Source organism: Nicotiana tabacum, chromosome 15 (assembly GCF_000715075.1).
Source record: "Nicotiana tabacum cultivar K326 chromosome 15, ASM71507v2, whole genome shotgun sequence".
Classification (NCBI taxonomy): domain Eukaryota; kingdom Viridiplantae; phylum Streptophyta; class Magnoliopsida; order Solanales; family Solanaceae; genus Nicotiana; species Nicotiana tabacum.
In genome coordinates, this window is record NC_134094.1 from 56,813,189 (window position 1) to 56,885,277 (window position 72,089).

The 72,089-nt window shown below is 40.4% G+C and overlaps 1 protein-coding gene and 2 long non-coding RNA genes across 4 annotated transcripts; 1 reads left to right on the forward strand and 2 right to left on the reverse strand.

Annotated features, from left to right (window-relative positions):
- Positions 1-36,939: 36,939 nt before the first annotated feature.
- On the forward strand, positions 36,940-42,064 carry LOC107771630 (uncharacterized). 2 transcript variants are annotated; one of them, XR_012699270.1, is made up of 4 exons: positions 36,940-37,079; positions 39,346-39,621; positions 41,293-41,368; positions 41,659-42,064. It is a non-coding gene; the product is annotated as an uncharacterized LOC107771630 (long non-coding RNA). The 2 variants fall into 2 exon arrangements; XR_001644853.2 differs by having other exon boundaries at positions 39,346-39,452.
- LOC107771611 (putative WRKY transcription factor 75) lies at positions 39,172-54,649 on the reverse strand. Its single transcript, XM_016591028.2, has 2 exons — positions 54,186-54,649; positions 39,172-39,543 (listed from the first exon to the last, which is right to left on the reverse strand). The coding sequence occupies exons 1-2, from the start codon at positions 54,563-54,565 to the stop codon at positions 39,366-39,368; spliced, it is 558 nt and encodes a 185-aa protein (XP_016446514.1). The 5' UTR covers positions 54,566-54,649; the 3' UTR covers positions 39,172-39,365.
- LOC107771615 (uncharacterized) lies at positions 50,444-54,179 on the reverse strand. Its single transcript, XR_012699271.1, has 4 exons — positions 52,371-54,179; positions 51,444-52,288; positions 51,175-51,366; positions 50,444-51,108 (listed from the first exon to the last, which is right to left on the reverse strand). It is a non-coding gene; the product is annotated as an uncharacterized LOC107771615 (long non-coding RNA).
- Positions 54,650-72,089: the final 17,440 nt, after the last annotated feature.

The following is a 72,089-nucleotide window of genomic DNA, read 5'->3' on the forward strand; positions in this document are numbered from 1 at the left end:
TGAGTGGGACAGCCTTGGAATGGTACACCCGCCGAGATGCTAGCAGGTGGTATACATGGGACGATATGGCTCAGGCCTTTTCCCGGCACTTTTAGTACAATATAGACATTGTCCCAGATCACCTATCACTGACCAAGATAGAAAAGAAGCCTAATGAAAGCTTTAGGGAATACGGGTTCCGATGGATAGAACAAGCTTCCTGGGTCAATCCTCCAATGGAAGAAGACGAGATGGTCGAGTACTTTCTTGAAGCCCTAGAGCCTACTTACTTTGGCCATTTGATCTCTGCCATAGGTAAGCCTTTTAACGATGTGGTAAAGATGAGAGAAATGGTGGAAGAGGGGCTCAAGTAAAGCAAGATCATGAGCTACTCCGCTATAAAAGCAACCACGCAGGCAATCCAGAACGGTACAGGAAGTTTTTTAGGCAAGAAAAAGAAGGATGATGTTGCTATGGTTGTTTGTGAACCATGGCGTGGCCCAAGGGGTCTGCCTCACCAGTACACTCAGCCTCGGCCCCAACCTCGAGCCTACACCCAAGATCCATATAATCCATCCTAGCATTATTTCCCACCATAAGACCCTCAATATTCAGTCAGACCACCCCCAATACCATGTTCACCATGCACAATCATATACTCAACCCCCTCCTTACCCGCAATGGCATGCACTAGCTCCACAAAACTCTTATCCCCACCCACAACCCTACCGAAACCCTATTGGTCCGAACTTTCAACCTGGGCCTGAGTATAAAAGAGAAAGGCAACAACGGGAAGAGGCCTTCACCCCTCTGGGAGAGTCCTATGCCAGTTTGTTTCAAATGTTGAGGCAATTGGACTTGTTGAGGCCGATTGAGGCAAAGATATGAAATCCACCCCCAAAGCACCTTGATTATTCTTTGAGGTGCGCATATTATTCTGATGCCCCGGGGCACAATATAGAGTAATGTTGGCATTTGAAAAGAGCAATACAAGAGCTTATTGATACAAATCAAATTGTAGTCCAGAGCCCGAATGCACCAAACATCAACCAAAATCCTTTGTCAGCCCATGCAGAGACACACATGATTGAAATAGTTCATAAGGATGGGGAGTCCGGGAATTTTTCCATGTCCTTCATGATGATTCGTGGTAGTGAAGGTAATTCGGTTAAGGCTCTAGACTCTACAAAAGCAATTCCCTTGACAGTTGAAGGGGTGACAGAGAAACTAAGCATGCTCAATTTGAAGCCACCTGTATTGGTCGTGAAAGGGCCTTCGAAGGATATTGGGGGAAGTCAGGATAAGCCAAAAGTGGTTGTGCAAGGGATCCCGAGCAAGCCTGTCATAGTCGTGAAAGGGGCTCTTATCACCCCTGTTGTTATTAAGCCAGTGACCCATATTCCAGTGGTTAATACAAAGGTTGTCCTGTGGAATTACAAACAAGTGATAGTGATATATAAAGGGAAAGAAGTGGAGGAAGAAGTCAATGAAACCGGAGGACTAACTCGTTCTACGAGGTGTTTTACCCCAGAAGAATTGAGGAAGACCAAGCCATTCAAGGATAGCCAAATGCCAGTAAAGAAGCCGGTCACCGAAGAAGAGGCTGAAGAGTTCCTGAAAAAGATGAAAGTGCAAGACTATTCCATTGTGGATCAATTAAGGAAAACACCGGCTCAGATTTCTCTTTTGTCTTTACTAAATCATTCATATGAACACCGCAAAGCCCTGATGAAGATTTTGAATGAGGCATATGTTCCTGACAAGATATAGTGAATCACTTGGAAAATATTGCTAACAAGATCTTCGAAGCAAATAGGATCACTTTCTCAGATAATGAACTTCCTATGGAGGGTACAGAACACAATCGAGCTCTTTATCTCACGGTGAAGTGCTAGTATTCTGTTGTCTCAAGGGTACTGGTTAATAACGGCTCTAGTGAAAATATTTTCCCTTTGTCTACTTTACAAAAGTTGAAGATTGGCACTAAAAGAATCTACATGAACAGTGCATGTGTTCGAGGCTTTGATGGGGGAGGGAAAGATTTTGTTGGTGATATAACGCTCGAATTGTCGATATGGCCAGTTGAGTTAACTATGGAATTTCAAGTGTTAGATGTGGCAGTCTCCTACAATCTGTTGTTGGGCAGGCCTTGGATACACGTGGCTAAGGCAGTCCCGTCATCTCTGCATCAAATGGTAAAGTTTGAATGGGACAGGCAGGAAATAATTGTGCACGGTGATGAGGACATATCTACTTATAATGACCCGTCTATTCCATTTATTGAAGCTGAAGATGATAAAGGACCTTGGGTTTACCAAACTTTTAAAACAGTGTCTGTTGAGAAAATTCCTGAGGGAGAATGCATTCCAGGTCCGAGGCTACCCTCCGCGTCCGTCATGGTAGAAAATGAAATATTAAAGAATGGTTTTGTGCCGGGTAAAGGTCTGGGTTCAACTCTACAAGGTATTGTGCATCCTGTATGCCCATGTGAAAATTTAGGTACATTTTGTTTGGGATTCACGTCCACAGAGAAGGACGTAAAAAGGGCTAAAAGGCAGAAACATAAGGTATGGTCGCTTCCCAAGATTGTTCCACACATCTCCAAGTCTTTTGTCAAGCCAGGGGTCGCAAAGCGTCCAATATCATCAGTCCCGAAACCTGTAGTCGATGTTGATGAAGAGCTGATCAAGAGGTTCCAGAGTCTATTTGATGAAGTTAATATGGTGGAAATTGGAGAACATTCTAGTAACGCAGATGTGCAACTCGTTGGGTCAAATGTGAAGCTTAGCAATTGGTAAGTTACTCATCTCCCCACCCAGAAGGAGTTTTGGTAATTTGCTTCGTTTTCCTTTTTGTTATCTGGGTTATTCCAGGGTTGTAATCTAGATTTTTATTTTTGCTTGTTTTGATGTTCAGACCCTTCTATCCTTTTATTTTCAATGAAATGCAATATTCCATTTTCCGTTATTCCTAATAGTGCTTCATTTTGTGTTTCTTTTATACAGTTCTTTTTATGCTGGTTCTAATGACATGACATATATGAGGAATTTTCAGCCAAGTCTTAAAAGGCAGTCTAATCTCGAAATAATGATCCAAGAAGTAGAATATGATGAAGAAGCAGAATATGATGAAGAAGCGGCATTTGAGGAAATAAGTAAAGAGCTAAAACATTTTGAAGAGAAACCAAAGCCTAATTTGAATGAAACTGAAGCAATCAATTTAGGAGATTAAGACAATGTCAGGGAGACTAAGATAAGTGTGCATCTGGAAATGCAAGTTAAGGAAGAAATAATCAAAATATTGTTTGAGTACAAAGATGTCTTTGCATGGTCGTATGACGATATGCCAGGATTAAGTACTGATTTGGTAGTTCATAAATTGCCAACTGATCCTGCATTCCCTCCTGTCAAGCAAAAGTTAAGAAAGTTCAAGACTAATATGAGTGTGAAGATCAAAGAAGAAATCACAAATCAACTTGGGGCAAAGGTCGTTCGGGTCACTCAATATCCCACTTGGTTAGCTAACGTTGTGCCAGTACCAAAGAAAAATGGTAAGACCAGAGTATGTGTTGATTATCGTGATCTTAACAAGGTAAGCCCAAAGGATGATTTTCTATTGCCGAACATCCACATTCTGATTGATAATTATGCCAAGCATGAGATCGAGTCTTTTGTGGATTGCTACGCAGGATACCACCAGATCCTGATGGATAAGGAAGACGCAGAAAAGACAGCATTCATCACACCATGGGGGACATATTGCTACCGGGTAATGCCATTTGGTTTGAAGAATACTGGTATAAGGCCCCGTAAAATTGTTTTTCCTAAGAACTCGGGTTCCATGATGCCAAAGTAGGCGTAGAGGTTAATAATAGAAGAAATTGCTCGCCGCGGTTCGGACTTTTTGGATTGATCCGTCAACGAGAGGATCGGTCTAGTGGCATACAAACTTGAGCTACCACCCAAGATATCATTAGTGCATCCGGTATTCCATGTGTCCATGTTGAAAAAGGTAGTTGGAGAACCATCAGCTATTGTGCCGGTTGAGACCATTGAGGTTAATGAAGAATTGTCATATGAAGCGATTCCAGTTGCAATTCTAGATAGGAAAGTCCGAAAGTTGAGGAATAAAGAAATTGCCTCCGTGAAAGTGTTATAGCAAAACCAGCAGGTTGAAGAGGCCACGTGGGAGGCCGAGGAAGAGATGAAGAAAACGTATCCTCACTTGTTTGAATAGTTGTGTAATCCTTTCTTTTATGAACCTGTCGCCTAAGAATTTTGTATCACTTGTTCAGTTAATGTAAAGATGCTCTTTTTGATTATATGTTGTTTCAATGAGGCCACGGTTGGTGTGGTTATGAATTATGCTATGTCGTTGGGTTCTATACATGTTTGTAAGATGTGTTTCTGGGGCTCTCTCACAGGTGGATAGACCTAGTTAAAAATGATACTCTGGCAAAATTTTTGAGAATTTAGAGAGTTAGTTAATTCGGGGTTGCTAGTGTAGGATATGTTAACTGAGTTTCACAATGTGCTAATAATGGACTCTAATCCTCATTCGAGGACGAATGATCTTATGTGGGGGAGGTTGTAAGGCCCAGCAAAAAAAAATTTCCTAAAAACCCGAGTTCAGACTTTTTGGATTGATCAGTGCGCTAGGAGTTGAAGGAAAATGTTGGGAAGAAGTATGCATTTCTGCGGCCATTCTGCGGCCGCAGAACTGCTCTACAGACCGCAGAGTGGGGCAGATTTCTGGGACATTTTGATGCCCAATTTCGCGGCCATTATGCGATGCATAACCGTTTTGCAGGACGCATTCTTGTCGCATATCCCTCCTTGGGATTTTTCGGAGGGAAATTGTGCGGTGCACTATGCGGCCGCAGAACCATTCTGCGGTGTATTATGCGACCGCGGAACAGGTCTGCGGGCCGCATAGTGACTACATACTAGATCAGTTCTTTTCCAATTCTGGCCCCCCATTTTCGCGGTCATTATGCGGTCGCATATACGATCGCAGAAACCCGTTCCAGAGCTTCATTTTTGGGGTTTTTAAACCCAACCCTATTCCGTTAAAACATACCCCATAGACCATTTTGAGCATATTTTCTGATATGTTTAGAGTAAGAGAGAGGGTCCTAGAGGGAGAAGTGATCTTCATCAAATTGTTCTTCAATTCTCACTTAAATCTTGAAGATTATCAAGAGAGGCACATAGGTCTTCTTCCTAAGAGGTAAGATTCTATCACCCAAACTCTTAATTTAAAAATGTAACTAGAATGGACCATTAGTAAGGTAATTCATGGGGATGGCAGTGCTTACCTTGCATGCATGTATCCTTGTAGTATGTGGGAAGATTGTGAGCTAATAATGGTAGAGAGTGGGTTGGGAAATGATGGAATCTTCCACAAAAGAGCCTTAAAATATTGATGCACACCTAGTGTTTGATAGTATGCTCAAATGAGCTAAAACCATGTTCATCTTCCTAATTTTAGTTCAATTTTGTTATATTGCTAAAATAGATTGAAGTTGCTAATAGTCTGGAACATCTTAGAGTTTTAAGAGGCTCAATTGAGGTATGTTGGCTAAACACCCTTCTTCTTAGAATCGAATCCCACTGTGTTCATGTAATTGGAGTAATTCCTTGATAATAATTGATTTGGCTTTTCCTAATGTGGTTGTGGTAAAGGATGTTTGTTCAATATTTATGCTAAATGCTTCATCATGTCATCTTACCATTTGAAAATATATTCAAAATATGGAATATGTGTAAGGAATGTTAAGACTTCATGTCAAGATTGAAATAAGGTTGTTTTGCCAAATTGTATGAAAGGCCCCTATGTGCCTGAGATTTCCCAAATTGCTCATATCTGAATTAATGTCTTGAATGGGAAGACCTATTGATGACGATAATGATGATGATATTTGAAGGTGGAAAAGGGAACTGGAACTATGAAATACGGCCAAGTGCCAAGAATGACTTTGTAATCGTAATAACTAGTGCCAATGAATTGAAAGTATATGAAAGAAGTTCAATGTGAGATGATTGGCTGAAGAAGTAATGTCTTAAATGAGATGGCCTAGCCGATCGGGCTGAGATCAGACTCAGTGTAAGAACACGGTGGTATTGTGAATGAAATCATGGAAATGTCTCAAATGAGATAGCCTAGCTGATCGGGCCGTGATCGGATGCCATGCCACACACATGGTGGTATTGTGCCGGAAATTATAATGAAATTATGGTAATGTCTCAAATGAGATGGCCTAGCCGATCGGGCCGAGATCGAACTCCGTGTAAGAATACGGGGGTATTGTGAATTGTGGAATATTGGTGCTAAAGATCACCTAACCTAATAATATGGAAATTGTCTTGAAAACGCACATGATCCTTAACTTGTTGTTTTACTATTATTTGAAGCCCTTATTGAATTCTTGACTGTTCCTCTTGTATTATTATTCATTCTATTGAGTTGGTGCTTAGCTTTACATACTAGTGCTATTCGACAGTGCTAAAGTCCCTTTTGCTGAGGGCACTGCATATTTAAATGGATGCAGGTGGTTACATAGAAAACAGTGTTGATCATAGATACTGCTGCATCCTCTTCTCAGCGGACTCGATGAGCCCCATTTCATTCTGGGGTCATGTGTTATACCTTTTGTTTATATTATGGTCACTTTTTTATGTATAGCCGGGGCCTTATTGCCGGCACCATCTTTACTCTCTTTTTTATCTTTAGAGGCTCCCTACATACTATGTGGGTTGTATATGGGTATTGGGAATGTTAAACAAGTTATGTTGTGTTTGATCACTTGTTCCACTTGAACTATAAGAAATGTGTATTTTGAGACTTAAAAGTGCAATGGCTAATGAAATGATTTAGGATTGTATGAATGAGATTCCTACTGTATAATTAATGAAATCACATCTTTTCTTGATCATGGGTTAATTGGGTAGAAAGTATCTAACATGTATGGAATCACGCTCATGCCTACAGTATAATTAATGAAATCATGCTCATGCCTGAGGTTTTAAAGTATCCTAGGATGTCTCGGAGCCGTGTCTAGTAGAGTTCTTCTTATCGGTGTGTTGTCGACCACATCTATAAGTTGAAGGCTACTCGGACATTTAGTAACAATACCCTTCTTTGATATTCTGAATCGTGCGATGAAACTAAATGTGCAACTGTTCCCCTTCTAACTCATGCATTCCTTTAACTTTCAGTATATGGCACCTAAGAAGAGAGCAAGAACTAGCCAAGGAGCCAACGCCGCCTTAGAAGTGGCAGTTGACCCTTTATTTGATGATGCAGGTGAACACTCGAGGGGTGAGGATAATCCACTAACTGCTACACTACCTGATTCCACTACACCAGCCCAGGCCATACCAGTTCCTGCACCTACTGAGGGTGCGACGGTTCCTCCACCTGATATTCCGATTCCACCTCCTGCCCCAGCTTCCGGCTCTGGTATTTTTGATGGGGATCTTAGGGGAGCTATTCAGATGCTGACTCAGATAGTGGCTTCTCAAACCCAAAGGTCGAATGTTTCACCTACATCCTCTAGCCATCAAGGGGATTCTAGTGGTTCCAGGGTGAACAGGTTTCTTCAGTTGGATCCTCCGGTGTTCAGGAGTGCTAATCCCGAGGAATACCCACAGGACTTCATTGATGTGATGCATAAGACTCTCCGAGTTATGCACGCTACTGAGATGGACGGAGTGGAGTTGGCCGCCTACCACCTGAAAGGGGTGGCCTATTCTTGGTTTAAGCTGTGGGAGGACTTTCGGGAGGAGGGGAGCCCTCCAGCGAGTTGTAGTGAGTTTGCTAGTGCCTTTATAGACCATTTCTTGACTGCCGAGACTAGGGCAGCCCGTGCCGCAGAGTTTTAGAATTTTAAGCAAGGGAGTAGGAGTGTGTGGGAGTATCACATGGAGTTCGCGCGCCTGTCAAAATATGCCATTATCATGTTGCCTACTATGGAGGCTAGAATGCGCCGGTTTGTGCAGGGCCTTAGCCCTTTGGTTATCAATGAGGCCGCTACAGTTGCCTTGAATTCAGACATGAACTATGGGGAAATGGTAGCATTTGCTCAAGCTACAGAGGACCGCAAGTTGAAGAACAGGAGGGAGCGAGAGGGTACCAGCAAGGCTCGGTCCGCGGGCAACTTTGGGGAATCATTTGGTGGGGGGAGATCAGCTTTCAGGGGAGGGTCATCAGGGCCAACCCAGTCTCATGCTCAGTCTTCAGCCAGTACACCAACAGTGGGGCACAGTCAGCAGTAGGGGAGTCGCTTCAGGCCCAATCAAGGTAGCAGGGGACCCCACCATCAAGGCCGATCAGGAGGGAGGCTCCCATAGCAGCGGAGGCCCCCACGCCCCAGGTGTGGGAAGATGCACTCGGGGATTTACTACATGGACTTACCTATATGTTACGGGTGTGGATCGAGGGGTCATATTCAAAGGGAGTGTTGTTCATCCTACCAGGGTGTGGGCAGGGGCACAGCACAGCCATCCAGTTCTATAGCTGTGACATATTCAGCACCCCCTCCAGCTCGAGGCCCTCCGGCACCAGCAGGGAATGGTGCAGCGAGGGGTGGTGCACAGAGTTCAGGAGGACCCAACCGTTTCTATGCTATGAGTGGTCGCCAGAGTGCAGAGGCTTCTCCAAATGTCGTCACAGGTATATTGTTACACCCCATGTTTTCGTACGTGAAAGTACGCCATAAGTAAATTGATGAAAGCTTGGAAATGAGATGTTACATTTCACATTTTTGTACGTTAAAGTTTCATCGTAAGTTAATCGACGTAAGTTCGGCAATGAGATTATTTTGGGATTATAAGTATTATGCTATTTTAAACAAGTTATGAGTAAGTTCGTTAAGGTAAGAGGGTAAGCAAATCGAAGAAAATAAATTGTGTCGAAGTTTGACATTTTGGGATAAAATACGGCCCGAGCTAAAATACCTGGTATTTATGGACTAGTGCCATATAAGGTACCACATGACCATGATAGCAAGGTGTATAAAGTGTGTTAAAAATGAGTAGCATTTTAAGTAATTTAGAGAATTCTTAATTATGTGGATAATTGGGTAATTATCGGTCAGTGGGAGATTAATAAGATAATCAAGAAGATTAGTAAATAATTATGATTATGGGATAAGGCCTAAAAGGCCCAATACGTGTCAGCCACTATTCAATTAGTGACTCTTGAATTGAATTGCTAGGTGGCACGTTTAGAGGGCCTCTTAGCTAAGACATAAAAGGCTTCTTAAATTCAACAAAAGATATGTAAGATTTTGATTAAAAATTCACAAAATAAGAGATGCTCACCTCTTCCCATCTCATAGTAATGATATCCATAGCAATATACATTTCTTCAGCAAAACAAAATGTTAGTAACGTGAGTTACTTCACAAAAGAGAGTTGCTTAATTTAATCTACGAAGTGACGGATCTCCAGCCAAGAAATTCATAAGAAGTTATACTACGTAATAGCAACGGGATTTGAAATTTTAAGGGAATACGGTACAATATTTCTCAAGAATATCATACGGATTTTCCCCTACTTTGATTCGCCACTACGTGTTATCGCAATCAACGGGTGTTAAAGGGATTGTCAAGAGAATCGGCTCAGGTATGTTAAGGCTAAGCCCTTCCTTCATTTTGGCATGATCTCGTAATTACATGTGTTTGATAACGAGGCTTAAAGAGAAGTTCATACTCCCGAATTTATATACATTATCCTAGTCTCATAAATTACAGTATTCTCCTTATCGAGACTTCCTATTTAATTAAGTATTGTCTTCTTCCAGTCAAGAGAACAGAGAGCCTATATATACAGTATTACAGTATTTTCATTACCATCGAGCTATAATCGATGGCCAGGCCCCTATTGGGCAACCTCTGATCTGATGGTAACTTATATACCGAGCCTACTGTGGCTGAGCGCCTATGAGCGAGCCCAGCATGGCCGAGATACATAGCCTAGTATGGTCGAGCGCCTATGAGCGAGCCTACTACGGCAGAGCAGTTATATATACCGAGCCTTATAAGGCCGGACAGCTATTTTACTTACTATATTGAGAGAGTTGAGTCAGTATCAGTAGGTAAGCATATCTTCAGATTATCTTTGACTCCCAGTTACTTTCAGTTATTATATTATCAGTTCAGTTTCAGCTTTCAGTTATTTTGTTGCCTTACATACTCGGTGCATTATTTTGTACTGACGTCCCTTTTGCCGGGGACACTGCATTTCATGCATGCAGGTTCAGACAGACAGACGAGTAGACCGCCTTAGTAGGTGTTGCCCGAGTTCAACTTGGTCGGTAAGCTCTGCGTCCTTCGGAGTTGTCGGTCTAGAGTTTTACATACATCTTATGTATATATATATATATATGTTATAGATAGGTCGGGGCCCTATTCCGATCATAGTACATCCATCAATTGAGGCTTGTAGACATATCCTGTCAGTTAGTGCAGTATTTTGGGCTTGTAGGCCTTTTATATATATTTTGTTGGTTTACCAGCTGTAGTAGTTATGACGGCCTTGTCGGCCCAGTATTATATTGATGTTTAGTCAGCATTTACAATTGTCTTGCAATGTGGCCCATGGCCAAAGTATGACGTTATATGTTCAGAGTCCCTTAATCGCAAGTTGGTACGCAAGGATAGGTGAGGCACCGCATGTCGGTCTCGCCCCCCAAGTTCAGGGCGTGACAAAAGTGGTATTAGAGCAGTTGTGTCCTAGGGAGTCTATAAGTCGTGTCTAGTAGAGTCTTGTTTATGGGTGTGTTGTGCACCACACTATAAGCAGGAGGCTACAGGGCATTTAGGACGGTCACTCTTTCTTCTTACTCTAGATCGTGTGGTAATGCTCAGTTGTAAGAACTCAATTTCCTAAATTATATCTTATTCATAATACGACTATGCCTACATCTAGAAAGACGGTTGGTAAAAGATTGCATGTGGCTACGGAAGAGCTGACTTAGAGGAATGAGATTCTATATGATGCTTATGATGAGTAAATGTGAGTTCTTTAGCAGATTATGTGTGTACTAAAAGGTGTAAGCTTCTTGATAAGAAGCTCTAAGGCATGAATTTCTATCCACCCATTTGGTAAAAAGCAACGAGAGAATCAAAAGGTACAAGTTTCAACAAGTACAAGAAGCGAGGTGAAAAAGGGTACGAGGTACCCAGTTAGTAAGGATGAACATTATCTACAATTCGGGAAGAGAGATATAAGCATTTTGAGTTATCTTCAACAGCAACAGATGTATGTACAATAGGCCATACCCATCTCAGTCATGCCCTATGGGAGAAAACGGATATGGTTTAAGAGAATGACAGGATATCAGGATACGGCTGGGGTTAGAGTAACCCAAAATGATGGATGGATTGTTTGAGTTAGTTGGCATTTCCGAAGGATATTACAAAGGTGCTAATAGACCTCCTTGTGAGACACCCATATGGTGCACTCTAGAATATTACAATTAGATGTGAATACTAGAATGATCAAAAAATTCAGAAGACAGGCACTGAAAGCCTGGAAGGGATAAATATTACCTTAGTATGGCTCTCATCCCTAGTAGAGCGAGAACGTTGAGCAAACCGAAGAGCCAATGAATGAAGCAAGGGGAGTTAAAGGCAAAAGAATGTCTTGTTGAAGTTTTCAAAAGAAAGGGATAGGCAGAAATATTAGCAAGGAAATAAGAAGAGAGATAAGGAAGCATTATGAGTAAGATGTGATACATAGATGACAACGGTAGATCAAAACGATGATAGTATTATAAAGTCTATAGTCAAGTGAAGGAAAAGACGAGAGGTGACAGGCCTTGAGACGACAAAAGAGTATAGGTTATAAAGTTGTATCCTCATTTCGAGAAATAAGTTTGTGACTCCAACGCGACTACCAGAAGGAAAAGTTAGACCCCATAGTAATAGAAATCAGTATGGGCTAGTGAACAAGATAAACTAAATATGAATTAGAGACTGAATGATTTGATAATGGTCTACATCATGCGAATTTCAGATTGCATTCTGGCGATAATAGAATGGACAACAGAAGAAGATTCATGAGAAATTTAGAGAATGGTCATTCAGGAAGACGCCTCCCTAAAGCAAGCAATGTGAGCAAAGTTAAGCTTAAGGGACTGTATGAGCCAGTGGCACTAAGTGTCACCATTGCAAGTAAGGAATTTTTTTATCCTTGGTACAGAAGGATTACGACAAGGAGAGTAAGGGTCTTTGATGATGTGAAAGGATGCCAAAGATGAAGAGGTAAAACATCTATAGGTAGGTCGTCGTAGCTCCAACTCGTAGTACTCCCCTAAATAGGGGAATATGTAGTGATGTGGTATTAAGTCAGAATTAAGTGACTCTAGTAATTATGGAATGGTAAGGAAGAATGCAAAAAAAAATGAAAAAGGGATGAGATTGCACTTATTCAAAGCCTACAGATATGCTATGATTCCAGCACATTATGCAAACACGACGTCAAGGAAAGGAAGTAAGGGTCCCTGCCCGAGATGTTATTGATAGATAAGGAGCCAGTGTGAGATGTAAGTTAAGACAAAGGAAATAACCCAAGATAAATTACGCGAAATATCGATATGAGAATGGGCCAATGAGTAGTTAGTAATTAATTCAGGAAGAGCCTAGTTATGGCTAAACAGAAGGTTACAGACGAGTCAGCAGATCGTGCAAGATAAACATAGTAAAACCCAATATAGTGAATTAAGCCTCGCAGTAATGTCATTGTAATACTTGAGAAATATTCAGATAGGAGTTGGGGTAGTTAAAGGTACCGTATGAGTGTAATGGAAATAAAAGAAAGCCCCACTAGGAAGACAATCAAAACTTCATAAGCAACCGTACGAGCACATGAGTGTGGAGGAATCAGAGGGTCTCCCCTAAGTACTACAATGAAAAACTAGTTGAGGAAATAAGGAAGAAGGCTTCAACCTAAGCACAGTGACCTAAAGAGGAAATGGTCATGTAACAACAGTCTCACAACAACATTATATGCACTCCATGAGAAGATGGCACCTACTGTGGCTAATGAACGGGAAGTAAAATCAGAAGTAATACTCGAGATCATATGAGTTGCACGAAAATACCGGCATGCGTGGGAACTAAGATAAGCTAAGTAGGCATGCAACAAGGAGGCAGAAAGACCAGAAAAAGTAATAGCTTACGTTTAAAGGAAGCTGAGAAGGAACAGAAAGAATTATTCAATCAATGATCTAGAGTTAGTTACGTTATGAACGCACTTAAGAATTTGGAGTATTATCCATGCAGCATATATGTTGACAATCATATAGCCGTAGAAGATTCCGGTATAAGTTAAAAGAAAGAATTGAGCCCAGGTCATAGACAAAGGATTGAATTGTTAGGAGATAGTATCATGGATATTCCATAGCGTCCATGAAGGGCTAAAGTAATAACTAATACCAAGAGCCATAAATTGGAAAATAGCTTAAGCCTACATAAAGGCTGATCAAAGGGAAGAGGAAACTAAAGAGTTACATTAACCAAGTAAATCAGGAGTCTGATTATTGGACCCAGAAAATTATAGACCTCGTGATTAAGAACATTGCAGGATCACTCTTAAATATCAAAGGTACAAGAGAGATAGTGCAGTAGCCATATTCTATAACGGCTCTACGATAAAGCCAGTTAGAAGAGTACCAGCCTCATAAGAAGTCAGAATGAAGCTCCCACCGGATTGTGTATGCACCAAAGGTGCAAGTGTTATAATAAGAGCTTCAAGTTGTGGATGTGAATTATATCTATATGGAAGGGAGGTCATGAAAGAGATAGAAGATATGATGCGAGATTTTAAGGCAAAGGTGAACAACGTACGAGATACTCAGGTACAGAAGGTTATGAATAATCTATACATCAGATATAAAGCTAGAAGCACTGGGATTCAGTATCCAGGAATGATAGCGGCGGCGTCAGTGGCATATCTTCCAACCTATGTTTTTTTTTAAATATCAAGAGGTCTAGATAAAAGAGTAAAGAAGTGTTAGAGACAATGTGATGTCTCGCTTAATGTTCCAGAATAACATAAGGAAATCTATGGTGCAATCATGTTGAAGGAAGGTGGTCAAATATATAAATATATATGTGTAGGTCGCAAGCTAAAGTATGGTAAAGCGACAAGGTTTTAAGAAGACAAGAGTATGGATAAGAAAGGGCGAGTGAGAAGGTGACGAGAAACAGATAAAAGCCCGTAAAAATAAGAGAGCTGATGATTTCTCTAAGTTATAGAAAGCTCAGTATAGCCTGAATGAACTCAAAGGAGTTACTCATCATAAGTAGCATTTAGAAGAGATGGAATACTGCTCTGATAGTAGAATAAGGGTGTAATTGTGGTAGATAAAGGATGACATTTGGGCCTTAAATTGAGTAATGATTTGAAGAAAGGGATTCATGAATTGTATGGGATTAAAATACCCATGTAAGGTGAATCAAATTGGAATGCTATGAAATACGGTTATGGAAGTATAGTATCGCCCCCCAGGTGGGTCAGAAAAATCACTTCAAATGTTCCTCGATGCAACGTGAGCCCTAGTGATTACGTAAGAAGTTCCAAGTTATCAGTGGTAAATTGTAGATCAATATTAAGGTGAATCAATAATGGATGTACAAAAGTCACAAAGTATGACATGAGATTAGGCCGTCATTCTTAAGATGAACATTAATGAGGGAGCATTAAAAGACTTGGATTTATACACATGGGATAAGCAACGAAAGTAACCTGGAGTTTGGTAGCAGACCTCAATAAGGATAAATCAAAGTAAGAGTTACGGTATAGTATGACCTACCTAGGTGCAGTAAGGTCATACGGAAGGATAAACGAAATAAGGTATAGCAATATTTGTGAGTTCAACAAAGTGCCGAACGAAGAACTTCGATATACCCATAGATGCCCAGAGGGACATCTTATCAAGCTCTGTATATGTTTACAAAGTGAAGCCTAGAGATTGGGTAAAAGTTGGAGGAAAAAAGGAAAGAAGAGTCGCATAGGCGTATTTACAAGGAAAAAGTCGTACAGGCTGCATGACAGAAGGTAGCAAGAGTTGCGAGATTGGAAGAATCCTGACCACAGGTCGTGGTGTAAGAAAGAGACCTACAGGTTGTAATACCCTAGATTTCGGATTTATTCACAGAACAACTGCCTAAGATGGCAAGGAGAGTACTAAAGTATTCCCAAGGACTATAGGCTATGATAATGATAAGTGCATCAATCAACATTCGAGGACGAATGTTCAAAAGGGGGGAATGATGTTACACCCCATGTTTCCATACATGAAAGTACGCCATAAGTAAATTGATGAAAGCTCAGAAATGAGATGTTACATTTCACATTTTTTTACGTTAAAGTTTCGTTGTAAGTTAATCGACGTAAGTTTGGGAATGAGATTATTTTGGGATTATAAGTATTATGCTATTTCAAACAAGTTATGAGTAAGTTCATGAAGGTGAGAGGGTAAGCAAATCGAAAAAAATGAATTTCATCAAAGTTTGACATTTTGGGATAGAATACGGCCCGAGCTAAAATAACCAGTATTTATGGACTAGTGCCATACAAGGTACCACATGACTATGATAGCAAGGTGTATAAAGTGTGTTAAAAATGAGTAGCATTTTAAGTAATTTGAGAGAATTCTTAATTATGTGGATAATTAGGTAATTATCGGTCAGTGGGAGATTAATAAGATAATCAAGAAGATTAGTAAATAATTATGATTAAGGAATAAGGCCTAAAAGGCCCAAAACATGGCAGCCACTATTCAATTAGTGACTCTTGAATTGAATTGCTAGGTGGCACGTTTAGAGGGCCTCTTAGCTAAGCCATAAAAGGCTTCTTAAATTCAACAAAAGATATGTAAGATTTTGATCAAAAATTCATAAAATAAGAGATGCTCACCTCCTCCCATCTCCAAGTAATGATCTCCATAGCAATATACATTGCTTCAGCAAAATAAAATGTTAGTAACGTGAGTTACTTCACAAAAGAGATGTGCTTAATCTAATCTACAAAGTGATGGATCTCTAGCCAAGAAATTCATACGAAGTTATACTACGTAATAGTAACGGGATTTGCAATTTTAAGGGAATACGGTGCAATATTTCTCAAGAATATCATACAGATTTTCCCCTACTTCGATCCACCCATTACGTGTTGTCACAGTCAATGGGTGTTAAAGGGATTATCAAGAGATTCGGCTCAGGTATGTTAAGGCTAAGCCCTTCCTTCATTTTGGCATGATCTCGTAATTACATGTGTTTGATAACGAAGCATAAACAGAAGTTCATACTCCCGAATTTATGTACATTATCCTAGTCTCATAAATTACAGTATTCTCCTTATTGGGACTTCATATTTAATTGAGTATTGTCTTCTTCCAGTCAAGAGAGCAGAGAGCCTATATATACAGTATTACAGTATTTTCATTACCATCGAGCTATAATCGATGGGCAGGCCCCTATTGGGCAACCTCTGATCAGATGGTAAGTTATATACCGAGCCTACTATGGTCGAGCGCCTATGAGCGAGCCCAGCATAGCCGAGATACAGAGCCTAGTATGGCTGAGCGCCTATGAGCGAGCCTACTACAACGGAGCAGTTATATATACCGAGCCCTATAAGGCCGGTCATTTATTTTTCTTACTATATTGAGAGAGTTGAGTCAGTATCAGCAGGGAAGCATATCTTCAGATTATCTTTGACTCCCAGTTACTTTCAGTTATTATATTATCAGTTCAATTTTAGCTTTCAGTTATTCTGTTGCCTTACATACTCGGTACATTATTTTGTACTAACGTCCCTTTTGTCGGGGACTGCATTTTATGCATGTAGGTTTAGACAGACAGACGAGTAGACCTCCTCAGTAGGTGTTGCCCGAGTTCAGCTTGGCCGGTAAGTTTCGCGTCCTTTGGAGTTGTCGGGTCTAGAGTTTTACCTACATCTTATGTATATATATGTTATGGATAGGTCGGGGCCCTGTTCCGATCATAGTACATCCATCAGTAGAGGCTTGTAGATATATCCTGTTAGTTAGTGCAGTATTTTGGGCTTGTAGGCCTTTTATGTATATTTTGTTGGTTTGCCAGCTGTAGTAGTTATGACGGTCTTGTCGGCCCAGCATTCTATTGATGTTTAGTCAGTACTTAAAATTGTCTTGCAATGTGGCCATGGACAAAGTATGATATTATATGTTCAGATTCCCTTAGTCGCAAGTTGCTACGCAAGGATAGGTGAGGCACCGGGTGCCGGTCTCATCCCCCAGGTTCGGGGCGTGACATATATTGAATGTCCAAACTCATGATGTATATGCTCTTATTGATCCCGGTTCCACCTTGTCCTATGTTACCCCTTATGTTGCTATGGAATTTGGGTTAGAACCGGAATAGCTTCCTGAGTCGTTCTCTGTATCTACTCCGGTTGGCGAGACTATTGTGGGCGCACGAGTTTATAGAGGTTGTGTTGTCACGGTACGTGGTTGGGACACCGTGACCAATCTCATTGAATTGGGGATGGTTGATTTTGATGTAATTATGGGAATGGATTGGCTTTATTCATGTTTTGCTAAGCTCGACTGCCGAACTAGAACTGTGAGGTTTGAATTTCCTAATGAGCCGGTTATTGAGTGGAAAGGGGATAATGTGATGCCAAAAGGTAGGTTTATTTCTTACCTTAAGGACACAAAGATGATCAACAAGGGGTGTATTTACCATTTGGTCCGAGTTACGGACACCACTGCTGAGGCACCTACACTCGAGTTAGTGCCAGTTGTGAATGAATTTTTGGAGGTCTTTCCTGATGCGCTCCGTGGGGTTCCGCCAGACAGGGAGATTGATTTTGGGATTGATGTGATGTCAGTCACGCAGCCTATATCTATTCCGCCCTACAGAATGGCACCAGCAGAATTGAAGGAACTAAAGGAAGAGTTGAAGGATTTGTTAGAAAAGGGTTTCATCCGACCGAGTGTGTCACCATGGGGCGCACCGGTTCTCTTTGTGAGGAAGAAAGACGGATCACTGAGGATATGTATTGACTACCGGCAGCTCAACAAAGTCACAATCAAAAACAAATACCCACTACCAAGAATAGATGATTTGTTTGATCAGTTACAGGGTGCTAGATACTTCTCCAAAATTGATTTACGATCCAGGTATCACCAATTGAAGATCAGGGAGCAGGATATTCCGAAAATAACTTTTAGAACCCAGTATGGGCACTTTGAATTTTTGGTAATGTCTTTTGGGCTAACAAATGCCCCTATAGCTTTCATGGATCTTATGAATCGAGTTTTCAACCCTTTCCTCGACTCATTTGTGATAGAGTTCATTGACGATATTCTTGTGTATTCATGAGGTCGGGAGGACCATGCTGATTATCTCAAGACAGTGTTGCAGACTCTTCATCAGCACTAATTATATGCGAAGTTTTCAAAGTTTGAATTTTGGCTCGAATCTGTCACATTCTTGGATCATGTTCTCTCTAGAGAAGGAATCAAGGTTGATCCTCAAAAGATTTCAGCAGTGAAGAATTGGCCTAGACATACAACGCCCACCGAGATTCGTAGTTTCTTGGGCTTAGCAGGGTATTATAGGAAGTTTGTGGAGGGGTTCTCTACTCTTGCCTCTCCGTTTACTAAATTGACTCAGAAAGAAGTTAAGTTCCAATGGTTCGATGCTTGTGAAAGGAGCTTCCAGGAGTTGAAATCGAGATTGACTACAGCGCCGGTGTTGACCTTGCCAGAGGGTACAGATGAATTTGTGGTATATTGTGATGCTTCAATAATTGAGCCTGGGTGTATGTTAATGCAACACGGCAATGTTATAGCCTATGCTTCTAGGCAACTCAAAAATCATGAAAAGAATTATTCAACACATGACTTAGAATTGGCGGTGCTGGTTTTTGCATTGAAAATTTGGCGTCACTATTTGTATGGGGTCCATGTGGAGGTTTTCACGGACCACAAGAGTCTTCAATATATTTTCAAACAAAAGGAGCTAAATCTGAGGTGAAGAATATGGCTTGAGTTGCTCAAGGATTACGACATCGATATTCTATATCAGCTGGGGAAAGCCAATGTCGTGGCAGATGCTCTTAGCCGGAAATCTATGGATAGTTTAGCATACTTGGAGGTATATCAAAAACCATTGGCTAAGGAAGTCCATCGATTGGCTAGTTTGGGAGTTCGTCTTACGGACTCTAATGAAGGAGGGGTAGTTGTGCAAAATAGGGTCGAACCATCGCTTGTTGTGGAAGTCAAAGAGAAGCAATACATCAATCCATTTTTGGTACAATTGAAGGAGGGGATTCAAAAACATAAGACTACGGTTTTTACTCTTGGCATGGATGATGGTACACTAAGGTACCAAGGGCGTCTATGTGTTCTGAATGTAGATGGTCTCCGGGAAAGAATCATGACCGAGGCTCACGCTTCTAGGTATTCGGTGCATCCAGGTTCTACGAAGATGTATCACGACCTCAAGGAAGTCTATTGGTGGAATGACATGAAAAGGAATGTGGCGGACTTTGTGGCAAGTTGTCCGAACTGTCAACAAGTGAAGGCCGAACATCAACGACCTGGTAGATTGGCACAGAACATAGAAATTCCAATGTGGATATGGGAAATAATTAATATGGACTTTGTGGTAGGATTACCTCACACTCCATGCAAGTTTGACTCAATTTGGGTGATTGTGGATCGACTCACAAAATCAGCACACTTCTTGCTAGTTAAATCTACCGACACAGCAGATCAGTATACTTAGTTGTACATCAAGTAAATAGTCAAGCTACATGGCACTCCAGTTTCTATCACTTTCGATCGAGGGGCTAAGTTCATGGCCAATTTTTGGAAGAAATTTCAGAAAGGTTTGGGTACTCAGGTGAATCTTAGTACAACTTTCCATCCCCAGACCGATGGGCAGCCATAGCGGACTATTCAGACATTTGAGAACATGTTGCGAGCTTGAGTTCTTGATTTCAAGGGTAGCTGGGATGATCATCTGCCACTCATAGAGTTTGGTTATAACAACAGCTTTTATGCAAGTATTCATATGGCACCATTTGAGGCATTATATGGTAGGAGATGTAGATCTCCCATTGGGTGGTTCGAGATTGGAGAAGCAGAGTTGATAGGGCCAGACCTTGTGCATCAGGCTATGAAAAAAGTTAAAATCATAAAGGAGCAGTTGAAAACTGCTCAGAGTCATCAAAAATCCTATTCAAATGTTCGTCGCAGAGACTTAGAGTTCAAAGAAGATGACTGGGTATTCTTGAAGGTTCCCCCCATAAAGGGTATTATGCGGTTTGGGAAAAAAGGCAAATTGAGTCATAGGTATGTCGGGCCATCCGAGGTATGTCGGGCCATACAAAATCATCTAGAGGATCGGTCTGGTGGCGTACAAACTTGAGCTACCACCCGAGATGTCATTAGTGCACCTGGTATTCCATGTGTCTACGTTGAAAAAGGTAGTTGGAGATCCGTCAGCTATTGTGCCGGTTGAGACCATTGAGGTTAATGAAGAATTGTCATATGAAGAGATTCTAGTTGCCATTCTTGATAGGCAAGTCCGAATGTTGAGGAATAAAGAAATTGCCTATGTGAAAGTGTTATGGCAAAACCAGCAGGTTGAAGAGGCAACGTGGGAGGCCGAGGAAGAGATGAAGAAGAAGTATCCTCACTTGTTTGAATAGTTGTGTAATCCTTTCTTTTATGAACCTATCGCTTAAGAATTTTGTATCACTTGTTCAGTTAATGTAAAGATGCTCCTTTTGATTATATGTTGTTTATATGAGGCCACGGTTGGTGTGGTTATGAGTTATGCTATGTCGTTGGGTTCTATACATGTTTGTAAGATGTGTTTCTGGGGCTCTCTGACAGGTGGATAGGCCTAGTTACAAACGAAACTCTGGCGAAGTTTTTGAGAATTTAGAGAGTTAGTTAATTTGGGGTTGCTAGTGTAGGATATGTTAACTGAGTTGCACAAGGTGCTAATAATGGACTCTGATCCTCATTCGAGGATGAATGATCTTAAGTGGGGGAGGATGTAAGGCCACGTAAAAAATATTTTCCTAAAAACCCGGGTTTGGACTTTTTTGATTGATTAGTGCGCTGGGAGTTGAAGGAAAATGTTGGGTAGAAGTATGCATTTTTGCGGCCATTCTGCAGCCGCAGAACCACTCTGTGGACCACAGACTGGTAGCAGAATGGGGCAGATTTCTGGGGCATTTTGATGCCCAATTTCGCGGCCATTATGCAACCGTATAACCGTTTTGCGGGCCACATTCTTGTCGCATATCCCGCCTTGGGAGTTTTCGGAGGGAAGTTCTGCGGTGCACTATGCGACCGCAGAACCGTTTTGCAGTGCATTATGCGACCGCGGAACAGGTCTATAGGCCGCATAGTGACTGCAGACCAGATCAGTTCTTTTTCGATTCTAGCCCCCTCCATTTTCGGGGTCATTATGCGGACCGCATAACCGTTATGCGGTGGCATATGCGACCGCAGAACCTGTTCCGTAGCTTTATTTTGGGGGTTTTAAAACCCGACCCTATTCCGTTAAAACACACCCCATGGACCATTTTGAGCATATTTTCTGATATGTTTAGAGTGAGTGAGAGGGTCCTAGAGGGAGAAGTGATTTTCATCAAATTATTCTTCAATTCTCACTTAAATCTTGAAGATTATAGAGAGAGGCTCCTAGGTCTTCTTCCTAAGAGGTAAAATTCTATCACCCAAACTCTTAATTTCAAAATGTAACTAGAATGGGCCATTAGTAAGGTAATTCATGGGGATAGGAGTGCTTACCTTGCATGCATGTATCCTTGTAGTATGTGGGAAGATTGTGAGCTAATAATGGTAGAGAGTGGGTTGGGAAATGATGGAATCTTCCACAAAAGAGCCTTAAAACATTTATGCACACCTAGTGTTTGATAGTATGCTCAAATGAGCTAAAACCATGTTCATCTTCCTAATTTTGGTTCAATTTTGTTATATTGTTAAAATAGATTGAAGTTGCTAATAGTCCGGAACATCTTAGAGTTTTAAGAGGCTCAATTGAGGTATGTTGGCTAAACCCCCTTCTTCTTAGAATCGAATCCCACGGTGTTCATGTAATTGGAGTAAGTCCTTGATCATTATTGAATTGGCTTTTCCTAATGTGGTTGTGTTAAAGGATGTTTGTTAAATGTTTATGCTAAATGCTTCATCATGTCATCTTGCCATTTGAGAATATGTTCAAAATGTGGAATATGTGTTAGGAATGTTAAGACTTCATGTCAAGATTGAAATAAAGGTTGTTTTGCCAAATTGTATGAAAGGCCCCTATGTGCCTGAGATTTCCCAAATTGCTCATATGTGAATTAGTGTCTTGAATGGGAAGCCCTATTGATGACGATAATGATAATGATATTTGAAGGTGGAAAAGGGAGCTGGAACTATGAAATACGGCCAAGTGCCAAGAATGACTTTGTAATCGTAATCACTAGTGCCAATGAATTTAAAGTATATGAAAGAAGTTTGATGTGAGATGATTGACTGAAGAAGGTAATGTCTCAAATGAGATGGCCTAGCTGATCGGGCCGAGATCGGACTCCGTGTAAGAATACGGTGGTATTGTGAATGAAATTATCGAAATGTCACAAATGAGATGGCCTAGTCGATCGGGCCGTGATCGGATGCCATGCCGCACACATGGTGGTACTGTGCCAAAAATTACAATCAAATTGTGGTAATGTCTCAAATGAGATGGCCTAGCCGATCGGGCCAAGATCGGACTCCGTGTAAGAATACGAGGGTATTGTGAATTGTCGAATATTGGTGCTAAAGATCACCCAGCCTAATAATATGGAAATTGTCTTGAAAACGCACATGATCCTTAACTTGTTGTTTTACTATTATTTGAAGAGCTTATTGAATTCTTGACTATTCCTCTTGTATTATTATTCATTCTATTGAATTGGTGCTTAGCTTTACATACTAGTGCTATTCGATGGTACTAACGTCCCTTTTACCGGGGGCGCTGCATCTTTAAATGGATGCAGGTGGTTACATAGCAGACAGTGTTGATCACAGATAGTGCTGCATCCTCTTCTTAGTGGACTCGGTGAGTCCCATTTCATTCCGGGGTCATGTATTGTACCTTTTGTTTATATTATGTGAGTTATAGCCGTGGCCTTGTTGCCGACACCATCTTTACTCTCTTTTGTATCTTTAGAGGCTCCGTAGACACTATGTGGGTTGTATATGGGTGTTGGGAATGTTAAACAAGTTATGTTGTGTTTGATCACTTGTTCCACTTGAACTATAAGAAATGTGTATTTTGAGACTTAAAGGCGCAATGGCTAATGAAATGATTTAGGATTATATGAATGAGATTCCTACTGTATAATTAATGAAATCACGTCTTTTCTTGATCATAGGTTAATTGGGTAGAAAGTATCTAACAGGCTTGCTCGGCCAGATTCACTCGGTTGAGCGCCGGTCGCGCTTCCCGAGGATGGGGCATGATAAACTTGGTATCAGAGCCTAAGGTTTTAAAGTGTCCTAGGATGTCTCGGAGCCGTGTCTAGTAGAGTCCTTCTTAACGGTGTGTTGTCGACCACATCTATAAGTTGGAGGCTGCTCGGACATTTAGGAACAATACCATTCTTTGATATTCTGGATCGTGCGATGAAACTAAATGTGCAACTGTTCCCCCTCTAACTCGTGCATTCCTTTAACTTTCAGTATATGGCATCTAAGAAGGAAGCAAGAACTAGCCAAGGAGCCAACGCCGCCTTAGGAGAGGAAGTTGACCCTTTATTTGATATTGCAGGTGAACACCCGAGGGGTGAGGATAATCCCCCAACTGCTACACTACCTGATACCATTACACCGGCCCAGGCCACACCAATTCCTACACCTACTGAGGGTGTGACGATTCCATGACCTGATATTCCGATTCCACCTCCAGCCCCAGCTTCCGGCTCTGGTATTTCTGATGGGGATCTTAGGGGAGCTATTTAGATGCTGACTCATATAGTGGCTTCTCAGGCCTAAAGGTCGAATGTTGCACCTACATCCTCTAACTAGCAAGGGGATTCTAGTGGTTCCAGGGTGAACAGGTTTCTGCAGTTGGATCCTCCGGTGTTCACGGGTGCTAATCTCAAGGAGGACCCACAGGACTTCATTGATGAGATGCATATGACTCTCCGGGTTATATGCGCTACTGAGACGGGGGGAGTGGAGATGGCGGCCTACCAACTGAAAGGGGTGGCCTATTCTTGGTTTGAGCTATGGGAGGACTCTCGGAAGGAGGGGAGCCCTCCAGCGAGATGCAGTGAGTTTGCTAGTGCCTTTATAGACCATTTCTTGCCTGCCGAGACTAGGGCAGCCCATGCCGCAGAGTTTGAGAATCTTAAGCAAGGGAGTAGGAGTGTGTGGGAGTATGACATGGAGTTCATGCGCCTGTCAAAATATGCCATTCTCATGTTGCCTACTATGGAGGCTAGAGTGCGCCGGTTTGTGCAGGGCCTTAGCCCCTTGGTTATCAATGAGGCCGCTATAGCTGCCTTGAATTCAGACATGAACTATGGGAAAATGGTAGCATTTGCTCAAGCTACAGAGGACCGCAAGTTGAAGAACAGGAGCGAGCCAGAGGGTACTAGGAAGGCTCGGTCCGTGGGCAACTTTGGGGAGTCATTTGGTTGGGGGGAGATCAGCTTTCAGGGGAGGGTCATCAGGGCCAACCAAGTCTCATGCTCTGTCTTCAGCCAATGCACCGCAAGCGAGGCACCGTCAGCAGTAGGGTAGTCACTTCAGGCCTAATCAGGGCAGCAGGGGACCCCATCATCAGGGTCGATCAGGAGGGAGGTTCCCGCAGCAGCGGAGGCTCCCATGCCCCAGGTGTGGGAAGATGCACTCGGGGATTTGCTACATAGACTTACCTATATGTTACGGGTGCGAATTGAGGGGTCATATTCAAAGGGAGTGTCATTCATCCCGCCAGGGTGCGGACAGGGGCACAGCACAGCCATCCAGTTCTACAGCTGCTACATCTTCAGCACCCCCTCCAGTTCGAGGCCCTCCGGCACCAGCAGGGCGTGGTGTAGCTAGGGGTGGTGCGCAGAGTTCATGAGGACCCAGCCGTTTCTATGCTATGAGTGGTCGCCAGAGTGCAGAGGCTTCTTCAGATGTCGTCACAGGTATATTAACTGTCCAAACTCATGATGTATATGCTCTTATTGATCCCGGTTCCACCTTGTCCTATGTTACCCCTTATGTTGCTATGGAATTTGGGATAGAACCGAAACAACTTCCTGAGCCGTTCTCTATATCTACTCTGGTTGGCGAGTCTATTGTGGTCGTACGGGTTTATAGGGGTTGTGTTGTCACAATGCGTGGTCGGGATACCGTGGCCGATCTCATTGAATTGGGGATGGTTGATTTTGATGTAATTATGGGAATGGATTGGCTTTATTCATGTTTTGCTAAGCTCGACTGCCAAACTAGAACTGTGAGGTTTGAATTTCCTAATGAGCCGGTTATTGAGTGGAAGGGGGATAATGTGATGCCAAAAGGTAGGTTTATTTCTTACCTTAAGGCCACAAACATGATCAACAAGGGGTGTATTTACCATTTGGTCCGAGTTACGGATACCACTACTGAGGCACCTACACTCGAGTCAGTGCCATTGTGAATGAATTTCTGGAGGTCTTTCCTGATGAGCTCCCTAGGGTTCCGCCAAACAGTGAGATTGATTTTGGGATTGATGTGATGCCAGTCACCCAGCCTATATCTATTCCGCCCTACAGAATGGCACCAGTAGAATTGAAGGAACTAAAGGAACAATTGAAGGATTTGTTAGAAAAAGGTTTTATCCGACCAAGTGTGTCGCCATGGGGCGCACCGGTTCTCTTTGTGAGAAAGAAAGATAGATCATTGAGGATATGTATTGACTACCGGCAACTCAATAAAGTCACAATCAAAAACAAATACCCACTACCATGAATAGATGATTTGTTTGATTAGTTACAGGGTGCTAGATACTTCTCCAAAATTGATTTACGATCAGGGTATCACCAATTGAAGATTGGGGAACAGGATATTCTGAAAATAGCTTTTAGAACCCGGTATAGGCACTTTGAATTTCTGGTAATGTCTTTTGGGCTAACAAATGCCCCAACAGCTTTCATGGATCTTAAAAATCAAGTTTTCAAGCCTTTCCTCGACTCCTTTGTGATAGTGTTCATTGATGATATTCTTGTGTATTCACGAGGTCGGGAGGACCATGCCGATCATCTCAAGGTAGTATTGAAGACTCTTCATCAGCACCAATTGTATGCGAAGTTTTCAAAGTGTGAATTTTGGCTCGAATATGTCACATTCTTGGGTCATGTTGTCTCTAGAGAAGGAATCGAGGTTGATCCTCAAAAGATTTCAGCAGTGAAGAATTGGCCTAGACCTACAATGCCCACTGAGATTCGCAGTTTCTTAGGCTTAGCATGGTATTACAGGAAGTTTGTGGAGGGGTTCTCTACTCTTGCCACTCCGTTGACTAAATTGACTCAGAAAGCAGTTAAGTTCCAATGGTCCGATGCTTGTGAAAGGAGCTTCCAGGAGTTGAAATCCAGATTGACTACAGCGCCGGTGTTGACCTCGCAAGAGGGTACGGATGAATTTGTGGTATGTTGTGATGCTTCAAGAATTGGGGTTGGGTGTGTGTTAATGCAACACGGCAAATTTATAGCCTATGTTTCTAGGCAACTCAAAAATCATGAAAAGAAATATCCAACACATGACTTAGAACTGGCAGCTGTGGTTTTTGCATTGAAAATTTGGCGTCACTATTTGTATGGGGTCCGTGTGGAGGTATTCACGGACTACAAGAGTCTTCAATATATTTTCAAACAAAAGGAGCTGAATCTGAGGCAAAGAAGATGGCTTGAGTTGTTCAAGGATTACGACATCGATATTCTATATCACCCGGGGAAAGCCAATGTCGTGGCAGATGCTCTTAGCCGGAAATATATTGGTAGTTTAACACACTTGGAGGTATATCAAAGACCATTGGCCAAGGAAGTCCATCGATTGGCTAGTTTGGGAGTTCGTTTTACGTACTCTAATGAAGGAGGGGTAGTTGTGCAAAATAGGGCTGAATCATCGCTTGTTGTGGAAGTCAAAGAGAAGCAATACAATGATCCATTTTTGGTGTAATTGAAGGAGGGGATTCAAAAACATTAGACTACGGTTTTATTCTTGGCATGGATGATGGTGCACTAAGGTACCAAGGGCGACTATGTGTTCCGAATGTAGATGGTCTCCGGGAAAGAATCATGACCGAGGCTCACGCTTCTAGGTATTCCGTGCATCCAGGTTCTACGAAGATGTATCATGACTTGGTGGGTTGGCACAGAACATAGAAATTCCAGTGTGGAAATGGGAAGTGATTAATATGGAATTTGTGGTAGGATTACCTCGCACTCCGCGCAAGTTTGACTCAATTTGGGTGATCGTGGACCGACTCACGGAATCAGCATACTTCTTGCAAGTTAAATTTACTGACACAGTGGAACAGTATGTTCAGTTGTACATCAAGAAAATAGTTAGGCTACATGGCACTCCAGTTTCTATCATTTCCGAACTAAGGGCTCAGTTCACGGCCAATTTTTGGAAGAAATTTCAGCAAGGTTTGGGTACTCAGGTGAATCTTAGTATAGCTTTCCATCCCCAGACCGACGGGCAAGCAGAGCGGACTATTCAGACGCTTGAAGACATGTTGCGTGCTTGTGTTCTTGATCTCAAGGGTAGCTGGGATGATCATCTGCCACTCATAGAGTTTGCTTATAACAACAGCTTTTATGCAAGTATTCAGATGGCACCATTTGAGGCATTATATGGTAGGAGATGTAGATCTCCCATTGGGTGGTTCGAGATTGGGGAAGCAGAGTTGATAGGGCCAGACCTTGTGCATCAGGCTGTGGAAAAAGTTAAAATCACAAAGGAGCGCTTGAAAACTACACAGAGTCGGCAAAAATCATATTCGAATGTTCGTCACAGAGGCTTAGAGTTTAAATAAGATGACTGGGTATTCTTGAAGGTTCCCCCCATGAAGGGTATTATGAGGTTTGGGAAAAAGGGATAATTGAGTCCGAGGTATGTCGGGCCATACAAAATCATCCAGAGGATCGATCTGGTGGCGTACAAACTTGAGCTACCCCCCGAGATGTCATTAGTGTACCCGGTATTCTATGTGTTTATGTTGAAAAGGTTAGTTGGAGATCTGTCAGCTATTGTGCCGGTTGAGACCATTAAGGTTAATGAAGAATTGTCATATGAAGAGATTCCAGTTGCCATTCTTGATAGGCAAGTCCAAAAGTCGAGGAATAAAGAAATTTCCTCCGTGAAAGTGTTATGGCGAAACCAGCAGGTTGAAGAGGCCACGTGAGAGGTCGAGGAAGAGATAAAGAAGAAGTATCCTCACTTGTTGGAATAGTTGTGTAATCCTTTCTTTTATGAACCTGTCGCCTAAGAATTTTGTATCACTTTTTCAGTTAATGTAAAGATGCTCCTTTTGATTATATGTTGTTTACATGAGGCCACGGTTGGTATGGTTATGAGTTATGCTATGTCGTTGGGTTCTATACATGTTTGTAAGATGTGTTTCTGGGGCTCTCTGACAGGTGGATATGCCTAGTTACAAATGAAACTCTGGCGAAGTTTTTGAGAATTTAGAGAGTTAGTTAATTTGGGGTTGCTAGTGTAGGATATGTTAACTGAGTTGCACAAGGTGCTAATAATGGACTCTGATCCTTATTCGAGGACGAATGATCTTAAGTGGGGGAGGATGTAAGGCCCCGTAAAAAACAAATTCCTAAAAACCCGATTTCGGACTTTTTGAATTGATCAGTGCGTTGGGAGTTGAAGGAAAATCTTGGGCAGAAGTATGCATTTCTGCGGCCATTCTGCGGCCACAGAATCACTATGTGGACCACAGACTGGTCGCAGAGTGGGGCAGATTTTTTGGGCATTTTGATGCAAAATTTCATGGCCATTATGCGATCGCATAACCGTTTTGCGGGCCGCATTCTTGTCGCATATCCCACCTTGGGATTTTTTGGAGGGAAGTTCTGCGGTGCACTATGTGACCGCATAACAGTTCTGCGGTGCATTATGCGACCGCAGAACAGGTCTACGGACCGCATAGTGACCGCAGACCAGATCATTTCTTTTCCAGTTCTGGCCCCCCCATTTTCGCAGTCATTATGCGGACCGCATAACCATTATGTGGTCGCATATGCTACCACAGAACCCGTTCCAGAGCTTCATTTTTTGGGATTTTTAAACCCGAACCTATTCCGTTAAAACACACCCCATGGACCATTTTGAGCATATTTTCTGATATATTTAGAGTGAGAGAGAGGGTCCTAGAGGGAGAAGTGATCTTCATCAAATTGTTCTTCAATTCTCACTTAAATCTTGAAGATTATCAAGAGAGGCACCTAGGTCTTCTTCCTAAGAGGTAAGATTCTATCACCCAAACTCTTAATTTCAAAATGTAACTAGAATGGGCCATTAATAAGGTAATTCCTGGGGATGGGAGTGCTTACCTTGCATGCATGTATCCTTGTAGTATGTGGGAAGACTGTGAGCTAATAATGGTAGAGAGTGGGTTGGGAAATGATGGAATCTTCTACAAAGAGCCTTAGCTTTACATACTAGTGCTATTCGACGGTACTAACGTCCCTTTTGCCGGGGGCGCTGCATCTTTAAATGGATGTAGGTGGTTACATAGCAGACAGTGTTGATCACAGATAGTGTTGCATCCTCTTCTTAGCAGACTCGGTGAGTCCCATTTCATTCTGGGGTCATGTATTATACCTTTTATTTATATTATGGTAACTTTTTGAGGTATAGTCGGGGCCTTATTGCCGGCACCATCTTTACTCTCTTTTGTATCTTTAGAGGCTCCGTAGACACTATATGGGTTGTATATGTATGTTGGGAATATTAAACAAGTTATGTTGTGCTTGATCACTTGTTCCACTTGAACTATAAGAAATGTTTATTTTGAGACTTAAAGGTGCAATTGCTAATGAAATGATTTAGGATTATATGAATGAGATTTCTACTGTATAATTAATGAAATCACGTCTTTTCTTGATTATGGGTTAATTGGGTAGAAATTATCTAACAGGCTTGCTCGGCCGGGTTCACTCGGTTGAGCACCGGTTGTGCTTCCCGAGGATGGGGCGTGACAGCTGGGGCAACTTATATGAGGGAAATGACTACCATATTTCATGACATAATACATAGGGAGATTGAGGTCTACATGGATGATGTGATCATAAAGTCAAAGAAGCAGTTTGACCATGTTAAGGATTTGAGGAAGTTTATCCAAAGGCTCTGCAGGTATAACCTCAAGCTCAATCCAGCAAAATGTGCATTTGGTGTCCCGTCCGGGAAGCTGTTAGGATTCGTGGTTAGTCGACACGGCATTGAGTTAGATACGTCGAAGATCAATGCCATCCAGGAGTTACCACAACCCAAGAATAAAATCGAGCTGATGAGCTTGCTCGGAAGGTTAAATTACATCAGCAGGTTTATTGCTCAACTCACGATGACCTGTGAGCCCATCTTTAAGTTGCTGAAGAAGAATGTGCGGTCAAGTGGACTGACGAGTGTCAAGAAGCATTTGATAAGATCAAGAGGTACCTATCGAACCCACCTGTGTTGGTCCCACCAGAGCCTAGGAGACCTTTAATATTGTATTTGACAGTCCTGGATAATTCTTGTGGTTACGTATTGGGTCGGTACGACATCACGGGCAAGAAAGAGCAAGCAATTTATTATCTCAGCAAGAAGTTCACTCTTTATGAGGTTAAGTATACTCTTCTTGAAAGGACATGTTGCGCCCTAACTTGGGTGGCACAAATGTTGAAGCATTATCTATCGTCCTACACTACTTACCTCATTTCTCGCATGGATCCTCTAAAGTATATCTTTCAGAAGCCTATGCCCACAGGAAGACTTGCGAAGTGAGAGATTTTACTCACAGAGTTTGATATTATATATGTGACCAGGACCGCAATGAAATCCCAAGCCTTGGCTGACCACTTGGCCGAGAATCCGGTGGATGAAGAATATGAGCCACTGAAGACTTATTTTCCAGATGAGGAGGTGTTATATGTTGATGAGGTTGATCTTAATGAGAAGCCAGGTTGGAAATTTTTCTTTGATGGAGCTGCTAACATGAAAGGTGTCGGAATAGGAGTTGTACTCATTTTTTAAACAGGGCAACGCTACCCTGTAACAGTCCAGCTTCATTTTTATTGCACCAACAACATTGCTGAGTACGAAGCATGCATTCTGGGTTTGAGGTTATCTATAGACATGGGACTCCAAGAAATACTGGTTCTGAGAGATTCAGATTTGTTGGTTCACCAGATTCAGGGAGAATGGGAAACTCGGGACCTGAAGCTCATACCATATCGGCAGTGTTTGCATAATCTTTATCAGCGATTCAGCTCAGTGGAATTCAGGCATATTCCCAAGGTTTATAATGAGATTGATGATGCATTGGCTACTCTGGCGTCGATGTTGCACCATCCAGATAAGACTTACGTTGACCCTTTGCATATCCAAGTTCGTGATCAGCATGCTTACTGCAATGTGGTTGAAGAGGAACTTGATGGTGAACCTTGGTTTCATGATATCAAGGAATACATCAAGTCCGGGGTATATCCGGTACATGCCACATGTCACCAAAAGAGATCCCTTCGATGTCTGGCTAGTGGATTTTTCTTAAGTGGGGGAATCTTGTACAAGAGGACTCCAGGCCTAGGACTACTGAGGTGCGTAGATGCTAAAGAAGCTTCAACTATCATGACTGAAGTTCACTCCAGAGTTTGCAGGCTACATATGAATGGGTATGTCTTGGTAAAGAAGATACTTCGAGTAGGTTATTATTGGCTCACCTTGGAACGATATTGCATCAGCTTTGTTCACAAGTGTCATCATGCCAGGTGCACAGTGATTTGATTCATTCTCCGCCATCTGAGTTACACATAATGTCTGCACCTTGGCCCTTTGTTGCTTGGAGCATGGATGTCATTGGACCAATTAAGCCAGTAGCATCGAACGGGCATAAGTTTATTCTGGTGTCCATTGATTACTTTACCAAGTGGGTCGAAGCTGTAACTTTTAAGCCTGTGACCAAGAAGGCAGTGGTAGATTTTGTTCATTCAAACATCATTTGCTGGTTCGGAATTCCCAAGGTAATCATCATAGACAATGCTGCTAATCTCACTAGTCATTTGATGAAAGAGGTATGCCAACAGTTCAAGATTATGCATCGAAACTCCACTCCGTATCATCTTAAGGAAAATGGAGCTGTTGAAGCTACTAACAAGAACATAAAGAAGATACTTCGTAAGATGGTGCAAGGTTCTAGGCAATAGCATGAAAAGTTGCCTTTTTCTTTATTGGGTTATTGCACTACTTTTCGCACTTCAGTAGGTGCAACTCCTTATTTGCTGGTATATGGAACCGAGGCAATCATACCTGCGGAAGTTGAGATTCCATCCCTTCGGATCGTTGCAGAAGCTAAAATTGATAATGTTGAGTGGGTCAAAACTGGCTAGAGCAGCTGAGTTTGATTGATGAGAAAAGATTGGTAGTGGTGTGTCATGGTCAATTGTATCAGAAGAGAATGACAAGAGCATACAACAAGAAGGTATGTCCCCGAAAATTTGAAGTGGGCCAGCTAGTATTGAAGCGCATCCTTCCACATCAGACTGAAGATAAAGGCAAGTTCGCCCCAAACTGGCAGAGGCCATTCATTGTGAAAAGAGTGTTGCCCAATGGTGCTTTGTATTTAGCAGACATAGAAGGCAGATGTGTAGATATTGCTATCAATTCTGATGCAGTCAAGAGATATTATGTATGATTTTTTTGCTTATCTTCATTTGCATTTTTGTATTTGGCATGTTCAAAGTTGGAATGACAAAGGCATTTTATTCTGCTATCCAAATACTTTTATCCTTTGTTACCCCTTTTAAGCCTTGTTTGTTTTCTTTCATACCCCTCTTTTGGAATCAGAAGTAGAGTTAGAAAAGAAAAGAAAAGGAAAAAAGAAAAAAAAAGAAAAAAGAAGAAAAAGAAAAAAAAAGAAAAAGAAAAGAAAAATAAAAGAACAAAACAAAATGAATTGTAGTTGGAACTATGTTCGACCTGATTCCTTTTAAGGATACGTATGCATCCTTACTCTGAGGTTCGATCCCACCAAAATAAAAATCCAAAATTCTCCAGACTTAAAGAAACTAGGGCAGAAGTTTTAGTTTTGCTAAAGATCTGATTCCAAAAGTTGTAATTTTGAACCCTTTCGTCTTAAGTTGTTTCAAGCCTTCATGCCACCCTTTCTTTCTAACCCTGTCCAAAAGCCTACAATACGGTCCAAAGAAAGACTTTCCGATCAATCTTTAAGGATGCTAAGTCAAGCGAGATACAGGTATGATTTACATCATGGGTAACACTTTGTTCATAGGCACAAGGAAAAATGAATAAAATGAGAGAGTCTTATTGGTGAAAACTCTCACGGGCACCGTAAGGCGATGGTGAGTCGAGAGAAAAATTAAAATGAGAGAGTCTTATTAGTGAAAACCCTCATGGGCACCGTAAGGCAATGATGAGTTGAGATATGAACAAATGAGAGAGGCTTGATGGGTGAAAACTCTTCAGAGCACTACAAGTCGAATGAGGATCATGGACTTTACAGAGAAGTTAGATCATGAGGCCCGGTTTTGAAGTATGAAGACATGACACGAACTGAAAGTGTGATTGGTTGGACGAATCAGGCTGATCAATCTGAAATACATGTCATGATCATTGGAGCCAGCTGCTTCACTCAGATAAGTCTCTTTTCCACTCTTTTTCAAATAGTCATCTCTGTTTGAAATTTTCCTTTTTTATTCCTAATTCTCAAAGTCACTTCGCTTTGTTCTTTTGGTTCTATTTTTCTAATTCTCTTTGAAGTTAGTCTTTGTTAAACAAGCAAGAAAGGATTTCAAAGCCTACTACCAGCTTTTTAATTGCACAAAGCAAAGTTCGGCCAAGCACATTGTAAGTGACAGGATTCAGAAGGAGCAATGTGATGATAACTAAAGTTCAGGTAATCAAGTATTTCTTGAATTTTGAGAAAATACAAAGGCTCGATAACTGTCAGAATGAAAACACAATGCAACAAGTGAATGTAGGAGATTCGGGTCATTTAGAGGTTTTTGTTGTCGAGGTTCGATCAGAAAGTCAAACAATTCCTTGTTAGCCCGAAGCAACTGATCAGAATGAAGCATGACAGTGGCAGAAGCAGACACCTTCAGCAACGACGCCACAAACTAACCACCATGGTTTCAAACTAACAAGATTTTCTTTGTTTCAAACAAGGGCAAGAAATTTAGTTCGTTCTGCAGGGATTCTCCATGAGGAAAGCATGTTTCAGGTAAGTTCATTTTTGACTCTTCAGGACCCTTCTGGATAATGGAATTTAGTTTTAAGTTTTCAGAACCCCCTTGGATAAAGGGATTTAGTTTTAGGTTTTCAGGACCCTCCTGGATAATGGGATTTAGTTTTAAGTTTTCAGGACCCTCCTGGATAATAGGATTTAGTTTTAAGTTTCAGGACCCTCCTGGATAATGGGATTTAGTTTTAAGTTTTCAGGACCCTCCTGGATTCATTGGCTTTAGTTTTCAAATTTTCAGGATCTCCTGGATAGTGGGATTTAGTTTTAGCTTTTCAGGACCCTCCTGGGTAATGGGAATTTAGTTTTAGATTTTCAGGACCCTCCTGGATAATAGGATCTAACTAACACCCACAAATGTTCCTGGTACAAACTGGGGCAGAAAGTTTTCTTTGTTTTGTCTGTTTTGTTATCATCACATGTACCCACCTGGAGAATGAGAGAATTCATTTCAAAGTTGATTTCAAGTTAGTAGCATGCGCCCACTTGGAGAACGAGGAAATTCATTTTAGAGTTTATTTTGAGTTTTAGCATTAGTAGCACGCGCCCACTTGGAGAACGAGGGCATTTATTTTAGAGTTTATTTCAAGTTTCAAGGTTCAAGTCAGTAGTCAGGCTCCCACCTGGAGAATGGGGGTATTCAGTTTATAAATTGGTTTCAAGCTCAAGTCTACTTCAAGTTCAAGTTTATTACAAGTCCAAACAGAAGGAGTCCGCCTGAAGAATAGGGTCAATCTTCAATTTTCAAGTTCAAGTCAGAAGCATCAGGAGCCCCCCCTAAAGAATAGGGTCAATTCAAGTTGGAAGTAGCAAAAGCTCGCCTTAAGAATGCGAGTCAATATTTCGAGATGCACAACAAGACCAAAAGAAGATTAAAGATAGAAGAGTAGATAGGATTTTATAGTTTTTTTGTAATTCTTATTTTATTTTAGATGTAATGACAGGAACCGCGGACCGGAACCTCGACGGCACTTCACTTGACTCTCCACCTCGATATCCTTCTCTATCTTTCCTTCTTCTGAACTACACATGACTTAATTCCTTTATAGCCAAGGATATGTAGGCAGCTTAGATACCAGGGCTCGGTTACACTCTTTTATCCATCTTTATTTTCTTTTGAATAAGTGTTGGTTCAGAATTCAATTACGTTGCTTACTTAATTCTTTGCTCAAAAACTCTTCGAGTTTCAGAGCAAAGAGGGGCAGCTGTAAGCACGTAAATTTTGACCCGCACGATTTTTAGAAATTAGTATTTGAAAATATTTACTTATTTTATTTTGATAGGATTTTAGTCTATTTTTAATTTTAGCTTTAAAAAACTAAAATTTCGAAAATACAAAAATAATTTCATCTTTATGTTATTTTATATAATTTAGTATCATTATTATTGTTTTAGTTTTCTTAAGGTTTAACATATTTTCTCTATCACTACTTTTAGTATGTTTTTATATAAAAATACCAAAAAATATTCTTATATTATAATATCTGTTACCTTAATATATAGTTTGTTAGAATTTTGCAATTAGAAATATCTTATTTAATTAGCATGAATTAGTAATAGTAGTATTTTATTTTTTAGGAAAAAGCAAGTCAATTTTAGACATTTTCTTGGTTCTTAGTCGAAAATAGTCCATCTTCAGCCCAAAACACTTGAGCTCTATAGCCAAAATTCCACAATTCTCTCCAGCCCAAATCCGCGACCCGCCAGGCAGCCAACCTGCCCCAAAACCCATTAACCCATCAGACCCTTCATTTAATCCTAGCCACTGATTGGATTTAATCCAATGGCCACAATCAATTCCCACACCCCATATAAAAGGCTCATTATAACAAAGCCCTAACCCTAAATAACAACAAACCAGCCGCACCACTCCATCTATTCCCCCTTTCACCGCCGCCTATCACCCAATCCCGCCCAAACTCGGACGAGTTCACCCGAACCCACTCGCCCATGGTCCCCCTCTCATTCTCCACGTCACCCAAACCCTAACAAACTCTGACACAAGAATATTCCATCCCTTCTCTCACGCGTTTCTTTGATTTTGAGGATCAAATTCGGATAAATGGAGACCGTTGATTGATTTACAATCAATCCTCGCATTCCATCTGTCCCGAATTGGTTCTAGAGAGTGATTTCCAGAATTTCAGATTTTTTAGGGAGTTTGTTTTTGGATTTTCTTGGGGGAAAAGTATGGAAGCTTCTAGGTTCCCTATATAAAGGGTTCATTTTAGGATTTTTAGGGGATTTGTGGGGAGAAAATATTTGGATAAAAAAAGAAGAAAGGGTTCTAGGGTTTTGAGAAATTCCATCTTCTTCAATTTTCCTTTCCGATCTATCTGTTTATTTAGATTTCAAAATCAGAAAAAAAAAATACAAAAAAATATACTTCTGTTTCTTCATTTCAATTTCGGAAATTTGGTTTTGAAAATGGAGTCAAGCTGAAGTGGGTGTCCGATTTGGAGTTTCCGTTCGAGATTGGTCCATGGATTCCTGTTGATTATTCTGGTTGATGTTCTAGTTTCGACGTTGGATTTTCCTGTAATTGCTGCTTCCGAACAGAAAATATATTGAGGAAAGCTACTTAAAGGTCCCTCTCTTCTCTGTTCTTACTTATGTGCTTGCTTATACGTTGAATGATCTAAGAGCAAGATAAGTGCTCAGATGTGATTAGTTGTTAAATTACGGTAGTCTTGAAAGCTCTTAAACCAAAGGTATTAGAATTTCTATTCTTATATGCATATATTATTTTACAGTTCTTATACTACTTTGTAGTAGTATATTTTGAAAGTTTAATTTCTTTTGTTGGCATTCTTCCTTTTTAGTAGTATATCAGTAGGTTATTTCCAACATGATTTGAAGTTCTTTTTTGGTCGTCACTTTATGGAAAGAGGATTTAATCTTGTAGATGTACTTTTGGTTCATATTGGCAGTAGTCTTTCCTTTAGATTTTTGGATTTTTTTTAGTTAGTTATTGAGATGGTTTGAAAAACTCCTTTAGTCTTTGCATTCTTACTGTTTAGTTTTTCGTTTTTATTATTTTTCTTTCTCTTTTCCCTCATTTTGGAGTATTTAAAAGTCAATGTCCTCCTTTAGGTGTTACGTTTTCAATCATCACTGTGTTCAATTAGTTTTCTCTATAGTAAGTTAATTTAAGTGTTAGAGTAATACAATTAATAGTCACAGATGGGCCTTTATCTTGCTTTAGTCATTTCTTTTGTTACTTATTATTTAGTTCACTTATATGATGGACTGATTCTGTGTGCTTGATGGTTTCCGAGAAATTGCAAACAAGAGAAAATTATGAACAAAGAGTGAAAATTGCTTGAATTGGGCCGTGGGGTGATGTTAAATATGAAAAATCAGACCGTGAATGTTTAATTGTTTTGCTTTCATTGTTTTCTTAACGTTAGGAGCATACTTAGGCCGTCAACACTAGGGTAGGCAAAATTTAGGTATTGTCTTTATTTCATTCGAGGTGAGAGGTCATCCCCTTTAGTTTATTTCAGGGGAATGCCCTGCAAATTTTGTATATATTTTTATTTGGGGTTTGCCCTGTAGTGAATGTAATTGGAGGCCGTGACGGACATCTTGGATGAGCATAGTATAGACTTTTAGTATTTTCCTCTTGTTTTATTTTTCTTTTATTTAGGTGGGAACAACCTCGAGCCTCTTGTGTGTTTATTTTTCTTTCGTGTGTTTTTGCCTCAGTTTGAGTATTCTTTAAAGCCAATTAGATCAAATATGTAACCGTGACCTTCACGGGACTCGGGGAATGCCTAACACCTTCTCCCCGAGTCAAATGAACTCCCTTACTCAGAATCTCTGGTGCAGTCAGTTTTAGAGTCAAATGTGTTTTGAAGAAAAATTATTTTTTAAAAAAAATGGTGACATGGCACACCGAATCCTTTTGAGCTTTAAAAATTACTTTTTATCCATTTTAAAGAGGGTTAAGGTGAAAAAAGTGGTGTGTCAAGATCAATAACTAACTTTTCCGCCATTTTTTTCACCACAACAAATATTGTTGGTAAATATGCTAATTTTTTGCAACAATAATTTTTGTTGTTAAATGTTCTCATAAGTCATAAGCCACATTTACATGACTTGTTACCAATAAAATATACTTTAAGGCAACAATAATTTTTGTTGCTTGTTGGTTGTTGCGAATACTGCGTGCAACAACATTTTTGTTGTTGCCAAAACTACTTTTAGCAACAACATTTGATTTATGGCAAATCAAATGCCTTCTTTCTTGTAGTGACGCACTTTTCAACCTTTATCAGGGTTTAATTTGTTGGTGGGGCATTTTACGTGGGGGTAAGTGGGTCGGTTCATGGGTCGGTTAGCATGGATCCGAGTAAATAAAATTTAGGATAGGTCACTTTAATCCCTAGGTGCCATGACATCTGATTGCGTCTCCAACTTTATGATCTTTCTTCAGCAGTGAAAAAAAAAAATTCCCGAGGTGCCACATATTATTCCATCCAAATTATGGTATTTTTGAATCAAACTGTAAGGTAGGGGCTCAAACAAACAGATAAAATTGAGTAAAACAACTTAGGACATAACTAAAGAGGAAAAACACATCAACACTAGCACGTATCTTTCTCCCACATGCAATGATTTGTTAATTCTAAAAGAAAAGAGTTAGACTTCCTCCGGCAAATACAAAGTGAGCCGAATTCAGTGCAAATTGCGTAAAACAAAAAATAGCAACATTATTTTTAGTTCTACAATGATGAAATTAAATTCCCTAATGAAGTTGCGTTTTATTTCTAAAGATATCATCTAGGTTCAAAACGCATTATATACTGTAGTACTATTTTACAAGTGACTAATTGACTGTCATACCTTAGGCATTGAAGTGATGGATGTTTCAAAAGGAAGCATAGATCTGCATCTGAGTCAAAATGTGCTCAAAGTTATCTGTGGACTTCTCAATGGGATGTGAATGCATGCCTTCGTAAGTAGTTACTACTACTCCTTCATCCTTTGACAGCCTTTGTACTTGTTTCTTCACGTTACATCCTTGATGCGTGCATCGGTAGTAGCTTCTGAGATGAGCAGCACAAGCAATAATTAGAGATAATTTAAAGAAGGAATTTCCGTACATTCTCTTCGAATTGAAACTGGTATTCTCACTATGACAAAATGGTTTTTGTTTTTGTTTCTATTTCGATTCCGGAGAACCGAATAAATTGATATTAGGCTAATATTTCTCTCAAAATGATTTCTCTTTTATTAGTTTCCCATTATTAAATTTATTGATATTTTATCAACATGCTTAAACGTAAAAAAAATAAATTATTTTATGTTCTTTCTGAAGGCCGTTTAATTAATCCTCGATATAGTAAATAACGGATAAATAAGTAGAAAAGAAGGATATAAATATTTAAATAATCAAGTTCCATTCACTCAAATCAGAGGCGTACCTACTTTAGGGTTAGGGGGTCATGGGTACCCATTAGCCTCGGAAAAAATACTGTAAATATATTTTATATGTATTTGTATGTACATTGGAGAGTCATTACCTCCCTGGACGCTAATGCAGCAAAGAGTGTGAGTGCACTCTCTTTTAAGCGCGTGGGAGTGAAGAAAAATTAAAAAATCATCTTACAAGTAGGTTATTTTTTAACTTTTAATTGCATATAGTCATATATAATGATTTATTTGTTACAACTATGTATTTCTTCTTGTTTCATCTTAACATATAATATGGACTTTACTCTAACTTTTATTCTTTTTAATTTCTTCTATAGATATAATGTCTATTTGTTCCAACTGCATATTTTTTTTGGGCCAAATTTATAAAAGTTTGGTTGGAACTCTATCATTTTAGCAACATAGAAAACTTTTAGCAAAAATAATAGAGTACTAGTTGTGTATTTTCTGTTATTTGTTTTCTTTAGATATAATATCTATTTGTTTTAATTTTGTATGTATATTTTTGAGTCAAATCAGTAAAAAAAAATGGCTACAACTCCATTATTTTTACCAAATAAAAAAGGTATAGCGAAAATAATAAACTTGCAATTGTACACTCTTTTTATTTCTTCTTTTGATGCAATGACTATTTATTTCAACTGTGTATTTTTACTTTTTCTGGTAATATTTGTAAAAAAATAATATTTTTAGAGCTCCATAATTTAGAGCTATATAAAAAATTACAGTCAAAATAATAAAAATCAAACTATGTATTTTTATATCTTTTTAGATGCCTTGACTATTTAATTCAATTGTATAAATCTTTACTTTCAGGTTTAATTCAAAAACAATAATTACGACTTTATTATTTTTAGCCAAATAAAAAATAATTAGCCTAAATAATGTAGTTCTAACCAAGTTTCATTATAAATATTATTAGAAAAGGATTATCGAAAAAAGTAACACACTTGAAAAGGTATAAAAAATATTTTATTTTTCAAAAAATACCACATGGACAGGAAAATCCACGTGGCAGGTGAGTGCATGCCACTTTTCTAGGATGAGATCGTCTAAGGGGGTAATAGCTATTGAATAACCAAGTATAGGGGGTAATTAATAACGCGGATAGTTCAAGAATGTAATCAATAATACGTGCCAAATTTAGAAGGTTTTTAAGGTATTTTATTTTTTTAATTCTTTAATACTTGTGCACAATAGTCAACCTATAGTTTTAACCCTTTTAAAGCTCAAAAACAAAAGTAATCCTTCTGACTCTCACCTATCTTTTTCAAACAAAAGTAAAATCCTCTACTAACCCCTCCTGCTCAAAAATAGAAAATAAAAAAAACTTTTTAAACTATTGTTTTAACTTTATTCAGCGTTTGCTCGAGCTCGACTCCGACCGTCCGAATTGGCAATGACTACTAAGTTTGAGACTCTTCTTCAGTTGAAACAGTAAGTTTATTTGAGTAAATTTTAATTTTCTTTGAGTAATTTTTTTTCTTTTGAAAATATTAACATAGCAAAATAATTTGATATCAAACTTTTGCTTTCTGCAAAGAGTTTTAAAGCCAAAAAGAGAATTTAAAGTTTATATTTTGTTGATAAATTATCATACTCATTATGTTTTTATAGAGTTACACGTCAAATTTTATCACTAGTAATTGGCATGCTTACAATGATGCCCCGTCATGCTCAAATCTTGGTCAACCTCGACTCAAATGGTTTTTCTCTCTCTTTGACAGCTATAACGAGTTCGTATTCTTTCCACTGCTTGAAAGAAGCTGCCATCTTGACACTTAGCAGAATTTGGATTAATTAGTTCCACCTTACTTTTCCCATATCTAAGTCCTTAGGTAGTTGAAATTGGTACTCCTGGGGAAATAATAGCAAATTATCGATTTAAATTAGTGAACTTTTTGCTTTTTTCTCTTTTTTTTTTTCCTTCTCTTTAGACTTATGTGCTGCTCCCTTTTATTGTTTGAATTACTGTATCTTATCTGAAGGATATCAGTAGGACATTACTCATGGATGTTACTTTATCTATGATCGACCTAGTCAGATCAGTTTCGTAGTAGTAGTTAAATATGAATTGACTCCCAGCTGTATCATGGTTAAGTGAGAGAGTCCAATTTATTACATTTCCTAGAATTTCTTATCATTTCATTTTTCATGTTTCCACACCAAAACTTTCAGTATCCATACTTTTGATCACAATATAATACTCATTGAAATGTATACCAATAGTTAAATTTGGGTTCAACTAGTCCTACCAAACCTCGGTGCTTCCGGATCAATCCTTAAACGTCAATCTCTTATTTGTGATCAAAGGGCTAATTGAGTTACTTTGCACGTTTTGATTTTTAATTTATCCACTATTTAACGTAAAATAAGTAATTTTCCTAGGCATGTGAAGCTCCACAATTATAGTGGTGCAATAGTTATTGTTAAAAAGTAGAAACCAATCAGCAAACAAAGAGCACTTCTAAACCTTAATGTATAGGTCTATTTGAGTCGGGTCACAACATTTTTTTGTGAATATCATAAAACTAATTTTAATTAATCTTGACTAGGTTGCTGTGAAAATTTTTAGGTGTATGGAAATTGACTTGAGAAATACGCCTAAATGCTTAACAAAAAGATAAATTTCCCTTCCTAGTTGAAAATACTTTGTTACCTTTTGATCCCTGAATACGGTTAAAACCAGGCCCATCCGATTTTACTGTTTGACCGAGACCGGGAGTTTGCATCGAAGGACGGTCTCGTAACGGAATAGGCCATATCACGAGGATAAGGTACCGAGCTCAGAACCGAGGTACCTGTCGAGATCGAGGCTAGTAGTGATCGAAGCCAAATGAGACAGACATCGAACAAGATCGAAGATAGCATAATAACAGAAAGACAAAATATCCGTGGCTGGCCGAGGATCATGGCATAAATCTCGGTAACTGGTCGAGGATCATGGCGTAAATCTCGAAACGGATCAAATCAGAAACGGTTAATTAGCCAATCATGAGGTTTCTTTCTATAATTAGAATTGTACCATAAGTGAAACTTCTCTATTATATAAAGCGGGGTTCTAATCATTTGTAGGGCACGTTTTGACAGACACAAAAAGCAATATAATTCTCTTTATTGTTCTCACCATTGTTATTCAGCTTGTTATACTTTCATAGTTCTTGCATCAACCAGTTAAAGGGTGTCCAAACTCAAGGGCTGAGTTTCATTCTAACACTGGTTTGCTTTACTTTATTAATAATTTTTATTACTCATTCTCAAATTTATCAATTAGTATTAGGTGAAATCATGTGTCCTTAGAACCATATTATAAGTTTAATTATTATCCAATTTTAAGGGTAAATAGTTTGGCGCCCACCGTGGGGCTAAGGATAATAGTGATTGCTTATACTAATTTCAATAACATACACTACTTTACACTTGTTCTCGTAAGAATCTTTATTTTCAGGACAAACATGTCAAACTCACAAGCAGCACCTACACATGGTGACAACAGCCTTGGACTTCACGGGGAAAACGACAACATAGCCGCCCCAGGAATCGAGGTGCCTCAGGCCGACCTCGAGGGAGCACCAATTGCAAATCCCGTCGATGTCAGTTCACATGTCGCCCTAAATGCAAATTTGGGCATTGAGCCCGAAAGTAGTATACACAGGGAAGTTCGATCAAGTGGTCGAGGTATACAGGGCGGAGAAGATGGTGGAGTTAGCCTTCAATTGATATTCAAAATGTTACAGGCTCAACAGGCCGCTATAGCACAACTACAAAATCAACACCGAAAACCGAGTAGGATCGAACCAGAAGTTGTTCAAAGGACCGAGCCTGTGCCGGAAAGGTCGAATTCCAACGAATGTTGGAATTCGGGGACTGACCCCACCATTATGAAAATGTTTGAGGAGCTCACTAAATGAATTGAATCAGGAGAAAAGAAAATCGAGGCAAATAACAAGAAAGTATAGACATATAACTCCCGCGTTGACCAAATACCGGGGGCGCCACCGATTTTAAAAGGTATGGATTCAAAGAAATTTGTACAGAAGCCTTTCCCTTCGAGTGCAGCACCGAAACCCATTCTGAAGAAATTTCGAGTGCCAGAAATTCCTAAGTACAACGGGACCACTGACCCTAATGAGCATGTCACTTCTTATACATGTGCAATAAAGGGAAATGACTTAGAAGACGATGAGATTGAATCTGTTCTACTGAAGAAATTTGGAGAAACCTTGTCAAAAGGAGCAATGATATAGTACCATAATTTGCCGCCTAATTCCATCGATTCTTTCGCCATGCTTGCAGACTCCTTCGTAAAGGCACATGCCGGAGCAATAAAGGTCGCGACTAGAAAATCGGACTTCTTCAAGGTTAAACAAAAAGACAACAAAATGTTGAGAGAATTCGTATCTCGGTTTCAGATGGAACGCATGGAACTACCACCATGTCACAGACGATTGGGCTGTTCAGGCCTTTACTCAAGGTTTGAACGAACGAAGTTTGGTGGCATCACGACAACTAAAGTAGAATTTAATTGAATATCCAGCGGTAACCTGGGCCGATGTACATAATCGGTACCAGTCGAAGATCAAGGTCGAGGATGATCAATTTGGGACCCCTTCCGATTCCGCTTATCCAAACAGGCCAGTTGGCAGTACTCAAGGGGATATCGACAGAGAACCCCGGTCGAGCAGAGATCGGTATCTACCATACAACGCAGATCGTAGAAACAGTGGCCCAGGACGCAATCCCATCCAAAATGATCGAAGGAATGATCGAAGACAGATCTCTCGAGTGCTCATGAGCAAAAGTGGCTTCGATAAACATGCAAATCCCACAGAAGTGCCACAATTGTCAGAATACAACTTAAGCATCGATACATCAGGTATTGTGTGAGCCATTGGGAGAATCAAAGATACTAGATGGCCCAGACCCCTACAAACCGATCCATCCCAAAGGAACCCCAATCAAATATGCAAATACCATGGTACACATGGTCATAAAACTGAAGACTGCAGACAACTAAGGGAGGAGGTGGCCCGTCTATTCAACGAGGGTGACCTTCGAGAAAACTTGAGCGACCGCGCTAAAAACCATTTCAGAGACAGAGACGCAAATAGGAAGAGCGAGCAGGAAGAACCATAACATGTGATTCACATGATCGTTGGTGGGGTTGATATTCCACAAGGGCCCGTGTTCAAACACACTAAAGTGTCAATCACCAGAGAAAAACGAACTCGAGACTATGTGCCAGAAGGCGCTTTATCATTCAATGATGAGGAAGCAGAAGGGATTTCACAACCCCACAATGACGCTTTGGTAATCTCTATCCTTATGAATAAAATTCAGGTTAAATGTGTTTTAATTGATCCGGGAAGTTTGGCCAATATTATTCGATCGAGGGTCGTAGAGCAGCTCGGCCTACAAGATCAGATCATACCCGCAACTCGAATTCTCAATGGCTTTAACATGGCAAGTGAAACAACTAAAGGTGAAATCATCCTACCAGTAAATGTAGCCAGAATTATTCAGAAAATAAAGTTCCATGTGATCGAAGGCGATATGAGATACAACGCACTACTCGGAAGACCCTGGATTCACAATATGAGGGCGGTCCCCTCAACCCTTCACCAAATGCTGAAGTTCCCAGCACCGGATGGAGTAAAAATGGTGTATGGGGAATAACATGCTGCCAAAGAGATGTTCGCGATCGACGAAGTGATACCAGTATCGACATTTACGTCAACAAAAGGATCGGAGTCCAAAGGAAAACATGGAGCTAAATAACAACCACAACTACCAGCCTCGACTCAATCGGAGAAGTAGGGAATGGACGAGGACGGTAATTATTGGATCCCTCGATCCTTCATAATCCCCGAAGATTCTGACGCCACTAAATTAACGGTCGAGGAGCTGGAGCAAGTCATACTGATCGAGCATCTACCCGATCGAAAGGTATACCTGGGTACGGGGTTAACCCCCGAGCTCAGGGAAAAACTCATTAAATTTCTTATCGATAATATGGATTGTTTTGCTTGGTCCCATTTAGATATGACAGGGATCCCGCCGGAAATTGCTACACATCGACTAAGCTTGGACCCAAATTTCCGCCCGGTAAAATAAAAGAGAAGACTCCAGTCCAAGGTAAAACATGCATTCATCAAGGACGAGGTAACCAAACTTCTCAAAATAGGGTACATTCGGGAGGTAAAATATCCCGAATGGTTAGCAAACGTAGTCGCAGTCCCTAAAAAGGGAAATAAACTTAGGATGTGCGTAGACTATAAAGATTTAAACAAAGCATGTCCTAAAGACTCTTTTCCTCTGCCGAATATCGATCGCATGATCGATGCCATGGCCGGCCACGAGATCCTTAATTTCCTCGATGCCTACTCCCGGTACAATCAAATACAAATGAACCCGGAGGACCAGGAAAAGACTTCGTTCATCACTAAGTACGACACCTATTGTTATAATGTAATGCCGTTTGGACTAAAAAATGTTGGTGCCACCTATCAACGCTTAGTAAATTGAATGTTCGAAGAACAAATAGGTAAGTCAATGGAAGTTTATATTGACGATATGCTAGTTAAGTCCCTGCAAGCAGAGGACCATTTGACACATTTTCATGAGACCTTCGATATACTAAGGAAATACAACATGAAATTCAACCCGGAGAAATGTGCATTCGGGGTCGGCTCGGGCATATTCCTCAGCTTTATAATATCAAATTGGGGTATCGAAATCAACCCTCATAAGATCAAGGCGATCGAAGACATCATAGTCGTGGATAATATTAAGGTCGTACAAAGATTAACAGGGCGCATAGCCGCCCTAGGCCGATTCATCTCGAGGTCTTCAGATAGAAGTCACCGGTTCTTCTCACTGCTCAAAAAGAACAAATTTTTTGCATGGACCCCGGAATGCCACCAAGCATTGGAAGAACTTAAGCGGTACCTTTCAAGCCCGACACTGCTTCATACTCCGAAAGCGGACGAGCAACTATACTTGTACTTAGCAGTCTCAAAAATTACGGTAAATGGGGTCCTAGTTCGAGAAGAGCAAGGTACGAAATTTCCTGTTTATTATGTTAGTCGAACTCTAGGTGAGGTCGAGATCCAGTACCCACACTTAGAAAAATTAGCATTTGCCTTAATAAGCGCTTCTAGGAAATTAAAACCATATTTTCAGTGTCACCCGATCTGTGTGGTGACTACTTATCCCCTTCGCAATATTTTGCATAAACCCGAACTTTCGGGCCGATTGGCCAAATAGGCCATAGAGATCAGTGGGTACGATATCGAGTATCGACCCCAAACGGCCATCAAGTCTCAAATCTTAGCGGACTCAAATCTTAGCAGACTTCGTGGCCGACTTTACGCCCGCCCTCGTACCTGAGGTCGAAAAGGAACTGTTATTAAAATCAAGTACATCATCAGGGGTGTGGACCCTCTTCACAGACGACACTTCGAAGGTGAAGGGGTCTAGGCTAGGCATCGTTTTGAAGCCACACACGGGTAATACAATTAGACAATCTATCAGAGCTTCCAAGTTAACTAACAATGAGGTCGAGTATGAGGCCATGATTGCAGGTCTTGAGCTAGCTAAAGGTTTGGGAGCAGAAGTTATCGAAGCCAAATGTGACTCCCTGCTCATGGTAAATCAAGTCAACAGAACTTTCGAGGTCCTAGAAGATCGAATGCAGAGGTACTTGGATAAATTACAGGTGACTCTACATCGGTTTAACAAATGGACCTTATAACATGTACCTCGAGAACAAAATAGCGAGGTCGATGCCCTTGCAAATTTGGGGTCATCAGTCGAAGACGGCGAGATTAACTCGGAGACTGTCGTACAACTTTCAAGGTCAGTAATCGAAGAAGATCACGCCGAAATCAACTCCACAAGTCTGACCTGGGATTGGAGGAACAAATATATCGAGTACCTAAAGAACGGGAAGCTTCCATCGGATCCTAAAAAATCAAGGACTCTACGTACGAAGGCTGCACGATTCACATTGGCCGAAGATGGAATACTATATAGAAGGATGTTCGATGGACTATTGGCGATATGTTTGAGACCAGGAGATACCGACTACGTTCTACGAGAAATCCATGAGGGCACATGCAAAAATCATTCTGGTGTCGAATCATTAGTTCACAAATTCATCAGATTATGATACTATTGGGCCGATATGGAAAAGGATACAAAAGCGTTTGTTCGAAAGTGTGACAAATGTCAAAGGTATGCGCCGATGATTCATCAGCCCAGAGAACAACTCCACTCAGTCTTATCCCTATGGCCATTCATAAAGTGGGGAATGGATATTGTCGGCCCTCTTCCATCGGCCCCAGGTAAAGCTAAATTTATTTTGTTTATGACTGACTATTTCTCTAAGTCAGTTGAAGCACAGGCTTTCGAGAAAATTAGAGAGAAAGAAGTCATAGACTTCATCTGGGATCACATTATATGCCGATTCGGGATGCCTGCCGAGATCGTATGCGACAATGGAAAGCAATTCGTCGGCAGCAAAAAAACAAAATTTCTCGAAGATCACAAAATAAAGAGGATCCTATCAACGCCGTATCATCCTAGTGGGAACGGACAGGCCGAATCAACAAACAAAACCATCATTCAAAATCTAAAGAAAAGATTGAGCGACACTAAGGGAAAATGGAGAGAAATATTGCCCGAAGTCCTTTGGGCGTATCGAACGACGTCAAAATCCAGTACGGGGGCAACACCATTTTCTTTAGTATATGGAGCTGAAGCTCTGATCCCGGTTGAAGTCGAGGAACCCAACGTCAGGTTTCGATATATAACGGAAGAGTCAAATCACGAGGCTATGAATACAAGCCTCGAATTTCTAGATGAAAAATAGGAAGCTGCCCTTGTTCGAATTGCCGCACAGAAACAACAGATCGAAAAGTACTACAATCGAAGAGCCAATCTTTGACACTTCAAAATCGAGGACTTGGTTCTGAGGAAGGTCACCCTCAATACTCGAGACCCAAACAAAGGAAAACTTGGCCCGAACTGGGAGGGACCATACCAGGTCCTCGATATCATCGGAAAAGGATCCTACAAACTTGGCATGGTAAACGACGAACAATTACCAAACAATTGGAACATATCACTCCTCAAACGATATTACTGCTAAGGTACGGCCTTCTCCATTTTCATTTATATTTTATACTAACCATTTGCAGGTGTTTAATCAAAGACATCAAGGATTATTCAAACGCGGAGTCCTTAGGTCTGAAAGCACGCGTTGTACTCTTTTTCCCTTAGACCAATTTTTGTCCCAATTGGGTTTTTCTGGCGAGGTTTTTAACGAGGCAACCATTTTTCGTGCTAACTTAGAGAAATTCGACAATATCCGAGGCTCCTTTACAATCAACCTCGAATACTGGGGGGGGGCATTACCCTCGGATAGTTACAAGGAAAATACTTCGTGCCGACAAGGTCTCGATAGGTAAATTTTGTAGAGGACCAAACGGTCAAATGAACCAGTCCATGTAGATTACTCGAACCCTAATGGCAAAACATGTACGCATGTATAATCTAATGAAAGAAGTATTTTTCTTTACCAGATGTTCCATGCCTTAGAAAAATTTATACTTTAAAATTTCATATTTATGATCTATTGTGGAAACTAGCTTAAGGGCTGAGCACAACTGAAGTTCAAACAATTTACCCAATACTTGGGGACTGCCGTCCAAAACATCGACATGATCGAATTACTAAACCTCGAAATCGTAAGACCTTAAAAAGGCAATCCTCGATTTTATAGGCCACAGCCACCCCACTCGGGGACTGATACTTCGAACAAGTTCGAAGTATAACAGGGGAACAAGCCCAAAAGGCAAATCCCAAGTTAAAGGCTACGGCCAAATTAACACGGTTCGGAGACGTCCGATTTTCGTTATTAAACATACCTTCTAATATTTTCACAAACCGGTTAAAAAAGATACCATCGGCTACATTTCTAAGTGTCTCGATAATATCGACCCTCAAAAACCCTAATGGGTACAAAGTCGTTCGAACTCTCGAACAAATTCTTTATTTTATGCTAAGGCATTACGAAACAAAGGGTCTTGATAATATCGACCCTTGAAAATCCTAATGGGTACGAAACCGTTCGAACTCTCGAGCAAATCCTTTATTTTGTGCTAAGGCACAACAAAATTTATATGATTAAACAATAAACTTTTCAAGCCGAAAAAGGGGGAGAAAGCCATTCTTTTTGCTATGGTCGTATCGGCCTAATTTAAGAGCCTAAAGGGCTAGTTTATTTTTGAGAAATCATCCTCACTCAATTAAAACCTAAGGGTCACCCTGATCCGAGTTCGAGCAAGTACTCACTCGATTATAAAAACTATACTAGCTTGGCTTCGATCAAATTGCCTAAGCCTCTAACTTATGAACAAAATTTTCATAAGGCATAAATAAAACAAAATTTTCACAAGGCATAAATAAAACAAAATTTTCACAAGGCATAAATGAAATAAAGACAAGTCGGAAAGGAAAGAGATCTTTATATATATGAGAATATTTACAAGGTCCGATTAGGATCCTATACAAAAGACCAAAAGTGAAAAATCCTAAGGTTCCTGATCTTCTCCGGGGGCAGCTTCTTCTTCATCGAGGTCCTCCCCATTCTCGGACCCGCTCTTGCTGCCATCATCATCATTGGAAGTGGCCAGCGCTCCAGCTTCGGCTTCATTCTCTCCAGCCTTTACTATCTCGTTAGTAAGATCGAAACATCGAGCGTGGATTTCCTCGAGGCTTTCCCTCCGAGATTGGCATCTGGCAAGTTCAGAAATCCAATATGCTCAAGTTTGAGCAGTCTCGGCTGCCTCTCTCGCTTGGACTTAAGCGGCTTCAGCATCAGCCCGGTAGACGACCACGATCGCATCTGCCTCGGCCTTTGCCTTTTCGGCTTCAGATTTGGCCTTGGCAAGTTCAGAAGCCAACCGAGCCTCGAGCTCCTCTATTTTCCTTGCTTGATTCAAGCTCTTCTCCTTCATACCTTGAAGCTGACTTTCGACCGATGATAATTGGGCTCGAGCAGTCTCTTTTTCTACAGCAAAGCGGTCCATACCTTCTTTCCACCCCAAGGACTATGCCTTTATTGTATCTACCTCCTCGCGGAACTGCTCGATCCTCTCGATCTTCTGCTGCAGCTGTGAGATCGAAATATTAGCCACCGTTCGCGAATCGAGCCCATGAGCTTTTAAAATTTTTATTACCTGCTCGATCAGGTCGGTCTGATCTTTGTGAGACGTGGCCAATTCGGCTCGGAGGTCCTTGATCTGTTCTTCTTTTTGCTTTCCGAGAAGATTGAGGGCATTCCTCTCCTAGGTAAGCCTTTGAATGTCGGCCTCGTACCGACTCAGGTCGGCTCGAGACCGATAAAATGCTTCTCGGTGAAGCGCTGAGGCCTACGCAAAAAAAAAAGTTAGACAAAAAGAGAAAAACGAACACAAAGATAATACCAACAAGGGGAGCTAAGGCATACCCGATTCAGAGCTTGCTGTGCTTCGTTGAAAAGGATCGATTCCTCCCCCGAGTCCTTCCTCGAGACTTCCAAATCACTCAAGACGGTAGTATCTTTGACCCCAGTAAAGTAATCACGGAAAGGATCCTCCCTTCCGTGGGCTCCTTCGATGGAGAGGGTCTTAAGGCCCGAGCCTCTTGAATCATCTCCTCAGAAAATGAGGGGAGCAGCGGCAAGCCTCCAATTTCTATTACCCCAAGTGGATCACTTGGGGCGTTCTCCTTATCTCGAAGGGCCTCGACAACTGTACCCATCGTTGGCTCGGTGTGGTGGGAAGCATCTTCGATCCTCGATGACTTGGGGACTTCGCCCAAGTCTTTTCCCGAGACCCCCTTATCTCGAGACGAAGTCTGCAGCCTTCACCGATTCAGTGGCCTTTGGGGCCTCGGTGCTCATTCCTGCTCGGGCCACCAGCCTGGAGTCGTCTTCTTCCTCTTCTTCCTCCTCCTCCCTTAGATGCCGAACAGACTCTTCGGTCAGGATTCTTAGGTTCTGGATCCTCAAAGGGTGAGGTCTTTTTCCTCTTTTTGTCCTTCGCCGATTTCGGTGCCGGGATCGAAGTCTCCTCCTCACCAGATAGGGGCCTCATAACAACAACTTTGCCAAGGCCTATATGAAAAGAAATTAAGTAAGAAATGCCTGAACAAAACCATCAAATACATGGAAAAGGGGCTTACCATGAGTTTTGACCTCCCATCGGCCCTTTGATAAATCACGCCATGAGCGCTCAGCATACGAAGAGGTCGAAGCTAGGTTCCGAACCCAGCTCTTGAGGTTAGGAATTGCACCGGGCATCCAAGCGACCGCTACATCACGGAACGGGATATCGATGAGAAGAAGCAAATGGGCAAAACAATAAATAAGAACTAACAGTGGGATTATACTTACGCTTCATATTCCATTTCTCAGGAAATGGCATCTTCTCGGTCGGGATTAGGTCAAAAGTCCTCACTCGAACGAACCGGCCCATCCAGCCTCGGTCCTTGTCCTCGTCTATGCTCGAGAATAGCACTTTGGTGGCCCGACGTTGGAGTTTTATTAACCCGCCTCGATAGAAGCGGGGGTTGTATAACCTGATGAGGTGGTCGAGGGTGAAAGGCATCCCCTCGACTTTGCTCACGAAGAATCGGAGCAGAATGATAATTCGCCAAAAAGAAGGATGGATTTGGCCTAGGGTTATTTGATACTGACGACAAAAATCAATGACGACGGGGTCGAGGGGGCCCAGCGTGAAAGGGTAAGTGTAAACACTTAAAAACCCTTCCACATGGGTGGTAATGTCTTCTTTCGGGGTCGGGATCACCACTTCTTTGCCCTTCCAGTTGCAGTCTTTCTTTTACATGCCTAAGGTACCCTTCGGTTATCAAGCATATATACCTCGACACTGGCTCACATCGACCAGGAATCGACGAGGCTTTTTCGGTCTTGAAGTCAGAAGTGAGAACACCCCCCCCCCCAGGAACACACTCTTCAGGTCGTGGCTCCATCGGTGTTTTGTCACCGGCCGGCCGCGATGAAGAAGCGTTTTCCATTTGAGGAACAATTTTTGATGTTTTTGCCATTTTTGTATAGATTTGAAGTTAAAAATAGATGGAGATGATAAGATTTAGTGTTTTGGGAAGATGGTAGCAGTGAAAATCGTAGATTTGCAGATGAAGAAGTTAGAAGGTATAAAAAGCTTTGGAGATTAGAAATCTGAAAGTAAAAGTTCGAAATGGTGGAGAGAGGGACTATTTATAAATTTCACAATGACGGTTCAATATTGGCGGTGGCCAACCATCGACTGACGCGCATTTAATGCCTTGGTAACTGTACAGACGGGACGTTTCAGTCACTTCCGTCGCTTACGTCACAAGGATGACTTCATGATAGGTCGAGATAGAAAATCGAAGGCTCAATTCGTTTCTTGTCATTACACTCTAAAAAATGAGGGGACTATCTATATACGGTAATTAAAACCAGGCCTACCTGATTTTACTATTTGACAGAGACCGGAAGTTTGCATCGAAGGACGATCTCATAACAGAATAGGCCATATCACGAGGATAAGGTACCAAGCTCAGAACCGAGGTACCTGTCGAGATCGAGGCTAGTAGCGATCGAAACTAAATGAGACAGACATCGAACAAGATCGAAGATAGCATAATAACAGAAAGATAAGAAATCTGTTGATGGCCGAGGATCATGGCGTAAATCTCGGTGACTGGTCGAGGATCATGGCGTAAATCTCGGAACGGATCAAATCAGAAACGGTTAATTAGCTAATCATGGGGTTTCTTTTTGTAATTAGAATTGTACCATAAGTGGAACTCCTCTACTATATAAAGGGGGTTCTAATCATTTGTAGAGCACGCTTTGACAGACACAAAAAGTAATATAATTCTCTTTATTGTTTTTACCATTGTTATTCAGCTTGTTATACTTTCATAGTTCTTGCATCAACCAAGGGTGTCCAAACTCAAGGGCTAAGTTTCATTCTAACACTGGTTTGCTTTACTTTATTGTTAATTTCTTTTACTCATCCTCATATTTATCAATTGGTATTAGGTGAAATCATGAGTTCTTAGAACCATATTATAAGTTTAATTGCTATCTAATTTTAAGGGTAAACAATCCCCACCTTCTTTTGTCGGTAAAGTATTACTATGTAGTAGACTAGAGAGTAAGTAAGTAACAAAAAGTTACTAGTAGATAAAAACTGACCTTGGGAATCTGTTGTTCTTGACAGCCTTCTGTCCATATTTCCTCCATCTATAACCATCATCCAGAATATCCACTTGACTCCTTGTTTGAAAAGCATATCTCGGTTTTTTATTCCTCTTCTCACCTTTATTCTTCTTACCCGATTTCATCTCGTTCTGATCATTAGAGTTATACGGAATGCTATTTGTGTGATCAGTAACACCACTGGAGCTTGGAGCTTCCATGCTTGCCATTAGCCCCAAAAACCCGCTCGATTTCTTATTGTCTTGGGTTAATTCAGCTTCTTTTGCATGAGATTTGTTGTTCATCATATTCATTAGTGACAACTGATCAGACGACGAAGAAGAATAATTTGGAAAAATATGTTGATAATTCTCCATCAAGGTAAATGAACTGTGTGATAAATTAAGGGAGGAAGTTGTGAGGAATGAAACTGCGGTGTACGTTGTTTTGAAGGCGAATTTATCATTAAAGAGTTTGGACTAGTGTGGCGGCTAGCTAGGTTCAGCATATTTTATCTTATTGTATTTTTTAATGTCATAAACGACACGTAATAATGTCATCTTTAGTGTAAAATGAAATTAATACCATTTCATTCTTTTAGCATAATCTCTATACGATAGAGGAAGGTAGAACATTCAAAGTATCACGCTGATAGCGGGAGCTACCCTAAAGTTATTCATTACTTTTTGTCTTTGCCTTTTTGATCCTGATCTTTACTTAAATTTCTCTTTTAACGTTTTATATATGTTAATAAAATTTCCAAGTAGCGATTATCAAAATATTTACTCCCTCTGTTTCAATTTAGATGAGGTAGTTTGATTCGTCACGGAGTTTAAGAAAAAAAAAAGATTTTTGAAACTTGTGGTCTTAAAAACTTTATGGGGCCATAACATTTGTGTGATTGTAAAAACTTCTCATTAAGGGTAAATGGATAAAATGAAGAGTTTAAAGTTGAATTATTTCCAATTGTAGAAATGTGTTATTTTTTCTAGTCATATTATAATAAGGAAAGTGCGTCATCTAAATTGAAGTACATGGAGTAATAATTTACAAAATTTTTCCTCTCTTACGGTAATCGATATTTATGATCAAAAGTACAGTATTTTATTTTGAAATATAAAGTGTGAAAGTATAATCTAGTGCACGCTCTCTATTTGGTCACTCAAACGATGAATGTGGCTCCTATCTTTAAAGCTTATGAGGTGATTATTACATTTAGATTCTTCAAACAATTGGCATGTTTGTTGCATGTATATATACATGCATGTATACTGTTACGCGACGCCTTCCTGAAGTTTCTTGGAAGGGCGACGTAAGGCTAAGCAATCGATGTCAGTACGGTTGCTGTCCGCCAACTGAGGTTCCCTCCGTACGCTAGACTAGATTGTCAGTGCCGTACGGAAAAACCAATATCGTGAGCAATTGAAAGAGAGCAGAAAAGAGAATTGAGAATGAAAGAATACTTGATTGCATTGAATGAAAGCTATTACAGAAAATAAGACGGTGTCGGGGGGGAGAGACACCAGTACAGAGAATTGTTTGCTTGCTTGAAAGTTTTGATTGCTTGGTCCCCCTTAATAATGCTTAAAAAAAATAAACCGAAGTTACATGACTAGATCTATGAAAGCTGAAAAATCACACTTAAAGAAAATGCAGCAAAACTACTCTATATTTACAATGAAAAGGACTTAGTCTTCTACAAAGCAGCAACAAGTCCGTTGGCAGCAACTTTGTCTTTAGCATCAGGGTCTGCGCGCGCGGCATTGTCTATGCGCGTGGCGCTGTTGGCATCTGCCTGTGGCTGGGCGCTGGCGATGGCTATCGGTGGGGCGACAGAGGCACATGCGCGCTTGTCACTTGGAGCTACCGAGACCACAGGGCCGACCGTGGCGACGGGCGTTGGGAGGCTGGCCAGGACGCCACGGGGCGCGTCCAAGGGGTCATGGGGCATGGTTGGAAAGCCGCCCATGACATTCTCCCCCACCTGAGTTGGCGACGTCCTCGGCGCCTTCCTTGCAAGGTAATCATCAATCAGGCTCTTGTAGGCTTTGAGGTTTGTTCCCCTCTCCCAAGTATTCTCCTCTGCATCACATCCCTGCCATTTCATCAAGAACTCCTGGTGATCTTTTCTTGAGGCGTGAATCACTCGATTATCAAGAATAGCTTCAGCACTCCTTTTCCCGGTTGAATTGGGGCCTCGAATACTTGGTATTGTGAGTTGGCTTCGTGAAGGATCCTCCATATCTTCCCGAAAAGGTTTCAGGAGACTGACATGGAAAACAGGATAGATTTTCCACCAAGCTAGGGTATCCACCCGGTATGCAACTTTCCCAATGCGCCTTTCAATGGACAAGGGTCCAATATATTTTTGCAATAGGCGAGGGTCATGGACCCCTGCAAACAAGTATCGCTTTGGGATTTTGACCATCACTTTGTCTCCCACCTGGTATTCAACAAAGCGGCGATTCTGATCAGCATGCCTCTTCATCCGCTTTTGGGCTTTGACAAGATAGCTCCGCACTATCTCCAAATTTTGCTTCCATTCTTTTGAGAAGCTAGCAGCCCGAGGAGATTTTGACATATTTGGTGCGTTCACTGTGTGTGGGAGTAGCGGTTGCTGTCCGGTAACAATTTCAAAAGCGCTTTTGTTGGTACTTGAGCTCTTTTGTGAATTGAAACACAGTTGAGCAGCATCCAGAAGCTTCACCCAATTCTTCTGCGATCCGGTCACAAAGTGCCGGAGATATTCCTCTAGCATGCCATTGAATCGCTCTGTCTGGCCATCAGATTGCGGATGAAAACTTGAGCTATGACTCAATTTTGACCCGAGGCACTTAAAGAGTTGGGTCCAAAAATTGCTAGTAAAACGTGAGTCGCGATCACTAACAATGTCTTTAGGTAAGCCCCAATATTTGACGACATGAGAGAAGAATAGTCGAGCTGTATCTTCTGCTGATATATATTGTGGGGCTGCTATAAAGGTAGCATACTTGGAAAACCGATCCACCACAACCAAGATAGTTGTGAGATCTCCGACCTTGGGCAATCCGGTGATGAAGTCCAGGGAAACGCTTTCCCAAGGTCTTTTTGGGACAGCTAGTGGTTCCAAGAGCCCTGCCTGCGTCAAGCGGTCTGACTTGTCTTTCTGGCATACTAGACAAGTCTTCACATACTGAGCGACGTCATCGACCATTTGAGGCCAATAATATGCACGGCGAAGTAATGCCATGGTGCGTTCCTCGCCGGGATGACAGGCCCACAAAGTATCATGGCATTCTGCAAGAAGAGCCCGTCGCAGATCTCCTCCTTTAGGAACATAAAGTCGGTTCTCTTTCACCTTTAGGAAACCATCTTCGGTGTAGAACTGGCGAGTCTTGCCCTGTCCTACCAAATCAACCAAATATTGTGCAGCAGGATCCTTGATGAGTAGATCCTGTATCTGGTCTTTTATGGTGGTGGTTACTTTAGGGCGGCGAGTACACACATCGATGCTAGATCAGCCCTCCGACTGAGTGCATCAGCAACATGATTGGTCTTTCCACTTCGGTACTCCAGGTTGAAGTGAAATTCCGCTAGGAGTTCCTGCCACCTAGCCTGTCGACCATTCAGCTTTGGCTGGGTCATGAAATGGCTGTCTTGACCACGAATGGGGCTCCCAGTAGATAATGCCTCCAAAGGCGTAAGCAATGTACGACAGCCAATAATTCTTTCTCATGAGCGGCATAGCTCCGCTCTGCATCCTTCAGTTTCTGGCTCTCGTACGCTACGGGATGCCCTTCTTGTAGCAATACTCCACCAAGTGCATAGTCGGAGGCATCCGTTTGCACTTCGAATGGCTTGGCCAAGTCAGGGAGGGCCAAGACTGGGCTACTAGACATAGCCATCTTCAATGCGTCGAAGGCCTCTGCCCGCTTGGGGCCCCAATCCCACGGGGTGGCCTTCTTGAGAAGTTCTGTCAGCGGCACTGCAATGAGGGAGTAACTTTTCACAAAATGCCGATAGAAGTTGCATAGACCAAGGAACGACCTCAAGGCATGTATATCCTTAGGAGGCGGCCATTCTGTAATGGCCTGAATCTTCTGCTGGTCCATCTTGATCCTCCCTTCCTCGATGACATGTCCGAGGAAGTCAATTTGTTTCTGAGCAAAGGAGCACTTGGAAAGCTTCGCATATAATTCGTGCTCCCGCAATCGGGCTAGGACCTTCCGCAAATGCTCCAAGTGTTCTTCCAGTGTCTGGCTATATACCACAATGTCATCCAAATAAACCACGACGAATTCATCAATGTATTCTCGGAAGACTTGGTTCATCAGGGTGCAAAATGTGGCTGGCGCGTTAGTCAAGCCAAAGGGCATAACCAGGAAGTCGTACGACCCATATCTTGTCACACAGGTCATCTTGTGCTCATCACCATCTGCAATCTGAACTTGCCAATAACCTGTCCTCAGGTCTATTTTGGTGAATACCGTCGCACCACCCAGTCTATCAAACAAGTCTGCCATTAGCAGAATAGGATACTTGTTTTTCACGGTGATTTTGTTTAGAGCCCGGTAATCCACACAGAGTCATAAACTACCATCATGTTTCTTTTGGAATAGCACAGGGGACCCGTATGGGGACTTGGAGGGCACAATGATCCTTGTGTCTAGCATTTCCGTCAATTGTCTCCGAAGCTCGGAGAGTTCGGGTTGTGACATTCTGTACAGCGCCCGAGCAGGTGGCTTCACACCTGGCACCAACTCAATCTCATGGTCCACAGTTCGCCTAGGCGGAAGGCGCTTTGGCATATCTTGTGGCATGATGTCTTCAAATTCCAGAAGCAACTCCTTCACGGGTGCAGGAATGGGACCCGAGGAGCGTTCTATATCTTCCATGCAGAGGGTAGCCAGGAACGTGGGTTCATGTCTTTTTACCCCCTTCTTCAACTGCAAGGCCGAGATGTTCTCGGCTGCCATCTTCATGGGAATGCACGGAATAATGCAGGGCTTGGCCCCATTTGCCCCCATCATCAGTAGCATGTCTGCGTACGGTGCGGGCATGGTATTGGTCTGTCTCAGGAATTCCAACCCCACTATTAACTCAAAGTCATCTATGATCACTACGCGCAGGTTGAACTTTCCTTCATAAGGGCCAAGCTTCACTGGTACTTCTTTGGCTATTCCACCCACTGGTTGAGGTGGTGAGTTGATAGCCTTCACACGACCTTTGCCCTTTCCTACAACTAGTCCAAGACGCTCCACCTTATTCGAGGCTAAGTAGTTGTGGGTGGCACCCGTGTCTATCATTGCCCGAATGGGCCTGCCATTTACCTTCATGTCAAAGAACATTAAGGTCCTCTCTTGATAAGGAGGAGTCCTCAAATTTGCCTTCTTATTTCCTTTCCTAACAATTGGACAGGGGTCCTTCTTCTTGCGGATACCGGCACTGGTTCCTGATGAGGGCTCAGAAATGGAGCCAACAATTGCATTGAATGCACCTACTGGCTCGGTCTGGTCCGCATCATCGGCGTCATCATCCGTCCCATCCTCAAAAGCTTGATGGGCGTTTATCTGTGCATGTGGGCATTCATTATTCCAATGTGGTCCGCTGCAATGACGACATCCTGAGGGGGGCTTCCTCCCCCGATCATTGTTGTTAGATGCAGCACTAGTACTGCCGGAAGAGGGAGCCTTGGATTTGGGTGCACTCCGGTCTCCTCCACTTCTGCTAGGGCCACCAATGTTTGGTTGGCCCCCTTTGTATCCTCCTCGGATAGGCTGTTGAGGCCTATCCTTCCGAGCTTCCACTTGGTAATCCCCAAGGCACTCTGCTGCTTGGATTGCCTTAGGCAACGTGTCTACCCTTTGTCTCTGCAACTCCATCCGGGCATAAGGTTTCAACCCTTCCAGGAAGGTGAAGAGTTTGTCTTTGTCCCCCATGTCACGGATGTTCAGCATGAGCGCGGAGAATTCCCGCACGTAATCTCGCACTGATTTGGTCTGGCGGAGCTCCCGCAACTTTCTCCTGGCATTGTACTCAACATTTTCGGGGAAGAACTGTAGGCGTATGGCTGCCTTCAGTTCCGCCCATATCTCGAGGGCATCTTCACCAGCCTTGATGGCTTCGTACTTCACCCGCCACCAGAGTTTGGCATCACCCTGAAGATACATGGCAGCAATTGCTACCTTCTTAGCTTCTTCTAGGCCTCCCACGGCATCGAAGTATTGCTCGATGTCGAAAATGAAATTTTCTACTTTTTTGGCATTCCGAGCTCTACTGTATGGCTTTGACTCAGGAATTTTCAACTTTTGGGCCATAGGGGCGAGGTTCACACCACCCCCAAATTAGTTTCCGCCACCTCGAACTAGGCCTTGTAAAGCAGCATTGACAACATTGAGCTGGCCTGTCAAGTTGTCTATAGTTTGTTGCATGGCAGTCACCCTGTCTGCCTCTTGTTCCCTGTTGGCTAAATCCTCGGCACGCTCCTGTTGGAGGACCTCAAATTTACCAAAAATTTCAGCTGCCTCTGTGGCTGCTGTTTGCCGGTCTCCTTCAGAGTCGCGACTGATGTTTTCTATGTCAACTTCGGCCTGGATGAGTCTGCGGTCCAGGTCGTCCAACCTTCGCAATAGGCTGGTCTTTAGATCGGGCACCATTTCCATGATGGGCCGTAATGCGTTAATTGTTCCCTCAAGGGTCGCGATGCGATCCCCATAATTCACCATGGTCAGAATTGGTGGTAATTACAATGTAATCCCTCGTCCGATGTCGAGCCTAGGCTCTGATACCAACTGTTACGCGGTGCCTTCCTGAAGTTCCTTGGAAGGGCGACATAAGGTTAAGCAACCAATGTCAGTACGGTTGTTGTCCGCCAACTGAGGTTCCCTCCGTATGCTAGACTAGATTGTCAGTGCCGTATGGGAAAACCAATATCGTGAGCAATTGAAAGAGAGCAGAAAAGAGAATTGAGAATGAAAGAAAGCTTGATTGCATTGAATGAAAGCTATTACAGAAAACAAGACGGTGTCGGGGGGGAGAGACATCAGTACAGAGAATTATTTGCTTGCTTGAAAGTTTTGATTGCTTGGTCCCCCTTAATAATGGTTAAAAAAAATAAACCAAAGTTACATGACTAGATCTATAAAAGCTGAAAAATCACACTTAAAGAAAATGCAGCAAAACTACTCTATATTTACAATAAAAAGGACTTAGTCTTCTACAAAGCAGCAACAAGTCCGTTGGCAGCAACTTTGTCTTTAGCATCAGGGTCTGCGCGCGCGGCATTGTCTATGCGCGCGGCGCTGTTGGCATCTGCCTATGGCTGGGCGCTGGCGATGGCTATCGGTGGGGCGACAGAGGCACATGCGCGCTTGTCACTTGGAGCTGCCGAGACCACGGGGCTGACCGTGGCGACGGGCGTTGGGAGGCTGGCCAGGACGCCACGGGGCGCGTCCAAGGGGTCATTAGGCATGGTTGAAAAGCCGCCCATGACAATACACATGTTCTGTGATGAAGGGCGTTGAACCATTCCCTTTTCAGGGTTAATTGGTTTTATGGCCCATTATATTCTTTTTTTGATTATATATTAAATTTCCCAAGAGATTTTTATTTTTGCACAGAGAAGATCTGAAAATAAAATATAATTTTTTGTCAGGTATTATTCATTCTAATCTAATTGTAAAGAATTATGTTGAACTATTCTTCTTTTGAGTATAAATCTTGTACGATAGTGTATATTATTCACGTGTATGATGGGAGCATGCATGAGTACAAAAGTTTATGACATCTTTTCCGATCAAAAGTTACCAACCATCTCTAGTCCTTTAACTTTTCCCGGTCAAAGCACATGTGCTCGAGAGACTATTTTAAGTCTAAAATGTGACGTTCTATAAAGTTTAGCCAAAAAAAGAAAAAGAATGGGAGTAATGAAAATTCAAGAAGTCTAGAACTTAACTGTGGAATAGCAACTCTGAATTTAAATGTTTAAATGCAAAACTCGTAGATGATTTATAGGCTGCATTGAAAATATGGTACATCAACGAAATAAGATATTTAGCATGAAAGTAGTAACTAAAATTTTAATACATGGAGTATATAGAAAAACATAAAGCAAATTTTTTTATAGAATAAGAGGTTGAGTAATGGAGCAAAAGTGTTTAATACTGTTCAAAATTAGTAATTTAAAGAAGTCTAAAAACCAAAGTATCTCTAACAGAGAAAACTAAAATCTGGAGCTCAAAAAATTACTTTAGACCCACCATTTAGACGTTTGTGTTGATACGAAAGTAAATTATGTTTTTTGAGTATTTCGTTAAAAGTTGTCAAATTTTCTTGTTATTGACTGTCTGCTCACTTCTTGTTCTTTGTCTTGGTTCGATTGTTTGCTTAGTACGAGCAATCTTAAGATTGAAGTTATTTCATCTAAATTCTTTCTAAAATTACCATTTCTAGAAAATCGAAGGAGCCGCCCTATGAGAGAAAGTTGAAACTGATAAAACACCATTATCGATTAAGGAAATTAAAGAAAGAAAATCTCTAGAAGCATAGATTAATATTAGTCAGTCAAACTATCTAAGAAGCCACCAACCCCAATGGTATTAAAATATTCTTTTGGAACTTCTTCTTTTTGTTTTTCAATATAACGAAGCTAATGTGAACTGGAAAATTACCAGGAATTCAATGTATGGGGAAAGTTGCAACTTACTAACTGTTGTAAGTCCAAATTTGTGGACTATATTCATTCCACCAACGTGTTGCTTTTGTTCTTCTACCTCGTTACTACTTTCTCCGTTCACTTTTACTTGTCATGTATATTAAAAATATATTTTTATTGTTCACTTTTATTTGGCATGTATACTAAAAATATATTTTTATTTTTACTTGTCACTTTATGCATATCAAGAGAATGACAAATTTATTTTCCTGTTATACCCACAGTATTTATTACTCATTTCAAATCATTTTCTCAAATCCAATAAAATATGTATCAATTAATAAATTATACACTTCATTTATTATTTTTTAAGGGGCGTGAAAAGTCAAAACATGCCAAATAAAAGTGAACGGAGGGAGTATTTATTTTCTTTGGGGAGGAGGAGAGAGGGGAATGTATTTAGGTTTGTCTAGATTTCATTGACTTTGACTGAAATTGAGGGCCTGCTTAACCCTAAAGCCATCAAAGCGGTGGCTTTAGGCCCCAACAAATTAAAGCCCCAAGATTAATCATATATATAATATAAAAAATTATATATTTATTTTTAGTGAAAAATAATTTTTTGCAATCATATGTTGTTAATTTTAATCAACTACTACGTCCATATTTTCAGAGTTTATACTATGTACTATTCAAAAATATTTAATGTAATTATGGTTGAAAATAGTAAGCAATTAAATTTATAGTTACTTCCTATCTTAATTTTGTCTAATGCATTTGAACTTAAATCATTCTTGCTTATAACTTTGGCGTTGTAAGATTTTTTTCAATTCTTTGAATGTCATTTTAAATATATTCAAGCTCAAGCTAACTAGATTATTAAATGATTAGATGAGAAAATATGATGTCTCATAGTCTGTTTCTCCTAAAAGCTTGGTCAAACACATCAACTTATTCTTAAAAAGAGTACTTTGGGGGAGAAAGCATTTCGCCCTTGGAGAAGATTTGACAAACAAAGGTATTAACCTTGAATATGTTTTAAATCATAATGATCTATAAAATTAACGGTTTTATCAATTTTTGAAATTGAAAGTAATATTAAAAGTTGTACAAATAAAAGATGACACTCTAATTTGCATATGCGAAGCCTTAATTATATTTTTTCAAATGTTCCTACTGCTTATAGAATTATTCAATTTTTTTTTTCTAATAGTTCCCTACTCAGTTGACAAAAGTTGTAAACTAAAATCAATAAGATTTAACTTAAGACTAACAATATCTCATAAGATTTGTACGTACTGACCATATTGTTAAGTGAAAAAAATTAATTACCCAAATATAATTAAAATCCTTACATTTTAGGAAGCTATAAGAATAAACATCAAATAAAATATATAAAATTTTTACTAAGAAATCTAGGGCCTCTTTTAAGTTTTGGCAGTTGGCCACAATTAGATTGACCCGCCACTAACTGATACTCCCTCCGTTTCAAATTAGATGAGGTACATTCCTTTTTAGTCTGTTTCAAAATAAATGACATAGTTCTATATTTGGAAATAATTCAACTTTAAACTCTTCATTTTACCCATTTTGCCCTTAATGAGAAACTTTTAGAACCACACAAATGTCATGGCCCCACAAAACTTTTATCCTTTAAGCTTTTAAGATCACCAAGTTTCAAAAGTCTTCTTTTTTTTTCTTAAACTCCGTGCCGAGTCAAAATACCTCATCTAAATTAAAACGGAGGGAGTAATAGTCTGAAAATAGTCATCGTACGTAAATCATAAGCAACATCTAAGTTCTATTAACCGACGATTTAAAATATATTTATATCATTAGGTCATTTAAAGTGTACGTGTAAATAACTTTATTTAGTTGGTAACTTAAAATAAATAATAACTAAAGTTATTATAATATATTAGATTGTATTGATAATTTTAAATTATTTTATACTGTGTACATAATTTAAAACCGTATTCCAGTATGATGATTCGCGCCTTTTTCTCTCTGCAAGAATGAATTAAAAACTAGAGTTTGAAACAATATTTTGATGAACATCAATCGACTATATATGGTTGACTATATATTTTCTCTTTTATAAAAGTATAAGTTCGTTTGGGCAAACATGGTAATCGATTCTGGAGAAACAGAAGCGGAATTAGTGATTAGACACGAGCGCTGAATAAAAATAAAAATATTGTCCGAATCGAACAACATTCAATACATAAGCACAACAAGTGATTTAATCAACACTTTAATAATGAATATTTCCATAAATAACATTCAAGTGTTGGAATTAAGGCTGGCAAGTGGGCCGGTCCCGGGCCTAAACGGGCCAAGTGGGTCAAGTGGGCCGGTCCAAACGGTCCCGGGCCTAAACGGACTTTTTCTAAAGACCGGCCCGGGACCGAGACCGTTTGGTCCCGGGCCGTGGGCTAAACGGGCTAAGTGGGCCCAATATTTTTAAAAAAAAATAAATAAATAGATATTAGAGACAAGGATGTTAAAATAAATATCTAAGATGTATAGATATTCGAATATATATAGTATATAAGTTATATATATAGTATAGTATATATATTAAATGTATATATAGTATAGTATATATATTAAATGTATATATAGTATATATATATTCGATAAGCTATATATACATCTTATATATAGTATATAAGATGTATATATAGTATAGTATATATATAAGATGTATATATAGTATAGTATAGTATATATATATATATATATATATATATATATATATATATATATATATATATATATATATATATAAAAGCTATATTCGATAAGCTATATATACATCTTATATACTATATATAAGATGTATATATAGTATAGTATATATATTAAATATATATATAGTATATATATAAGATGTGTATATATATTGTAAAAATAATATCTAAGTCTAAAGACAAAAATATTGTAAAGAGATATGCCTTGTAATTTTATTATATCATTAAAAAATATGGCTATTTTGTAAGGAAAAATGAAAGAATGATGGGGTACTTATAGTTGAAAATAGGAAAAAAGTATAATTATAAAAAGTTTGGGATTAAAACAAAGTTTGGGGGGGGGGGAGGGGGGAGGGGGTTAAATGGCTATTTTATAAATAGCCAACGGCTATTTTTTACAGCCCAACGGTTATATTTTTAAATTTTTTTTTTTTAAAAAATGGGACCGTTTGGCCCGTTAAGGGATCGGGCCGGGCCCGGTCCCGGTCTCTGGCGGGCTAAACGGTCCCCGGGCCTGACGGGCCCAAATCATAGGACCGGCCCACGAGACCGGCCCAGGCCCACTAAAACCGGGCCAAACGGTCCTGGCCCGTTTAGCCCGTTTGGCCCGTTTGACCCGTGGTCCCGGGCCTGAACCGGCCCACTTACCACCCTTAGTTTGAATAAATACTACACACTTAGATATTCAATACAAAGAAAGGAAATGAAGAAATGAGTAAAAATGGGTAACACAATCTCAACCAAAAGTTTCAAATCTTCAAGACCCAAGTTTGTGTGCAAGAACCCTAACTCCAAGACTTGTTTCACTTAGTAAAGAGACTGAAAATAACACGAAGATATGTTTTCAATCAGCTAGGTCATGTATTAAATGGTTTGGGAGTAAAAAACGTGAAATGCCCATTCTGTCCGAATTCTTCCCAGTTAATGAACTATGCGATCGCGAAATAAGAACCGCGATCGCTGAACAAGAGATGCATTCGCGTAGAACGTTTGACCAATGGCTGACCAGCTTTACTTCTTTGCGTTCGCATGACTTCCACCGCGTTCGTGATGGCTTAACTTCTGAACATCCACGATAGCATTGTTCTCTCCGCGATCGCGAAAAGCATTCACTGGAAGCAGTTAATCTTTTTTTTTTTTAACACACTTTGAATTGTTTTCTTCTGTATCTTCTCTAAATCACTTGATACCTGAAATATGCCAATAAACCTCATCAAATGCCTTAGTTTCTCAATAAAATCATACAAAAGCTTAAGTGTCAAGAAGAGATAAGTTGGTAAAATACCAACTTATCAAACCCCTAAACTTAAACTATTGCTTGTCCTCAAGCAATTCAACAACTAAGAACATCCTTCAATAAAATTAATAATTAAGCTCAATGGCATACCAAACATCATTTCAAGTCAAAATGGTTCAAATTAAACACAATCTAGTGACGTCGGTTGGTACCAACAATTCATCCAAAGCATATGAATCACTAACTTTTCACAAATTTTATTTCAATTCAAGTGCTCAAACATCACGTAGATCAAAGTAGCAGCCAAGTCATGAAACTAAAGCTTCAAAATTTGCCTCATTATCACAAATAATTTTCTTTTGTTCATACCTTCCAATTGGAGATTGGATTAAATTCACAGCCCAAAATTTCATGTGCCCTCAAACTTAAGAGAGAATCCCAACTTATAAATTGCAATTTAAAACACAAATGCGATTATTATTTTCTCTATTATTAGCTCTCTCTCTCTCTCTCTCTCTCTCTCTCTCTCTCTCTCTCTCTCTCTCTCTCTCTCTCTCTCTCTCTCTCTCTCTCTCTCTCTCTCTCTCTCTCTCTCTCTCTCTCTCTCTCTCTCACACACACACACACACACACACACACACACACACACACACACACACACACACACACACACAAAGATATTCAAATGCACATAAGTAGTGTCATACGCTTGCCCTTCATGTATCTCTCCACTAATCTAGACACACTTGATTCGAAATCAAGTAGGACTTAAAGGGTTGTAATGTAGGTTTTTGGTTAAGGTAAGACACAAGTTGGGGAAGAGTGACTCATAACCTCCCTAAGCACTACAATTTAAAATAATTAAAGCACACTTCCTTCAAGAACTTTTTCATCTTTTCTTCACTTTTCATTCCACCACCTAACCTTCCCTTTATTCAGAACTCCTTATTTTTCCTTCCCTTTTCTTCTTTCTTACTCGTTTTTTTCCTTCAAAAATCAAGGAAGGTTCCACTATATTTTTTTTCTGTCTTTTTAACCTTACAATTTTTAGCAACTTTCACATCACAACTTTTCCAACCCTCACCCCTAAACTTAGGTTTTTTGCCTATGTTTACACTTTCAAAGTACTTAGGGAGGTGGGATGCCAAAAGATAGATCAATAAAGAACGAAGGATTTAAGCTTATAATATGGTTGCCAAAGAAAAAGTTTAAAGGCTCAAAAGGAGTTGACTAGGAAAAATATGCAAGGGTAAGAAATTTAAGGCACAAGAATGGTCCAAGGAAGGCCTAACATCATTTTTAAAACCAAGTTAGTTTATGATTTTATCTTGAAGCACATTCCGGGCAAGTTCTAGACTACAAATAATGCAAAAGAACTCGCAACAAATCTCACCACACATGGCAAATGCAAACTCGAGTGAAATATAAATCCAAAATTCATTTAAAACTAATGAACTCAAAGAAAATCACATATAGCCTAAAAGACTATTTAACGAATCAAAGAGCCAAAAATAGAACATAAAAGTCACAACCAGGATTATCACTTCAATTATTTTTTATTTTAAAGATCAAGAATTCATATGCCAAATTTAAATCATGTTGGTACCAAACAAACCACACGTTGGTTTATGGGCAAAAAGATCACACCAATAACCAATTAATTCACTACTACACCTAACTAAAAAATTACCTAAAAAGAGAAAACTAAATAAGACTAATCCCTTCAGAAAGTTGTTACGCCATCCATCATAGAGAAAAGTTACTTGGTTCGGCATAAATTATTTCCTTGGAAACGAACCGCGCATAAAGAAAAACTAAGGAGTTTAATTAATACTACTACAAGTAAAGAAAGTAACAAAATAAGAAAATAAAAACTATTGCTAACATGCTATAAATAAACTACAAAATATCACTAATAAAATACAAACGTTAACCAGTCTACACAAGTTTACAAAATAGTCCTACTCCACATACATCATTACATATAAATAAGTCACCCCCAACCTAAAGTGTTGCACTGTCCGTAATGCAACTAAACAAAACAAGATAAAATGGTGAGAGGTGCTCCCTGGAAGCGATATCACTCGGAGCTAGAGGTGGTGGAAAATTTGAGCTCCAAATCCTCCTCATCCCCGTCCTCTGATTCATGTGAGCCACAAAATGAACTCAGCTTGTGCATCATTTTGGACAGGAATTCACTTTTCTTTTTCTCATGCTCCTTGAACTTCAGTAGTTGCCTCTCAATCCTTTCTTGCCTTTGACTCATTTCTTCCAATCCTCTTTTGATTGCTTTTTGATCCTTAACTACATCACCCAAAGATAGCTTCTCACCAGTCCCAGTAGAAGTGCCCTCCTCGGATGGACCAGAAAGAGGGCTAGCTACAAGTCGGTGAATGTGTGCATCGACACCATAGATTTGACTGGAAAGGTGATGCATAGTGGGAGGTCCAAAAGGAAGTGGTGCAATGGGGTCATGTGGCCCTGCTGCAGTTGTGGAAGAACCATCGGGCCCAGTGATAGTCTCAGTAAACTGCCCAAATGAAGGAGATGATACATCAATCCTCCTCTTCTTATGCCCGCCAGTGTCACGACCCAAAATTCCACCTTAGGAGTCGTGATGGCACCTAGTCTCTAAGACTAGGTAAGCCGATTACTTACAATAGTTAAGCCAGTTTAACAATGATATTTAAAGGAGAGTTTAATATAAATACCGAAATAAAGGTGAAACACGCCTACGCGGCAATAATCACAACAACCTCCCAAGACTAGGTAAAACAGAATCACGAATTCTACTGAATACATAACATAACTCAAAATATAATACTGTTCGAATAGAGATTTGACAGTACAATCAAAAGAAAAGGACTCCAAGGGACTGCGATGACCAAGCAGCTCTACCTTGAATCCTCGCGATCAAGAAGCTAACTATGCCTGAGTTTGTTATCTCTAATACATGGATCTGCACAAAAATATGCAGAAGTGTAGTATGAGTACACCACGGTCGGTACCCAGTAAGTATCAAGACTAACCTCAGTGGAATAGTGATGAGGTACAAGTCAAGACACCTACTAGTCGTAAAACTTGTACAGTATATAAGTATAAAGCTAATAATGGAAACAAGAAGCAGTAATTAGCAACAAGGAATAAACATGTGATATAAATAGTGAAGTAATCAGTACACCGTTAAAGTACCGGTGAAACCAAAAAAGGAAAATAAATGATAACCAAATAATCAAGTCGTTCTAACACAAGCCTCATAACAAAATTACTCCGAGATACCTCACCTCATAATCACAAGCCATTAGTCCCAAATCACCAATCATATGCTCGTGGCACCTCGTACCCACATTATAAATCACAACCGCACAGACGACTCACGTGCCAATAACTCAATCTGTCCGGCATGGTCACAAGCTCACTATCACAATCTGCCCGGCATGGTCACATGCTCAACATCACAATGAAAGCAGATATACAAGAATACATATTCGAGATCAAAGAATGTCAAGTTTCATACTCCTAAACTGGTATAAGTGGCATGCTATGGTGTATGCATGTGCAAGTGTACTATTACAATCCAAGTCAACAAGTAATATCAAAGATATCAAGTAGCTCATTGGAAACAACACAACAAGTTACGTAAGGTGCATGACACACCCAAGGAAAATCACACCATCACACGAACATCATCAACATTATGCCCCCAGAACGACACATATCATCCCCGACATAGTCATCCTTATCTCTCTGTATTAACAACATCATAATAGCCACCCTTATCGCTCCACCCAGATAATAAATCACAATAGCCACCCGTATCACTCTGCACAATAGTCACCTTTATCGCTCCGCCCAGACAATAAATCACAATAGCCACTTGTATCACTCCGCTTAATAGCCATCCTTATCGCTCCGTCCAGATAATAAACACAATAGCCATTCGTACCACTCGCCTAGACATAACACAATGGCCACCCGTATCACTCTGCATAATCAACAACAATGAGATGCCACCCTTATGCTCCGCATAACAACAATCAATCCACACAACAAATTCACATGTGCTAACATTACAACAATACGACATATCAACGCTTACCACAAGTGCCCATAGGCCCCAACCTTTCCAAAACAACAATACCAATATCACCACAATACATATCCCACAGCTCAACCACGATGTTTGCAAGACTCTCAATAGCAACAAAATGTAACGGGGAAAATAACTCAACAATGAACAATACTCCATTAAACAATAACTTCAACTAAAATAGGTTAATGGCTTTCAATAACTTCAACTTCAATTAATAGCTTAAGAATAAACTAAATAATGAAGGTATTTTCATGAAATGATAACTTTGAATTTCTAGTGTATGACATAAGCTAACAATGAAAGAGATGGCACGAACTAGCAACTACGTCTAAATACATGAGAATAACATGGAAACAAAGGGATATCATGTAATAGCAACTTCAAATAATAATAATTTAACAATGAAAGAGGTAACGTGACGATAAAACATGTGCTAACAATTTCAATTAAAGCATGTAAAAATAAATATAACAAAGGAATGTAGAACATATAATGAGAAATTCAATTAAATGCAGTTAAGAAGCCTAAGAGTCTAATCCGGTCAATTCCCATATATAAGGCCATGTACACACTCGTCACCTCATGTACACGTCTTTCACATAAACCAAATAGTGCAATTAAACCAAATCCTACGGGGTAGTTCCCTCACACAAAGTTAGGCAAGATACTTACCTCAAAAAAACTAAATCAATACTCTAAAAAGACCTTCCCGTGTGAAACAACCTCCGGACGGCTCAAATCTAGCCAGAATAACTTAATATCATAAATAAAAGCCATAGTCCAGATAATAAAGTTTTGATCTTTAGTGAAAACCAAAAAGTCAACCCCGAGCTTGTACCTCAAAACTCGACAAAACTCAAAATATTCGAACACCCGTTCCGATACGAGTCCAACCACACCAAAATTATCCTATTCCGACATCAAATTAACCTTCAAATCATCATTTTTGTGTTTTAAGAAAGTTTTTACTCAAATTCCCAATTTCTCCAATTCAAATCATTAATCGAACACTAAAATCGATGTTGAAATCATGAATAATAAAAAGTAGAGCCAAAAGTACTTACCCCATTCCAAGTAGTAAAAATTCCCTCCAAAATCGTCCAAAACCGAGCTCCAAAACCTTGTGAGAAAAAGTAACTAAATTTCGAAACAAGAAAAAAAAATGCAGCAGTTGTCCCAACTCGAA

Coding starts and splice junctions, on each gene's coding strand:
- LOC107771611 (XM_016591028.2), bottom strand. CDS start 54,565: ATGGAGAATTATCAACATATTTTTCCAAATTATTCTTCTTCGTCGTCT. Junction 39,544..54,185: donor AAGAACAACAGATTCCCAAG/GTCAGTTTTTAT, acceptor TGCTCATCTCAG/AAGCTACTACCGATGCACGC.